Consider the following 72,089-nt stretch of genomic DNA (forward strand, 5'->3'; position numbering starts at 1 on the left):
TCCCGTTACTTTAATTAATGTATACTCTAGACCGACCCCACGGGGAAAGGAATCAAACACGGTAGAGGCCCAATCTACCTTCCTAAGTCTCATAGATCCAAACCATACGGTTATTGTTGGCGGGGACTTCAACTGCCAGTTTGAGCCCCTTGAGGGCTTGTCCCTCGAAAACATTGGGGATGAGGATCTTCTTCCGGCAATCCTGGAATGCCCTTTAGTAAAAAAATGGTCCCCCATAGCAATTCATTGAGAGTGTGTAATGGGAGATCTTGCTCTGACTCATCCACTGGTTACACTTTTTATAGCAAAAATCGTGGGTCTATTTTAGATTATATTTTAATTGACATTAACTCTTGGGACATGATGATCGACTTCAATATTATAACACGAATGGACAGCGATCACCATGCACTAGTAACGGAAATAAAAGCCCTAAATCCCCAAGTAACCTCCATAATTGGCCCCATCGATCTTGGCTTAACTATTTCAAACTGTAGGAGGAAAGTACGGTGGTTCAATTTCCTCGAATCACAGGATAAGATGAGCAATCTGTATGAAGCGCTTACCCCTGTGTTTGAAGAGGCCTCCGCATTACACCAAAGCAGCACAGTTTTAGAATTGGGAGCTATTGAGTCAAACTACAGCAAATTAAGAGAGGTATCACTTGCCTTCTTTTACCCTTATACCCCTCTCAGACCGAGTAGACCCCCCAGGCACCTCTGGTACAATAGTGAATATCGCAGGGCCAAAAAGGCTCTTGTGGTTTCTATAAAAGGTAAAAATCACCTCCTTATTAAATCAACAAGGAAGTCATATAAATTAAAGGTCCAAAAAGCTAAACAGCGATGGGAAAGGTAAAATTGGGATTCACTTAAAACGGCTTTGGGAGATAGAGACATGAGAATGTTCTGGAGTATCGTCAACACAGGTGCTCCTACCCCCAAATCCGCAATTGAACCAAACTTGGACGAAGAGGTTTGGCGGGTGCATCTTGAAACCCTCTATACCGATGCAAAGAACTCTGAGGGTCCTTCAGCTGTCCAGCCCCACATGGGAGTGGCCTTGACCCGGGCGGGTAAAGAAAGAAGTGTAGATCATGAAGTAGATCCTGGTAGCAGCCTAAATATATCTATAACACTCAAGGAAACTGAGGGTGCACTACAAAAAATAGCACCATGCAAAGCCCCAGGCCTGGATAAGATCCCCGGGACCTATATAGGAGCGAACCAGTTATCTGGACCCCGTATTTCTGTGGACTTTTCAATGCTATATTTCAGGGCATGGAGATACCGCCCAGCTGGTTGGGAGCTTAGTTCATTCCAATTTTTAAAAAAGGATCCCCTTACTGGCCACAAATTATAGACCCATAAGTCTAATAGATATTTCACAAAAAGTATTTGCGAGGATCTTGTTAGCCAGACTTCAATCATGGATGGAAGAAAAGGGGGTACTGTCCCCACTTCAGGCGGAAAAGATATCAACCCTGGACCAAGTACTAAGACGACAGTTCTTGTACTGGAACACCGTCTGCATTCAGGAGGGCAGCTTATATCTAATTTTCATGGACCTAAGGTCGGCTTTCGACCTGGTGCCACGGGAAAAGCTGTGGTCTGTTCTCACTGAGATTGCATGATGATAACTACGCCCAAATAAGATTTGGCAAAGATGGAAAACTTACAGCTCCAATCCCCGTAAAACGTGGTGTACGCCAGGGATGCGTCCTAGCACCGACGGTATTTAGTCTTTATGTTAACGGGTTGATCGATGAACTGGCAACTGTAAAGGGTCTTGATGCCCCCAAGTTAGCGTCCCGCCGAGTTTCAGCAATGATGTTCGCGGATGACACCCTTTTGGTCTCAAAATCACCCATGGGAATTCAGAGGGTCTTAGATAAATTCAAGCTTTTCTGTAAGGAGAGAGGTTTAGACATAAACTTACAGAAAACTAAATATATGGCGTTTAATAGCCTAAAAAGCTCACGTCTGAACCCCCAATTAAATGGGAAACACCTGGAAAGAGTCTCATCTTTCACATATTTGGGTCTCACCATTACTGAAAATTTGGATTGGGAGCTCATATTACCTAGAACCTTAAAACTAGCTCAATCTACAGAAGGCATAAAGAAGGTGTATAACAGATCAGACAAAAGAACAGTTAACCCAGCTCTAGAAATCTACAAGGCCCAAGCGTGTGGGGGCGCATTATATGGTGCCGAGCTATGGGGCCATGCCAAACTAGATTCCCTTTTTATAGGTAGAAAATCAATTCCTCAGACAGCTGTACAGGCTACCAGTGAGCACCCCGCTGATCCTGCTAAGACTAGACTCAGGTTTGATGGCGATAGCGGACTCTTCAAGTCTTAGACCTATACTGTATTGGCGTCGCCTTTGGGTCACCCCTGAATTAGTGACATACAGAGAGGAGTTGCTGGAGGTCATGTCAATCCGGGGTGCAGTTACACTTCCATGGTTTGCACATATAACATCTTTACTGTCCAATTTGGGCCAAGGTGACTGTTGGAAAGACCCAGACCATGCCTGTCTGCAAACCACAAGGAAGCAAATTAAGGCGCAGTAAGAAGAATATAGGAGGGCCCAACTACATTCTTGTCCCAAAACGGGCACACTTTCCCTGGCTTTCTTGGTAGTCAAGGATGTTGCCCGCTTTGAGCCAAAACTAGACTTGATTACACCGGTGGAGGCAGGAAAGCTCTTCCTACAATTTCAGTTTGGGGTTCTACCGCTCCGGGGCTACACGGCAAAGTGGATCAAGGATCAAAAGGCATAGTGCCCTGCCTGTGGTTCCACTGACAAATCAGTACAGCAAGACGCGAAAGTGCTCGACGATATAGAGATTAGAATATATAAAACTGTTTTTAAAATCCCCAAATATATTAGTCGAGCAAACATAAGACTGGAATTTGGTTTGAAAAACCAATCTCTGTCGCGTCAATCTACATTCTTGAAGTCTCTTTTAACATTAGTCCGTTCAGAGGAAGGCTCACTGGCAAAGTTATGCTGGCTTGAAATCTCAGAAGGAGAATATTCAAAAAATTGGCAGGCGTATTTTAATGAATGCATAAGTAATTTTGACTGCTCTAATTTGGCTGATGAAATGAGGAGCAGGATAGTTTTAAAAAAAGAAATGAATCAAATGGCCGCATTATTAACGACTATAGAGGACAAGGAGGAATTAAGGAAAAGAAGTCATTTCTGGACAGTTGCTAACTCTTTCGGTAGGCTGTCACCTCAATCTTACTTGTCTTATCATTTAAAACCCAGGCTTAAGAATAAATTTATGTATTTAAGGCTGGTAAGATATCCGAGAAAGGATGGTATACCAAAATGGGAAAATCAATGGGTATCGAACATTTGCAGGCTTTGTAGTCAAAGGGATGAAACACTAACACACATTGTAACCTTATGTCCAGCTTTGGCAGAGGCTCGGCAGTTGATCCTAAAACCAATTTTTAATGAACTAGGAATTAGAACATGCAGGCAAGCAATTATTACCTGTTTGAGTGGAGCCAATATAAAACGTACTTATCGGTTTGTTAAGTTCATTATTATTGCTGAGAAGAAACTCAAAGACGAAGAACAAGTAAATAACTATTTATCGTGATCCAAAATAATTAAAGAAACTTATTTAAAGAATTGTTTAAATCAAAATGTATGCCAGTTGAAGGGTCTATTAGTATAATTTACTATAGTTATGCACATTGCATTTTAATATAGCTTGCAAACGGAAAACAGCAAAAAATGTATTTATACTAGTATTTCCTACTGCTAACATTTGTCACTTTAGTTAAATGCTGCTATAACAGTGATTGCTGCTAATATATTGTACTCTAATTAATACCTGTACTTTAATCAGTGTGTAAACGTTTAAACATATTATGGAATTGACTGTATTAATGTAATTTTAGATGATTATTTTAAGAAGATAATAACTTTGTGCATAGTATATGTTTGTTTATGTAGGTTGCTTTTATCTATTCTTGTTTGTAATGATTTTAATTAATCAACAAATAAATACTTACTTACGTATGTGCAGTACAGCATGTGTTTTTCGGCTGCCCTGGATACAATAAGGCCCGGAAACGCTGGCTGTCACAGATCTGTAAAAATATTGGCACTAGGCACTACCAGGAGGCATTTCGGATATTGAAATCCGACCTTAGCATCCCGATTGTGTTCTCAGTCTCCAGATTTTTGTTCTCCATGTGGTGTACGAGAAGGGCTTTACTGAAACTTTCTAATGAGGCCTAGGGCATGTTCCAATGTTTTAATGTAACTATTCTTTTAACAATTGTATATTTTATAAATCATGAATAGTCCTTTTATGTGCTATGGTTTTTTCTTATAGATTATTATTGTACCTTTTAACTATTTACTTATCTATTTACTGTATCATGCATTTCCCGATATGTAATTGTACAGCCCAGTAGCTTGTAGTATCCCTAACGTCTAGCTCCTTAAATAATGAAATCTAAAGACTGTTGGGATACTGTTCTTAAATGTCCTAAGTATGACGATGTAAGCAAATACCAACGAATGTACATGTTTTTAGGATTGCACTTTTTTAGGTCGTACAACCAAAATAAAGTTTTTCTGAACTGAATACATATAAAATAAAAGAATACTTTGATTGTGTAGTTCATATACCAATTTTCAGTCATTATAAAAGATCAGGTTATTTGTAAATTGAGAGAATTAGGTATATATTAATAACTGTAGTTGACTAATGGCTAGGGACAAAAATGGTGACTTTGTCCTTTTGCCTTAACAAGAGCCGGAGGGCAAATCAAAAATATATTGGGGTAGCTTAAGGACGACTCTGTATGTTGCCATTTCCCAGTCCTTGACTTGAATAAAAAGTGAATGGAATGGGTTTACACAAATGCACCCCTCCATCTTGCATACAAGGCAAGGTAATGGGAAACAGTCAGATTCACTCAACTCTCTGATGCAGAGATGTGAATGATTTATACTTCTTTGACACTTTATTTACCTCTTTTAGCAAAGGATTACCGATAGTGAGTAGTTTCCGTTAAGTATGTTTATCGTGACAATGAGCAATTAACTGGTCGCTCATCAATTGATATGTGAAATTAGCAAATTGACATTGAGAATTAAGCTTAAACGGAGCACTAATATATGTCAACAATCTAAATTTGTGTTTGTCTTCTCTTGAAAAAATGTGCAAATTAGGCTTTCTTCTAATTTTCAAACTACTTCCTGGTATCCATGTAAATCTTCACCATTTGTCACCTCAATATCTGGGAGATGTCTAAACCATGATGCCCTAATCGCTCTTAAATTCATTTGGAATGCATCATGCCACTGTTTCCACTGTATGGGAGGGAAGCCAGGATTTTTAAAAATGGTGGTGGTGGATTAACATATTGCATGCTGTAAGAATCACAAAAAGAAGGCAGAATAAACTAACGTCTGAACAATCAAACATAATTTTATGAAAGTACCCTTTTCGACATGGTCACTCCTACTTTTGGCATGGTATTTGGTGTGATTTCTTCTGGAAGTGCACTGGGTTCCTGCTAAACAGGCCCCCTTTGTCAGATCTCTTTCCCAAAACCGTAAATTTGTTGGACCCTCTGCTACCCTCAAAAAGTCCCTAGTAAATGGTACCCCTGGTACCTAAAGCCTGAGGTACTAAAGAGGGTCCCTAAGGGCAACAGCAGGAATTGTGCCACCCTAAGGGTCCTCTCACAGAACTCATGATAACTGCCCCTGCAGGCTGCATGTCTTGCTGCAGACGAATGTGAAACAACCACTAAGAAAAAGGGGAGCCCCTCAATTAATGAAGGTAGGGCAGTAGGGGAAAATCAAAAAACACCAGACAAGTAACAGTCTGCTCTACCTATATATTTTAACTAAATGCAATTAAATTGGTTAATAAAAATGCCACTCTTGCTAAGCCATGCACTCAAACACTTACATGAATCGGACTATTTAGACAGTATTTTATTTTTGTTTTCATATTATTCAAGGCTGAAAAATAAGTGCATGAATCATGTGTTTACATAATACTAAGTGTACAAAATTCACTTAGTCCCAAATCGTGATGCTTTCCATGGACAATCTCTCACGCAAATCATTCATACATCTTCAAACTCATAAAAGCCCATTCAAACCATGAAAACACACCTGGCATTCCTCACAGAATATAAAAAGTTATGATTCATAATCCCTAAACATATGTCACATCAAACAAATATTTTCTCATAAAGCAATCAGGTTGCTGATATGTAATTCAAAGCTTGTAACTTAATAAATCCAGAGCGTGGAGAGAAATTTTAGTTAAAATATATCACTGGTACATCTTCACACAAATTGATCAGTGAAGTATAAGACTAGGGGACATATAAGTTCGAGACACCGACGCGCGTTTCGGTGTTGCACCCCCTTTCCAGGGGTACCACCTTCTTCAGGGCGTGAGGGCTCATTCATAGCCAGTGTCTAAATAATGGAAAATATTCAAAACAATCTAATTTGTTTTTGGAAAATATTAAGCATTTTTTCCTACAGAAACTACATATTTACACATGGTTAATATGCGCAATGGTCTAGCACGAAGAGTGGTTTGAAAAATATTTACAAACTATCAACATAAGCTGCACACATGTTGAAGACACATGAAATATAACAGTAGGAACCCACATTACTGGGTTCAGAGACCTAGCTTGTGTTATGGTCACTGATCAAAGTTTGTCAGTGATGACCAATAAGAAAGAAAAATTTCTTTCTAGTGTCCCCTCACTCACCGGGGTTTCCCCACGGTGACATGCTTCATCATTGGGGCCATCCCAGTTCTCTACAAAAAGGGGCGTGCTATGACTCACGAACTACACAGGAGCACTTGGTTGTGAAGGACTATGTGTGGTGCAAGTGAAAAATGGTGGAGTGGGTGTGAGTATTAAAAATACCGTGCTAGTGGGCCTCAACAATTTTATTTGCTCCTAGGTTGGTATGTTAAAACGGGGTGTGACACTGTATTTCAACCTGTAATGAGGATTTAATCAGTGTTCGGTCGACATGTTTCAAGCTCCCCAAGCTTTTCTTTAGGACCATACAGGGACTCGCCCTGTATTTGCCACTCCTATAAGCCCCTGAATTGGGGTGTGAGTATTAAATAAATCAACAACATGTAACGCTGTTCAGTCTAAAACATGCGTATCATACATACGTTTGTACTGTTTGTAATTTTTAATAAGCGAAGAGTCGGGGTTCCACATTTTACCTTCATGCCGCATGCCACATGATATGGTGTTTGATTTGCCCCATATTGGTGCGTGCAGGCTCTCAGGTCCAGTGCATAATTCATAAAATAGTGTAGAACGTGATTGTGAATTCACACATATAAACAACACAGGACTTAATGTGACTATAGACAATTGACGCACAAAACATAGATCTTGTTCCAAGAGAAAAACTGCATATTTACATGTTTTAATGCCTAATAGCACTTCATGGTCTCTAGTGGGGGAAAGGATCACCTTATGGAAACATTGCTGCCGAGTAAAAAACCAAGATAGAGATATCGATTAATCAGCATCTACCTTTGCTCTCACCGATAATGTCAATGCGAGTCAGAAAAGCGGGACTTCCACGCTGTTAACAAAAAGAAAGTACTTACTTCCTCGACGGTGAAACCGCACCAAAATACTTATTCGTTACCCCTCCGGACCGCATCTTGATGCAGGGTCGGCGGGGGATGGTTTTAACCATTGGCATTTCCGGGTTCGCAACTCAAGCGCTAGACTGCGCGCTGTCCGTGGCCATATTGGGAGTATGCGGTTTCCGTGTACAATAAAGTTGTTCAAACAAAAAATAGCGTGATTGTGTACTAATCGCTTTTGAATTATTTTCGAGCGATATGCAACTCTTTGAAAGTAGTTCAGATTTTCATGGCAGGAAAAGATGACATTTAGAGGTCATCAACATCATGATTGTATTAAACGCTATTCCGTATTTCTTGGTTTTTTAAAAGAAGGGGGGATAGTTTATTGTCTAATTTGTGCAGAGGGGGAGCTCCCCTGAGAGGTCTATTTTTTGGTATTTGAAAAAGGGTAAAAAGAATAAAACTAAGATACAGGGCATGCTGTTAACGTGTCCAGTTAGAGGAGTCACTGTTAGGGCGGCCATATTGGAGTTTGTTTGGCCCAAAATAGGAGATGCGAGGAAAACAGGTTGAAATACAGTGTCACACCCCGTTTTAACATACCAACCTAGGAGCAAATAAAATTGTTGAGGCCCACTAGCACGGTATTTTTAATACTCACACCCACTCCACCATTTTTCACTTGCACCACACATAGTCCTTCACAACCAAGTGCTCCTGCGTAGTTCGTTAGTCGTAGCACGCCCCTTTTCGTGGAGAACTGGGATGGCTCCAATGATGAAGCATGTCACCGTGGGGAAACCCCGGTGAGTGAGGGGACACTAGAAAGACATTTTTCTTTCTTATTGGTCATCACTGACAAACTTTGATCAGTGACCATAACACAAGCTAGGTCTCTGAACCCAGTAATGTGGGTTCCTACTGTTATGTTACGTCCCTGGAGGCCGACCTAGTCTTTCAGTTCCTCCTTCTCCCTCCTTTTACTGTACTTGAAGACACATGAAACACATGAAAGGAAAAATATGATATAGGAAAAAACAAGGAATAGCTCATGGAATACTAACATCCGTAATAACTACTGGTAAAACACTAGTTCTTCTAATAGACTGAAGATAATGAGAAATGACCACAAAGTCTACCTAGCGGACACACGTAGATATTTGTTTGTAAGCGTCTGTGAACAAGCGGGATGATTAAGATAATATAAGAGCCTGCAAGAGAGTACAAAAACAGACCCCATGTTGAGCACACAACAATAACAATGTATCCCTCAAAAGCAAAGGCTGAAAATAGCCATTGTTAATTGCCTTACTCACCTAAATGATAAAGATCGATGCGGTGTACCAAAAGAATGTCGCAATCGCTTGCAGCGAGCAAGTTGATAAAGGAACACTCGTCCACTAGAGGGAGTCATTGGCCTAAAGGTGGAGACAGGGAAATGTATAATACTTAGTTACGATCGTTGTTGATACTTGGGAGTAATAAAAACAAGTGGTGCTGGTTACAGTGGCCATCTCGAAGAGATGAATATTAAGCTCTACCTGGAAAGTTCACCGCATGATGTGCACTTCTCTAGTGATAGGTTTCCTTAGTAGATAACTGGGTGGTCTGCATAGTACAAATGAAAAATAGGGGATAAGATATACTTAGCAATTAGAGCTAACATGCATGTTGAGTTATCAAAGATCAGAACAAAAGGAGACTACCTGGTCATGAAATTAACATTGAGTGATGAATGCTCAAGTTCAAAGGGGCAGACAAGTCCAACAGTAACGGCAACAATGGGCCAAATGGTCCTGAAAATCAGATGAAACAGTAATGAAAAAGGAACCGAGATACAAAGCCATTTCAATAAGGGGGGGGTTTAAGGAATCACACAGACTCAGAGAACTCACTGTGAGTCTGGTATAGCAATTTTCCAGAGAGCGGCATCTGTATAAGGCAGTCCGCTCCAACACGCAAGAAGTTTAAAACAGCAGCACAAATTAGTTCAGCTGTTTAAATACTAACGCGTGAGAGGCGTGCACTGTAAGTAACTTCTGTCAATTCAAAGGAGGAGACATTGGCAGACGCGGGCAACTATGGTAGACTTAAAGAAACAAAGACCCATGAGAGTCGGGGAAAACACGAATGTCAATGTGTATATGACAAAGGGTTCTTCCTCGTAGGACATGATAGAAAAAAACATACATTACCAGAATACTAAAGAAACAAAAATGAAGAAAGAATAAAAAATCTTAAACAGAATAGTGAGTCTGAAGGAGGGTACTGCACAATACATGTTCAGACGAGATACTGGCATTATATGATGGCATTTTTCCATGGTAGAGATTCATTCAGACTGTTTGTCTTGGAGTCCAACAAAAAAATTCAAAATACCTCCCGCTTTTTTCATTAATTGTTGCTGTGATACCCCTTTTTTGATTGAATATTTTCCAGAATAGTCCAGTGTAAATCCTTTTCAGTGTGGTTCACCTCCATTCAGTGCGCCACCAGAGGGGCTGAAAGATTACCACGCCTGATGTTGGACTTGTGTTCCCTTATGCGGATCCTGCATTCTCTAGCTGTCTCCCCAACACAGGGGATATCACAGGGGCATAGGATGACGTACACACAGGTAGATGTTTTGCAGTTTGTCATCTCATGCAAGGTGATGGTCCGGTTATTGATTTTGATATTCTCACTCGCATGTCCCACATTTATAATATCCAAGAATGGGTAGATTTCCTGTAATGGATCTCTGCAAGAAACTGTTGTGTTCCAGTAATTTAGCCCTGACCAGCAGGTTTCTAAGGTTCTTATTCCTCCAGAACGCAAAAAGAGGTTTGGGGATCCTAGGTGTTTGATTGTCTAGATTTAGTAAATGCCACTGTGAGTTCATTATTTGACGAATTTTATGGTCAATAGATGAGCGTTTAATAACACAGACAAATTTCCCTGTTTGGTCCCTCTCTTTAGGGATAAACAGTATGTCACGATTGTAGAACTGTGCTTTCCTAAGAGCATCCCTGACAAGCCTGTTAGGGTATCCTCTCTGGATGAATTTTTATTAAAGGTAATCTTTGATGGACGTGCAGTTTCTACAGAGTCGTAGAACTGACTAAATGGAATGCTGTCCTTCTGACTATTGGGATGAAAAGTATTGAAATGGAGCAGGGTATTTCTGGATGTTGGTTTTGTGAATAGTGATACCTTCAGTTGGAAATTCCAATTTGTGGACACTCCTCTGTGCCGTAAACCTTAGATTAGAATCAGCAAGGTTAATCCACGAGATGAACTCATTAAGCGTCCCCTGGTCACCACTCCAGACAAAAAAAATATCGTCATTGAAGCGTGACCAGTGACGGATGTTCTCATAGAAAGAGACCAGTTCATTATAGATGTTACATTTTTCGAGGTGCCCCATATACAGACAGGCAACACTGGGTGCACATGCTGCCCCCATGCTAACTCCTTGTACTTGATGGTTAAATTTACCGTCAAAGTCAAAAAAATAATTATTCTAGAACAATCTTTATACATCGTATCAGAAAGGTGCTGTTGTGTAATGATGTCTCTGTTTTAATTATGTCCTTCACCACCCTGCGTGCCTCTCCCTGGGGAATATTGGAATACAGGGACTCGATGTCCAAGGTGACTCAAATTTCTCGATCTTGGTTATATTGAATTCCCTGAATTTTTGAGATAAAATGCCCTGTATCTTTGACATAGGACTGAAGTGTGGTGACTAATGGCTGAAGGAACTGATCGATGTCTTTTGAGAGGGGTTCCGTAGCTGATCCAATAGTCGAGATAATGGGTCTCATGGGGGGATCACTTTGATTCTTATAAGTTTTGGGTAACCCGTAAATTATGGGAATCCGGGTGTACATGAGTGTAAGATATTTATTCAGCCTCCTTTCGGCGGATTTCTGTTTGGCAGATTTCTGTTGAGTAGCATTTTTATTAACCAACTTAATTGCGTTTAGTTAAAATATATAGGTAGAGCAGACTGTTACTTGTCTGGTATTTTTTGATTTCCCCGTACTGCTCTACTTTCATTCATTTAGGAGTTCCCCTTTGTCTCAATGGTTGTTCCTTCCCAGCCTTGTTGCTGTGAGGTTTGTTGCTATTGTGATTAATTAATTGATCTATCTTGACAGCTGCACCCATATCTTTGTTGTATTTTATGAATTGTTGGTTTTTTCATTGTTCTTCTTTTCTTATTATTTTCATTGTGTTGTTTGTTTTGACTTAGAACTACTTATGGATAGTATTAAGACCTTCGGGTTTTCGGATGAAGATTATGCATGCCTTGTGGGTCAAACATCAGATACTGACAGGCCATTTTCTCTCTCTAAAGGCCCCAATGAAGAGTGGACTAAACTCTTTAACTTAAAGAAAAAAAAAACGCACAGACTTCACGCCAACTTTATGTTGGAATATCTTAGGGCAGGAACAATACCCATTGGCCTTTGGGTAAAGAACATACCAGGATTATTCATGGAGAACAGGCAGTTTCTTGAGAAGTGGGCTTTGATTTCAAACAAATGCTCCAGGGACTGGATGATCCTCATTATTGACAGCTAGGGAGGTAATCCAGTTACTGAACAAGGAGATCCAAGAATTAGAATAGAAACTTAAACTATCAAGTAGCCTTGGAGAAAGCAAGAAAAAACTGGAGGAGATCGCGACTGAACTGGACTCATTCAGTGAATATTTACTTAAAAGGAAGACAGATAAGCTTAGGAAGGACATTAGACTCTTCTCCCAAGAACGGTCTTGTCCCTTTCTTTCTAAGAACTTCTATTCCCCTTCCAGTGAAAACACCACTGGCAATACCAATCCTCAGTGGGGCAACAAACGTATAACTACGTTCTCAGACACCACTGACTCAGACAGCGAGGGTTCATCCTATCAGAAACAACAATATAGACAGGGACCTGAGAGATACCAAGGTGAGAACCGTTTTCTAGGGAATCGAAGGGGCAGATCTCGTCCATGATAGCAAAACCAATACCAGATCGAATATCAGAACCCACACCAAAGGGGCCAATATCAGGAACCAGTTCAACCACAGAGATACCAGGAACAAGCTCAACCACAGAGATACATCCGAACCCAACAGAATAAATATTGGCGAACATAACAAAAATACCAATGTCCAACCTATCATCACATCAGATGGGTGATTTGATTGAGACACTACTCACCAAGGGATTATCATTTGTTCCGTCGGTGATGATGAACAAATTTGAACTTATGAAAGATTTTTTTATCGTATCCCCCCTATAACATCACCAGGGAAGAAAAGATTTCCCTTACAACTCTTAAGGACAATAAAGACCTTACAGTGAAACAATGCGATGAAAGGGGTGGTATTGTTATCTTCAACACCTGTGATTACAAAAACAAGATGGACGTACTTATAGGGTCACCAAGACAGTATCTTAAGGTCACCACAAACCCAGAACCAAGACTGAAACGCAGAAACCTCCATGCTGTGGAGACAGCAGTTGAGAAGGGAGAAATCTGCCAAAAGGAGGCTGAATATCTGTAGTTTCTGTAGGAAAATGCGAAAGATTAATATTTTCCAAAAACAAATTAGATTGTTTTTAATATTTTCCATTATTTAATAGGTCCCATGGCCACTGGATTTGAATGAGCCCTCACGCCCCGAAGAAGGTGATACCCGTAATAGGGGGTGTAACACCAAAACGAGCGTCGGCGTCTTGATCTTATATGTCCCCATGTCTTATATTTCACTGATCAATTTATGTGAAGTTGTACCAGTGTTAATGTTGTTTATATATTTAAACTAAAATTACTCTTCACCCTCTGGATTAATTAAGTTACAAGCTTTGAATTGCATATCAGCAACCTGACTGCTTTATGAGAAAATATTTGTTTGTTGTGACATATGTTTAGGGGCTACAAATAATAACTTTTTATATGCTCTGATGAATGTCAGGTGTGTGTTCACGGTTTGAATGGGTTTATATGAGTTTGCGGATGTATGAATGGTTTGCGTGAAAGATTGTCCATGGGAAGCATCACCATTTGGGCCTTAGTGAATTTTGTACTTTTACTATTATGTAAACACATGATTCATGCACTTATTTTTCTGCCTTGAATAATATGAAAACAAAAATAAAATACTGTCTAAATAGTCCGATTCAAGTTCAAGTACATTTATTTCGGTCAATATGGCCAAAAACGTACTATCACGATACATACCTGAAGGTTTAAAAGATTGCATCAAGAAACAATTACATATGATTAAAAAAAATCAGAATAAAAATATGAGTAATTCTGCACTGGAGACAAGGATCACTCCGAAAAGTGCATAGTGCGAATAAATAAATAAATAGAATAGATAAAAAAGAATCATAAAAGGGGTGACCTACATTATTCCCATGTGTCAAAAGATTTGGACCTTACACTGGCTTCCCCAGGTCTACAGGTTGCTTCTACCCAAGAGTTTTTACAAGGATTGTTGACATAAATTAACAATTTATCATTTCCCTGTAGCCAGACAAACACTGCTATTGAGTAAATTCATTCTGGTCCAATTACAAAGACAAGAACTTATATAAAATATCAGGGACAACCACGGAGGGGTTTTATTCCCGGCTGCTTGAGATACGATTAATGTTTGTCCACCCCAAGGGTGTACTAATGCATCTTAAGTTATTTTCATAAAAATCCCATGAGTACACCACATGGAGAATAGGAAGCCTGCAACTGAGTAAACGATCGGTGTACAGGTGTCATACTTCAGTATCCTGAACGCCTCAGAACAGCACCTACTTTGAAGGTTCTTACAAATCTGCACCAGCCAACGTTTTCTTGCTTTATAATAGCCAGGACAGCTAAAGAAGACGTGGAGTACAGATTCTTCGGGGCAATCGCATGCCGGGCAATTCACAGCTTGCAAACCTTTCCATTTAGATGTAAAGCAACGGAGAGGGAAGGCCCCGTGCCTGAACTGTAGATAAAGCTTTCTAGCAGCAACAGGTTTGATGTCATCTAGAGCTGGCTCAAAGCGAAATCTATCTTTTATTTCTAAAAAAGCTGAGGTTAGTTTGCCTGTTTGAGGGCAGCTGTAAAGCTGAGCCATTCTATACTCGGTATAATGGGCCTTCAATTCTTTCCTTGATATTAATAAACATGCAGTCTCAGGAGCAGCCCAACATTCCCCCAACCCCATACTGGTTAACATAAGTATGATGTGAGCTAACCACGGCAATTTGGCAGCCCCCGGCAGATTCTTCACTTCTAGCAGTTCAGGGGTGGTTCACAGGCGACGTCAGTACATTAAAGGTTTAAGGTTTTATACGTCTGCAATCGCCATTATGCCCACATCTAGTCGGGGCAGGATTATTGGAGTGCTCCGTGGGAGTGCTAACAGCTGTCTAAGATAGTGATTCTCCACCTGCGATAGATTCTCAAGTTTGGAGTGGCCCCATAATTCTGTGCCGTATAGCGCACCTCCCCGGGCTTGAGCCTGGTAGATTTCAATTGCTGGGCTGACCAGTTTCTGGCTAGACTTTTAGAAAACTCTCATGATGCCACCTGACGATTGTGCTAATTTTAAGGATGATTTAATAATGTGGGCCCCCAATCCATGGTTTCTGTAATGGTGATGCCGAGATAAATACAAGAGGATACTCTTTCGAGAGGTTTACCATTTAATAAAGGGTTAGAACGTGTACTTTATGGACTATTAAACGCCATAAATTTGGTGTCTGTAGATTCATTTCTAAACCTCTTTCACTACAGAATACTTCAAATTTATTAAGAACCCTTTGTATCCCCATGGGTGATTTGGATACTAGTAAAGTATCATTGGCAAACATCATTGCTGGGATTATGCGGGAGGCTAACTTAGGGGCATCAAGGTCTTTCTCTGCTCGCAGGGAGTCTATCAAGCCATGGATGTATAGGCTAAATAGAGTTGGGGCAAGCACACAACCTTGGCGCATGCCACGCTGGATTGGATAGGTCCATCCCTACCAAACCTGATTTTCGCAAAGTTGTTCTCATGAGCCGTTTAATGAGATTGGTTAAGTATACTGGAACCCCATCTTACAAAGGACTGACCACAATTTTTCCCTCAGGACCAAGTCAAAAGCTGACCTCAGGTCTAACGTAGAGACTACCCCCCTCTAGGCACACGGTCTTCCAGTGCAACAATTGTAATCTAAGTACTTGGTCTAGGGTAGACAATTTTTCCCTGAACCCCGTCTGTAAGGGGGATAGTATCCCCTTTTCTTCCATCCAAGTTTGTAGCCTGAGTAGCAAAATGCGCACAAAGATTTTTGGTGAAATATCTATGAGGCTGATTGGTCTATAATTGGTTGGGAGGAACGGTGAACCTTTTTTAAAAATCGGGAATATTTCCGCGCCAACCCAACTAGAGGGGATCTTCATACCCTGCAGAATTGCGTTAAATAACACCCAAAAATAGGGAGCCCAGACAGATGGTTCACTTCGTAAAGATCCCCAGGGATCTTATCCAGGCCTGGTGCTTTACGTGGGGCTATTATCGCTAAAGCTCCCTTAATTTCTGTTAGACTTTTACCTGAAGCTGTCATCATCAGGGTTGTTAGATTCCCCTTGGTATGGGGGAAGATCAATCCCCGAGTAACATCCATCAGACGGGACACCCTAAAAATGTAAAATAATATTAAAATAATATTAAAAATGTGATATAGTATGTACAGCTTGGAGAGCCGCTCATGCTCGCTCCGGCTGGACCCCTTTCAGAAATATTCAAAGGCAGTCAATCACACTGATATAGACCTGATAGAGGAGTAAATATGTTAGTCAAAGGAACCTCTAGAGGTCTAGGTACATCATTTTGTGGATCCAGAAGTTGCCTGCCCTCCCCATAGGAACTCCAGACACCCGGTGGATAAAACCCAGGTCTATGAAAAAACCCTAAGGGTAAAATAGACACCTTATCCATATATCTCCCATCCACCCCTCCCAGATTGTCCAATAAAAATATAGGCATATAAGGATTATTGAAATAACAATAACACAGTCACCGTTTCCTTCTTTCCTCAAGTAGCCAATCCACAGAGTGTATCTAGCCATATTAATATGCCTATTGAAGCCCCCCTCCCAAATCCCAGCATCCTTTAGACTATTGGTAAGCCAATGCAGAACTTTTAACATTAATTGATCAGTGGTTTCTGTCTGCGTTGTCCATAGTGGTGGAACATTCGCTAAAACAACCACTAGAGGGGTAGCTGCTGATGGAAGGTGGCGGGTCAGAGTCCCGGAATACGCAGCATTGTGCCCCCTATCTCCTAGTTGTTGAATGTCTGTAGGAGGGATTGATTGCCTTAGTAGGGGACGAGTATCACAACTGGTGACCTTTGGTGACACTGTTCTCATACCCATTCTACTGTCCACGGGCGGGCTCATAATCGTCTGGGCAAACTCACTCAACAAATTTCCTACTGGTACATTGCAGTTGTCCTTAGAAAGTAAGTTCCTCTGGACTACTACTACTGGTCCTGTAGATGGAATAGGGGCAATTGATTGCAGAGGTTGCCGATTTAGATGCTTAGGTTTAGCTTTAACCTGGGCGGGCACAGAGTTCACTAATTCGTTAGTTGAAGCCCTCAGTGTGGGTTTTAGATGAGCTGAAAGGCCCTCAATGGCCGAGAGGCTTGATTTTCGCCTGAGTTTTGACAATAACAAGTAGTTCTTCCATCCGGTCAGTCTATAAGTGATAGGGAATAGTAGAGTTGACAAGAGATTTTCCAACCTTCTCCACATATCCTCGTTGGAGTTCATGCAGTGACCACCCAATGCTGCAAGGTCGAGGTCTGGGGGGGGGGATCATTACCTCGGTGCTCGAAATACTGGGTATAACTGGTTGGGTACGTCCTCCATTTTTATTAACCCTAGGCGCTTTTGCTATAGTCGGCCTCTGAGGGCCACCTCCTCTCTTCCCTTTAGTTGGAGGGTCAGGTCAACATTTGTTGTTGTTTGTTTTGTTATTTTCCAAGGATCTAGCTAACGATTCTAAGGGAACACTAGTTACAGTGGATGCAGTGGCTGTTGGAAGTTTTTCCGAGTTATCCTGAGGACTTGATGGAGTGGACACGGAACTGTAGTTATATTTATATGAGGGTTGACCGGAGAGAGTGCTGTAGCAATTAAGCCTAGCGATGATCTTTTCATCAGGTGCGGGTCCAAAGACAAGCGGCGCTCAGTTAATGCAATTTCCTTCTACAGGACAGACGTTGCCCTAATTATAAAATGATCTAAAGTCCCTGTAATACTTCCATCAATGGGAGCGTCTAGCCTCTTCGCGTCCCACTGGCTCATTATTAATGAAAAAAATAAATTAATAAATCAAACGAGCCGGGCGTTCAACAAATGTTAGAGTCCACAAATAAGGTAGTTAAGCGTTTAAGAAAACTAACCTTACAGTAGGAGAGATTGGAGGATGGGCCCAAGCCCGGCATCGTCCGGTCTCTGACGGGCTCAGACGGGCCCACCATTGGCCCGGGCTTCACCCGGCACGCGCCTGCGCGTGGTCCGCGAAGCGGGAGTGGCGAGGTTTTTTTATGGCCCCCACTGAGATGGGGCACAGGTGAGGGCGATTGCTGCACACTGGCTCCTGGGACTTCGAGTACCTCGTTGGTCGATGAAGAGGCGCTGCGGGTTTATATGAGTTTGAGGATGTATGAATGGTTTGCGTGAACACTTACTATTATATAAACACATGATTCATGCACTTATTTTTCTGCCTTGAATAATATGAAAACAAAAATAAAATACTGGCTAAATAGTCCGATTCATGTAAGCGTTTGAGTGCATGGCTTAGCAAGAGTGGCATTTTTATTAACCAACCTAATTGTGTTTAGTTAAAATACATATGTAGAGCAGACTGTTACTTGTCTGCAGACAAATGTGAAAACATGACATAGCACACAGCCTGTGTGCCATGCATACCACCACTGCATGCAGTATAGGTTAGTCACCCCTACAGCAGGCCTTGCCGCCCTAAGGCAGATTTGACTTTACTATATGCGGGGGCATCACCGCACGAGCTGGCATGCTCCTGTGCTGGTCCGTTCCATTGCTGCCAGTACAAGTGAAGAGGGAAGCCATTTTACTAGCATGTGCTGGACACTGGTAGAAACAAGTTTCCCTGCTACATGAAGGCTTCACTGAAAAAAGGGATGTTTAGTATCAAACATCTCATATTAATAAACCTGTGCTGATGCCAGTGCAGGATTGTGTAATGCATACACATATAGAGCACTTTAGAGTTGCCCCCGTAAGATGTAACAGCCACTGGTGTGCTGACTGACTTGTTCTAACCATCCTACCACCAGAGATGAGTTTTCGACTCCTAAGAGACAGCATCAAAACTGATGTATGAACAATGTTGAAATTGGGAGTCATTGACTCCTCTGAGAGCCCCTGGACCAGCCAAGTTGTCTTAATCCCTAAACCTCATACCAAGGGTGGTAAAACAGAGCTGAGGTTTTATGTGGACTATAGAGGACTCAATGGACTAACCAAGACAGATGCCCAGCCACTTTCTAGGGCTGACAAATTGAATGACAGTTCAGGGGCTGCCAACATTCTCAGTAATTTTAATTTGACATCAGTGTACTGGCGATTGGGCTGACACCCAAGCACAGGAGAAATCTGCTTCTCAACCCCACATTGATATTATAAGTTCACAGTTATGCCCTTAGGACTACCAAATTCCTCAACCACTTTCCAAAGGTTGGTGAACAAAGTCCTTGCCTGGCTGGAGTCCTCTAGTATACAGCCTATTTCAACGATATTGCTGTCTTTAACTCTACCTGGCAGGATCGCTTGATCCTCCTTGGTAAGGTCCTGAAGGCTCTGTGCAATGCAGGCCTCACTATCAAGGCAAGCAAGTGCCAGATATGGCCGGGCTCAGTTGTATACTTGGGCCACCTGGTAGGTGGAGGCCAATTCCAACCCTTACAACCCAAGATCCAGACAATTTTGGACTAGGTACCTCCAACTACCTAGACTCAGGTCAGGCATTTCTTGGCTTGCCTGCGTAATACAGGACGTTAGTGAAGGAGCATAGGTCCATTGTGGCCCCACTCAGAAAATGCCAAAGAAAGAGAACTGTACAATGAGCTGTCAAAATACTTTTGACACTATGCTGAAAGCAATGTGCTCAGCACCCAATGTAAAACCTCCAGATTATTCTAAGCAGTTAATAGTGCAGACAGATGCCTCCGAAAAAGGGATGAGAGCGGTCATATCCCAAATCAATAATGATTGCCATGCCCAACCTTATGCTTTCATTAACAGGAGGTTACTCCTCAGAGAGCAGCGTTGGAGTGCCGTTGAGAGGGAAGCCTGTGCTGTGATTTGGTCCCTGAAGTTGAGGCCATACCTATTTGTCTCTCAATTCCTTCCTCAAACTGACCACAGGACTCTCAGATGGCAGATGCAAATGAAAGGTGAAAACCTCAAACTGTTAGGGTTGTCCATCTCCCTGAAGGGGAGACTTTACAGCGGAACACCAACGTGGGATTGACAATGCCACTGAAGATAGCCATGTGCTTCTACTGAGAAGATGAAGACTCTCTTGGGAAAGGTTATTCTCGTCCTCTTTTGTTTGGGAGGGGGCTGTGTAGGAAAGTGCCTTTTCAACATGGTCACTCCTACTTTTTGCATGGTATTTGATGTGATTTCGACTAAAAGTGCACTGGGTTCCTGCTAACCGGCCCGAGTGCTAGATCTCTTTCCAAAAAACATACAATTATTTCCCCCAATTGAAATGCCTCTGGTATCCTCTGAAAGACACTAGCAAATGGTAACCCTGGTACCTAGGGCCTTAGGTACTACCCATGTTCCCTAGGGGCACTAGCATGAATGAAATGAAACAGCCTATGTGCCATGCATACGGTCACTACATGCAGTATAGGAAAGTCACACCAACAGCAGGCCTTACAGCCCTAAGGCAGAGTGGACTTTACTACATGTGAGAGCATCACTGCATGAGCAGGTATGCTCCTGTGCTGGTCAGTTCCATTGCTGGCAGTACAAGTGAAGATGGAAGCTATTTTCCAAGCATGTGAAGGACACTGGTAGAAACACGTTCCCCATCTACATGATGGCTTCACTGAAACAAGTTATGTTTGGAATCATGCATCTCGTATTTATAAACACACACTGCCGCCACTGTCGGATTGAGTAATACATGCACACAGAGGGCCACTTAGAGGTGCCCCTGAATAACTTACCAGCCACTTGTGTCTTAACTGACAGATTCTAACCAGCCTGCCACCAGAGACAAGTTTCTAATACCCAAGAGTGAGGGTCTATGCTCTCCGGGGGCCACAAATCAAATCTGTTTGAGCAGGGCATGCCTTGCAACCTCAGGCACATGATGACCTGCCCATTGGCTACCACCCTACACTCCCTTTACACCCTTGGATCAGTATTTAGGGGAGGCCTGCATCAGGAAATCTGATCCTGCCAAGCAAAGAAAGAAGAAGGGCCGGAGTGCTACGAAACCAAGAACTGCAGAAGATGCAACTGACTTGGCACCAGTCCTGCCGACCTGTACGCCTATTCTCAACAATTGCACCAAAGTCAACTCGTCCTGCAAGCTTCTGATCCACAAAAGCTTTCGAGGACTGCCAACACTTCTCCAAAGACTCAGGAACTCCAGTTCCTTTGAATCTTGCAGGTACCAAAGACTGAGCTGCGAGGTTTAAAGACCATGAAAACCCGACACCGGAAAACACTACTGCACCTGAGACACCTAGCTCAAGCTAAAGCGGGTCAGTGGTGCCAATGTACTCCTGAGATCCTCATGGTCTAAAAAGAAGAAGCACACTGAAGGACTGCAAAAGCAGAAGACCAAGGGAGTGCAACTGACTTGGCACCAGCCCTGCCAGCCTGTCAGCTGTTCTTCTTTGAAACTGTGCCAAAGACGTTTTGTCCTGCAGCTGTTGTGTCTCAAAAGCCTAGGAGGAATGCATGTCTTCAATAAATGAATCCCATGAAGCAGTGCAGCTGCTTCGCTGCACCCAGCAGGAACCCCCAAAGAAGTCTGCGAGTGATCCGGACCACAAAAACCCAACACCGCCAACCACCACTGCACCTATGCCTCCGAGCCTGATCTGAATTGGGCCAATGGTGCCAGCGTGGTCCCCCGGCCCTCCAGAGACTAAGTCTACCTTGTACTTACCCACTGTGAATTTCCCAACGCCACCTGCACCCTCTGTTTGCAGGCCCCCTCTACAGCGAGTGATCCAGGTGATGAAAATCCAACGCCTAAAGATACCTCTGCACCTGTCGTCCCTGGCCCCTGGAGAAGAGGACTAAAGTTGTCCCCACGTCCCTGAGCATTGCAAGAGTTGAGCCCCCCTTTGGTTCAGCTCGACTGGTTCCTCAGTCCAAGCCTGCGGCCTCGTTTCCGAAGACCGATCTCCTTAGAATTGAATGGGCCCAACTCTCTAAGGCACCACTGCACCAGGTTGCCCCAGTGCTACCCGGAGTGAAATTTTGGTGCTGCCTTGGAACTTGCCCCATACTCAACTTAAGTTCAGAAAGTTGGTCCTGTAAGTAGCTGTTGAGTGCCTGAATGCAATACATGGTTTACTACAGAGGTTAACATTACCACAATGTGCACCAATTGCAATTTAAAGTATCAAAATCACCTGATGGGAAAACACAACTCTCCAACCTGAAGCCCGAGTGCCTCCTGGGGTGACCTGTTGGTGTTGCCTGGGACCTTGCCCAATATTTAACTTAAGAACCGGGGAAGGGTCCTGTAAGTTGTTGCAAAGTGATCGTATGAAGTATAGTTTTATTCCCAAGTTAACATTGCTGCAAAGTGCTTAAATTACAATTTAAATTATTGAAAACCTGTTTTCTTTAAACTTGCTATTTTTAAAAGTACTCACCTGATTTAAAGCATCATGGTGCCTAAAGTTATGTAAATATGAATGTCAATTTTATAAAATTGGTGTGGATAGCAGTATTGAGTTGTGTCTACGTAGCGTTGAACGGGAACGTGCCTTTTCCAGCAAAATGGCTGGCACAGAAGAAAGAAGCCTCTTTACTGTGAGTTGGGCTTGTATTGCAAACAAACCCAACACGTGACAATGTAGGCTGTTAGTATGTAGCTCATTTTGGTGGAAATAGGAAGCATTTCAGATGCTCCCCAAACGCTCACAATGTTTGCCCACCATTTGCACATTGTTTTAGTGTGCATTTGCGCATGTTCTATGTGTGCGTGATCAAAGTACAGAAACGCCTCAGGGAAGCACCCTGTCTGACTGACCAGCAAACCATGGTGCAGCTCTTTTTTACACAATACCTCTTGCCAAACAGAGATGTATAAAGAAGCAGACAAAATTGACATAGATCCAATTCCTCAAGGAACAAATACCAGCAGAAATGATGATATATATGAACATGGATTCTTTGTGTGGATTTCAGAAACAGGAGATGATCACTAAAATTATTTAGAGGCCAAAGAGGAAGCAGGAGATGAGTAAATACCAGAAACGACCTTTATTTTAAGAAAGCTAGTGCAATGAAGTCACCGCAGGCCAAGCCCTCAGTTGATCAGATCTCCAATTGACATTACTGGAACGCTCAGTCACATTATCAAAACAGGAACAGAACCTGGGGAATGGAGCTTTCTATTTACAACATTCAGCTGATAACATTTTTTGTGCTTAACACCTTATCAATTCCTATTGTCGTTTCTACTTGATGGGTTTTTGTCAATCTTGTGTCATTTGTTTTTTATATTTTTTATTTATTTTATTTCGATCAAATATATGATCATTTACATCATAAATATCAAAACACATCATATAAGTAAAACAGTTAAAATTACAGTGCAATACATCGTTTTAGAATAAAATTGCTTTACAACATCCCATAGCATAAATAGAAGCATTATAGGTTTTAAAAGCAATCAGTGTTTTGTCAAATTAAGAACAATTCATGGCACAGTTCAATTGCATTCTTTTGTTACTCATTGTCCTGAGTGGTTCACAGAGGCGTTTTTGATTATATTTGACCTTTTCCACCAGGCAAACAAAAAATATCTTGAAATAGCAAAAACCAGCCATCTGGTAGTATCAGACATTAAAATTCTTAATGCATCATTTGAACGTGTGAAGCATAATAAACGACATGCAGGCAAAATCCAATTTTACCGATGATCAGCATAGGTCAGACAGAAAAAAAGAAAATGTACAAGGGTCTCAGGGGAATCATAACAGGTGGAGCATACTGGTAGTATAGATGCATTTTCCCAGGTACTTCTTCTTGAATTCAGGGGCAAGGATCCATACCTAAATTGGATATATAGGGCTCTTGGCTGGGGTGGTTCAATGTCATCCAAAAACGGTTCAAAACCAACCCTTCCTTTGGAATCTAGAAAACTGGATGTTAAAGTAGCATGCATGTAACTTTCTATACTTTGCCTGTCTGTGAACTTCAAGAACCTTTGTTTGAGTAGGGGAACAATTGATTTCCTTATAGACCCTGGATCCTCCCATAGGGTCCCAACCCTAGCTTTAACAACCAATCCTTAATCATATTAAGCCATTTAATGTGACCTGTTTGCCTTTGCAGAACAATTAGATCTTCCAGTGCCTTCCTCAATGGGACCTGAGTGTCACTAGTCCAAATCCTAACCCAGAACATAAGCGCCCCGATAATAGCAAAGTGGCTGATAAGTCTAAGGCCAAGATCGAGTATAAGTAGCAAGAGAGGAGTATTTACAGGTAGATTTAGGATTGCCTTAATGAATTTGTTTTCGGCAATAACCAGGTCTTTCAAATTTTCCAGCCCCCATAGCTGCGCCCCATAGAGGGCTGCACCTAAACCTTTTGCCCTATGGAGTTCTAAAATGGGCGAGAGTGGCCGGAACGGGGAGGCTCTAGCCCTCCAAACTATTGCATAATCGGCATGTTGGAGGGTCAAGGTACTTTTTTCGATTTGAAGTGACCCAGCCAGCTTATCACTAATGCGTACTTCTAGGTAATCAAACACCCTAACCTGCTCCAGGGCTTGACTATGTAGCATTATTTACCGTTGTGTGATGTAAATGGATTAAATGTAATATATATTGGTCTTTGAACAATTTATGACTAACCCCCTGTTTTTGCAGGCTTTATCAAATGTGTTCAGGAGGTTCTGAATACCTTTTGGTGTGCTGGCTAAGAGAAAGGTATCATCCGCAAAAAGCAGACAGGGCAATACTCTGCCTGCTAATTTTGGGGGATCGCCACCACAATTAAACAGCTCCCCAATTAACCCATTGATGAAAAGGGTGAACAATGTTGGGGTCAGAACACAGCCTTGACGTACGCCTTTATTTATCCTTAAATCTTTGGAGAGACTTCCATCCAGATTCCACCTAACCTTTACAAAGGTGTTATAATGCAATTGAATCAAAATATTAAGTAAATACAGTGGGAGAGAAATATTTTTCTGGGTAGACCACAGTTGGGTGCGATCAATCGAATCGAAAGCTGTTTATAAGTCCACGAACAAAACGCTCAGATGACCTCTGCCCACGGTCACTTCCTTCCATATGAGCATAAGAAATCTGAAGACTTGATCGATTGTGCTGGTGGATGGCCTAAAGCCTGCCTGTAGATCTGACAGGATATTATTGTCCTCAATCCAATTTTGATTCCTATTCAGGACGATTTTGCAGACATCTTTTTGCGAGACATCTATAAGGCTGATTGGCCTATAATTTTCAGGAGAACTGTTGTCCCCTTTTTTGTATATGGGGATGATTTTGGCACCTATCCAGGATGCCGGTATCTCTCCTCCACTCAAAATGGCATTACAAACCACTTGTAATAGGGGTCCCCATATTTTCGGCTCAGCGCTATACAAATCTCGAGGAAGCTTGTCCAGTCTCGGGGCTTTCCCTTGCTGTAGTGATTTTATTGCTGTTATCGTTTCCTCTAAAGGTATGACAATCTCCTCAGTTGATTTCAGGTTTAAAGATCTATTTTGTAGACTCGGATCAGAGGCCTCGCCCTGTCCTGCATATAAGTACTTGAAATACTCTTCCCACACATGGGCCTGTATGTCGAGATCATTTGCTGCTTACAGTCTAGGTGACCCTTTTGACAGAAGATGCACAAAAATTGGCTATTCTTCTGTCCTGATGCCTCCACAAGCAAGCACCAATTTTCAGATTCCCAGTCTCTTTTGGCCTTAATTTGGGCAGTTTTATAGAGATTCCAATAAACACTAATATCAGCTGTTTTACAGGCCTCGTCAAACCATTAAGCATTTCTCTGAGCTTGTTGGGCTTTACTACTCTGCCTATAAAGGAAAAGTCTGAGTGTGGCATTTAAATGTAAGAATATGGCCAGAATGTCGTCTTTACTATTGTCAATATTGCCCAGGCCAGGGAGAACCTGCTCTACTTCTGAATACATTTTTGGCAGAGCTGTTTGATCAGCAAGTATCATTGGCCATTTGACCCTTTTATCATTATTACTAGTAATTACTGGGGTGCTGTTGTACTGGGGCTGCCTATGTAATATTGATAAACCAGACAGTGTGAGTACCAAAGTGTTATGGTCGCTGTGCAGAGAGATTAATACGACCATGTCTTTGGCATTAGCCCATAATTCGCGATCGACAAGAATGTAATTAATTCTGCTTTTTCTATCACCCCTCTTGAAAGTATAATGTGCTTCTTTATCAGAGAATTTCTTACCATTGCAGGCTCGTACCCCATAGTTAATGGTAAAGGAAAGAATCTGTTGTCCAACCCAGGTACGCTTCTTGACCGATGGTATCTGGAGCTTTGCAATCCCTCTAGCTTCATCTCCTTCTGCTAGTAACTCCTGTATGTAGTCAACAGGTTCATATGTTATATTAAAATCACCTGCAACTATCAATCGATGGTTCCCATTAAGAGTGTCAAGATAATTGGTAAATGTTGTTATAGTCCCAGAAGGCTTGTGGGCACTACCAAGCGGCTTCATGTGTGTTTTTCGATTAAAGCTGGCTCCGAAACTTCCCCTGTGTGGCCTCTGCTCTTTCTTCGAGGGAGTCAGTTTTGACATTAATCCGCGCGGTTCCAGTACTGCGCTTTAGAGGCCCTCGCAGCTTCAAGTGGCCCTGGTTTGCTGGACACTGCTTCGGCGGATTTGCGTTTTTTCCAGGTTGCTGGATTTGCCAAGGCCCACCTTCAGGCACAGGAGAACAGGGGGCGGAGTATGCGGTCACTGACTGCACCGTGGCGAGGTGTACCTACACTATTGCCCACGCTGAATTGATGCCTGTTGTCTGGAGGTTGCTGCAACGTGGGGACCAGAGGAGAAAGCGGAATTCGTTTTCACACGGACTTTTGGAGTTTGGTGCACATCATGCTGCTGTTCCACCCCCGCAATACCTACCCGCCAAGAACCAAGCATTGTGGGACATGTAGGCGCCAGCCACTGGGCGGCCCACACAAGGTATTAGCGCATGTGACTCACCTGGGGGAGGAGCAGCGGAACACCTATCAGGACGGGGCCGGGTACTTTAAACCCGCAATTCTGCACCTGTATCCTGATTACACTCCGGGCGCTGAAGAGGCTATGACGCCGAAATGCATCCGCCTTCATGTGTGTTTTTCGATTAAAGCTGGCTCCGAAACTTCCCCTGTGTGGCCTCTGCTCTTTCTTCGAGGGAGTCAGTTTTGACATTAATCCGCGCGGTTCCAGTACTGCGCTTTAGAGGCCCTCGCAGCTTCAAGTGGCCCTGGTTTGCTGGACACTGCTTCGGCGGATTTGCGTTTTTTCCAGGTTGCTGGATTTGCCAAGGCCCACCTTCAGGCACAGGAGAACAGGGGGCGGAGTATGCGGTCACTGACTGCACCGTGGCGAGGTGTACCTACACTATTGCCCACGCTGAATTGATGCCTGTTGTCTGGAGGTTGCTGCAACGTGGGGACCAGAGGAGAAAGCGGAATTCGTTTTCACACGGACTTTTGGAGTTTGGTGCACATCATGCTGCTGTTCCACCCCCGCAATACCTACCCGCCAAGAACCAAGCATTGTGGGACATGTAGGCGCCAGCCACTGGGCGGCCCACACAAGGTATTAGCGCATGTGACTCACCTGGGGGAGGAGCAGCGGAACACCTATCAGGACGGGGCCGGGTACTTTAAACCCGCAATTCTGCACCTGTATCCTGATTACACTCCGGGCGCTGAAGAGGCTATGACGCCGAAATGCATCCGCCTTCATGTGTGTTTTTCGATTAAAGCTGGCTCCGAAACTTCCCCTGTGTGGCCTCTGCTCTTTCTTCGAGGGAGTCAGTTTTGACATTAATCCGCGCGGTTCCAGTACTGCGCTTTAGAGGCCCTCGCAGCTTCAAGTGGCCCTGGTTTGCTGGACACTGCTTCGGCGGATTTGCGTTTTTTCCAGGTTGCTGGATTTGCCAAGGCCCACCTTCAGGCACAGGAGAACAGGGGGCGGAGTATGCGGTCACTGACTGCACCGTGGCGAGGTGTACCTACACTATTGCCCACGCTGAATTGATGCCTGTTGTCTGGAGGTTGCTGCAACGTGGGGACCAGAGGAGAAAGCGGAATTCGTTTTCACACGGACTTTTGGAGTTTGGTGCACATCATGCTGCTGTTCCACCCCCGCAATACCTACCCGCCAAGAACCAAGCATTGTGGGACATGTAGGCGCCAGCCACTGGGCGGCCCACACAAGGTATTAGCGCATGTGACTCACCTGGGGGAGGAGCAGCGGAACACCTATCAGGACGGGGCCGGGTACTTTAAACCCGCAATTCTGCACCTGTATCCTGATTACACTCCGGGCGCTGAAGAGGCTATGACGCCGAAATGCATCCGCCTTCATGTGTGTTTTTCGATTAAAGCTGGCTCCGAAACTTCCCCTGTGTGGCCTCTGCTCTTTCTTCGAGGGAGTCAGTTTTGACATTAATCCGCGCGGTTCCAGTACTGCGCTTTAGAGGCCCTCGCAGCTTCAAGTGGCCCTGGTTTGCTGGACACTGCTTCGGCGGATTTGCGTTTTTTCCAGGTTGCTGGATTTGCCAAGGCCCACCTTCAGGCACAGGAGAACAGGGGGCGGAGTATGCGGTCACTGACTGCACCGTGGCGAGGTGTACCTACACTATTGCCCACGCTGAATTGATGCCTGTTGTCTGGAGGTTGCTGCAACGTGGGGACCAGAGGAGAAAGCGGAATTCGTTTTCACACGGACTTTTGGAGTTTGGTGCACATCATGCTGCTGTTCCACCCCCGCAATACCTACCCGCCAAGAACCAAGCATTGTGGGACATGTAGGCGCCAGCCACTGGGCGGCCCACACAAGGTATTAGCTCATGTGACTCACCTGGGGGAGGAGCAGCGGAACACCTATCAGGACGGGGCCGGGTACTTTAAACCCGCAATTCTGCACCTGTATCCTGATTACACTCCGGGCGCTGAAGAGGCTATGACGCCGAAATGCATCCGCCTTCATGTGTGTTTTTCGATTAAAGCTGGCTCCGAAACTTCCCCTGTGTGGCCTCTGCTCTTTCTTCGAGGGAGTCAGTTTTGACATATATATATATATATATATATATATATATATATATATATATATATATATATATATATATATATATATATATATATATATATATTAAATAACCTAACTTGAGCGCATTCCCATTCAACTAGCTCATTTCAAGCCCAAGTATTTCTTCGGAGCCGATGTTTAACATCTTAATTTTGCATGCCAATGTATATTTGACCCATATCAAAAGGCCGCCTGCAGGGCGACCAGCTGTTGACTGCTTAGCTTGGATGCTATATGTGGTAAACCCCACCCTGTGCACTTGTCCTACAGCCCAGGTCTCCTGCAGTAGGCATATATGAAAATCATCTACTTATATGCACCAGTCAGGAACAATTAACTTAGAATTTATACCTGCCACATTCCATAATAGGATTTTCATAACTTGGAAATTAGGTGAGGTTGCCTGTACATGACACCTGTTGTTTATTTCTTCCTTAGATTCAGTTTGTTGTTGATGTCTATTCCTTCTTTTTGTGTCCCCTGATAGAACAACATTATTACTAGGATATTCAGGGATTTCCTCCAACTGCTGAGCACGCGGCTCCTCAAGAATTATTAGTGGTAGTCTTGGGAGTCTAAATCAGACAGTACCTATATCTGTTGCTAAGTTCCAGAAGGGGAGCCTCCCTATGTGTAACGGTCATCTGTGTGGTTGGCTTGTTAGAAAGGACACCCACTCCTCTGTAGTCAAGATGTCTTTAAAAGAACCCAAGTGGTAGAATGTTTATCCCGGAACCAGCCTCTGGCTTACCGATTGTGATCCCCTACCAAGCAGATATCCTGCCAAAGATGGATATCTACAATTTATAACAATACAGTCTCCATCAAGGAACTTTGCCAACGGACCAATCCAGCCTACACGCCTTAGGAACAGAATGTCACGATAATGAACGTTAGAAAAATTGGTATTCTGTGTTAACCAATAGCAGACTTTTTTTTTCAAATCGGTCTGTGATTCCTTTTGTCCACCCTGAAGTGTGGGAACACTAGTAAGAATTGCCACATAAGGGCAACACTCCGGTGGAAGGGGCAAGGTCACCCTATCATCTTGGCTGATTGAATTATTTTTAGGCCGCAAAATTGATGGTGTTTTAACGGGCATTATGATATTGCAATCTACCAACCCCCACACAGGAATTGCACGTGGTATTCTTGCCCTTGCGATTCCAGGAGGCAGACTTGGATTCCCTGCATGATTAATATGCGTAGGCCCTACTTGTTTTTGTTGCTCTGTTCTAGTGGAACTAGTTGCACTTCTTCGTTGGCCATTGCTCGCTATGCGGGAAAGTTGATCAGCACCTGGAGCCAAAGGCACCGTATTCAGGCCCCCCTTGGGGTCCATACCTCCATCTACCACCTCACCTGTTTTTCCACCACTCTCTTTCCTTATTGACCCCCCTAAGGAGTTATCCAAGACTAGATTATAAAGTAATGGCGCAGTCGACTCAAATTTTACTAGTCTAGTGAGTATAAGAAGAAAGTTTTGGCTATAAATTCTTCTAAGTAGGCAATAAATGCCACGCCAATTTCGGGGGATAATACATCAGGGTTGTGATTTACAATTATATTTGGGCCTGCTGGACCTATAGTAGGGGTTTGACTTTCTGATACAACAGCAGTAACCTCTGTAGTTATATCCTGGGCCTTTTAATTGGATCTGGTCCGTGCACAGCGTGGTGGGTCTGGGTGTTTAACCTTTATTTTCCTTTTAGCAGCTACTTCACACACTGAGGGAGCTGGGGGTGGTAGACAGGGGTTGTGGGTAGTATGTACAATGTCTGGAGCTCTTGTCACAGGAGAGTTATTACATTCAGTCGCTCATTTGAGGAATTCGAGTTTCAACCGCGGTCATTGGATCAACAATAATACCAGCCGGTCCACCTCCCACCGACAAGCGTCGCTCCGTAACCTGTATCTCCTTGTCAATAGCTTTGGCTGCCCGAAGAAGAAAACAATCAAGTGTCGAGTTTGCCAGAATTTATGGAGTGGCCAACTTCCCATCCCCTGGTTTCAAGGTAGCCACCATCCCCAATGGGTTAACTTAAAAACAAATATATGCTTATTTGAATGCTGGCATGTCACAGATATTGTTTTTGGTATCCCGTGTTGTGTGGCCAGAGTACAAGTCAATATGGGCACCCAAAATCTGGGACCAAAGAAACCTGTCCCTTCCCCGCCTTTGCCTGCCACTGACGGGCACAGACGGGCCTGCCCCTGCGTGGCCCGCGCTGCAGGAACCCGCACCTAGGTTTCAAGCGCTTCCAGGTGCTGCTGTCCTGGACTGGGAGATGAGATGATGGGCGAAAGACGCGCTGCGGGAGCCCACGCCTAGATTTCAAGTACCTCCAGGTGCTGCAGCGTGAAGCGGTATGTGGCGCCAGAGAGAAGGGCAGGCTGGTCGTTGCAGTCCTGGACTGGGAGATGCAATGACGGATGAAACCAGCGCTGCAGGAGCCCACGTCTAGATTTCAAGTGCCTCCAGGCGCTGCGGCGTGACGCGGTAAGTGGCGCCAGAGAGAAGGGCAGGCTGGTCATTGCGGTCCTGGACCGGGAGATGCAATGATGGATAAAACCCCATCTCATTTGTTTATTTAATTTTACTCTATTTTTTAAATTTGGTTTGGTGTTTTTTGTATTTTGCATTTTAACTTTATTACTGTTTTGGTAATACATAAATACTTTAGACATTGGCCTATGTGCTTTGTGCCATAGCCACCATGAGGGTTCAGCTCAGGTTAATTTAGTGACTTAAAGGGTTCACCTTGATTATTCCTTGAGGGAGTAATCACCCACTACAATTAATAATCCAATTTCTTACCCCAGGCTGTGATCCTGGACTGGGAGAAGCGATGATGGGTGAAACCCGTGCTGCGGAGCCCACGCCTAGATTTCAAGTGCCTCCAGGCGCTGCAGCGTGACGTGTAAGTGGTGCCATAGTGAAGGGCCGGCTGGTCGTTGTAGTCCTGGTCACCGGGAGATGCGATGATGGACGAAACCCGCGCTGCTGGAGCCCCCGTCTAGATTTTAAGTGCCTCCAGGTGCTGCGGCGTGACCCGGCACCAGAAAGAAGGGCAGGCTGGTTGTTGCGGTCCTGGACCGGGAAATGCGATGATAGATGAAACCTGCGCTGCGGGAGCCCGGCCTAGATTTCAAGCGCCTCCAGGCGCTGCGGCGTGACGGGGTAAGTGACGCCAGAGAGAAGGGCAGGATGTTTGTTGCGGTCCTGGACCAGGAGATCAGATGATAGATAAAACCCCATCTCATTTGTTTATTACATTTTACTCTATTTTTCAAATTTGTTTTGGTATTTTTATTTTTTTGCATTTTAACTTTATTACTGTTTTGGTACTACATAAATACTTTAGACATTACCCTATGTGCTCTGTGTCATAGCCACCATGAGGGTTCAATTCAGGTTAATTTAGTGACTTAAAGGGTTCACCTTGATTATTCCTTGAGGAAGTAATCACCCACTACAATTAATAATCCAATTTCTTGCCCCAGGCTGCGATCCTGGACTGGGAGATGCGATGATGGGCGAAACCCGCGCTGCGGGAGCCCGCGCCTAGATTTCAAGTGCCTCCTGGCGCTGTAGCGTGACGCGGTAAGTGGCATCATAGAGAAGGGCAGGCTGGTCTTTGCAGTCCTGGACCAGGAGATGCGATGATGGACAAAACTCGCGCTGCAGGAGCCCGCGCCTAGATTTCAAGTGCCTCCAGGCACTGCAGCGTGACGCGGTAAGTGGCACCAGAGAGAAGGGAAGGCTGGTTGTTGCGGTCCTGGACCGGGAGATGCAATGATGGATAAAACCCCATCTCATTTGTTTATTTCATTTTACTCTATTTTTCAAATTTGGTTTGATATTTTTATTATTTTGCATTTTAACTTTATTACTGTTTTGGTACTACATAAATACTTTATACATTGGCCTATGTGCTCTGTGCCATAGCCACCATGAGGATTCAGCTCAGGTTAATTTAGTGACTTAAAGGGTTCACCTTGATTATTCCTTGAGGGAGTAATCACCCACTACAATTAATAATCCAATTTCTTACCCCAGGCTGCGATTCTGGCCTGGGAGAAGCGATGATGGGTGAAACCCGTGCTGCGGGAGCCCGCGCCTAGATTTCAAGTGCCTCCAGGCACTGCAGCGTGACGCGTAAGTGGTGCCATAGTGAAGGGCAGGCTGGTCGTTGTAGTCCTGGTCACCGGGAGATGCAATGATGGACGAAACCCGCGCTGCAGTAGCCCGCGCCTAGATTTCAAGTGCCTCCAGGCGCTGCGGCGTGATGGGGTAAGTGACGCCAGAGAGAAGGGCAGGCTGTTTGTTGCGGTCCTGACCGGGAGATGCGATGATAGATGAAACCCCATCTCATTTGTTTATTACATTTTACTCTATTTTTCAAATTTGGTTTGGTATTTTTATTATTTTGCATATTAACTTTATTACTTTTTTGGTACTACATAAATACTTTAGACATTACCCTATGTGCTCTGTGTCATAGCCGCCATGAGGGTTCAACTCAGGTTAATTTAGTGACTTAAAGGGTTCACCTTGATTATTCCTTGAGGAATTAATCACCCACTACAATTAATAATCCAATTTCTTACCCCAGGCTGCGATCGTGGACTGGGAGATGCGATGATGGGCGAAACCCGCGCTGCGGGAGCCCGCACCTAGATTTCAAGTGCCTCCAGGCGCTGTAGCGGGACGCGGTAAGTGGCGCCATAGAGAAGGGCAGGCTGGCCTTTGCAGTCCTGGACTAGGAGATGCGATGATGGACGGAACCCGCGCTGCAGGAGCCCGCACTTAGATTTCAAGTGCCTCCAGGCGCTGCGGCGTGACGCGGTAAGTGGCACCAGAGAGAAGGGCAGGCTGGTCGTTGCGGTTCTGGACCGGGAAATACGATGATATATGAAACCCACGCTGCAAGAGCCCCACCTAGATTTCAAGCGCCTCCAGGCGCTGCGGCGTGACGGGTAAGTGGCGCCAGAGAGAAGGGCAGGTTGGTCGTTGCGGTCCTGGACCGGGAGATGCGATGGTGGATGAAACCCCATCTCATTTGTTTATTACTTTAATCACCCACTACAATTAATAATCCAATTTCTTACCCCAGGCTACCATACAGAGGGGTCAGAGGAGGGGATTGATGTGCACACAGACCACCATCACAGGTAGTGAAGTTTGGCTTACAGGGGCAGAGGCTGCAGAGCAGGGCTGCACACAGGAGCTAAAGGGGTGGGGACAGACAGATGGTATGGAGGGGGACCAGGAGTATACGGAAATGAAGTTAGGTGCACACAAATGTTCTGCAGCAGTGTGGGGGCCCATGGTGGGCAGAGAGTACACATAGATCCAGTAGGTGAGAGGCATGGCAGCAGACAAGGGTTATAAGAGATATGGGGGCACACACATGGGCCACAGGGCGTGGGGTACAAACCGTGGCTACATTGGAGACAGACACCCAGAGTGACTGCAGTGAAGTTGGAAGCACAAAAACATCCTTTTTAACACAACAACATAGACAACACATTGACCATGATATACAAACAAAATGATCATCATTTGCCAGCACATCCACCATAGTAAGCCCATACAATCACCAGCATAAGCCAAAGCCCCCTCCATCCTATATCCACACCACCAGCAATATACAACACACCCAACTTCATATGTGTGAACAGTCAGTATAATCTACCAACACATCCACCATCATGTTGACACAAAGAGCATCCAGCATACACATTCCCTCAACATATGTCCTGCACACAACCACAATAATGAAATAGAAAGAAATGCACACGGTCACATTTCCACACAACCAACATCATATACTGAACACACTCATCATCATATGTCTAAACAACTCACCAAAAACTCGGAAATCCATGAAATTCCATGAAATGGATCCACTGCTAAAACTAGACTCATCACATTGATATGTTAAGTTGCTGTGTTTACCCTGTAGCCCAATTCAACTATACGAAATTAAACTTAACTCCTGTCATGCAGTCTTCATAACAGCACACACCCACAACATACGTTCTTATGTGCACCATAAAATACCCACACAGCCACTATTGTAAACCACCCAGGTGTGTCAACACACCTACCTTTGTACATCCGAACACCTGCCATCATACACTCTCACAACCACCATCATATACCTTCATCTAGAACATCATATGCCAGCACACCAACCATTATGTCCTATAGAGCCAATATTTGTTAGTGCTCTTCAATGTCACTCCTGAAACTTGGGGGTCATTTGGGAGGTGCAAGGCCTCTACCAATAATGGGCAAATATTCTGTCTGCCTACTTTAGAGTAACTACATTAAAGCACCCCAAGAGGGTGAACATATATTTGTCCCTTTTTGGAAGATGGCCCACATGCACCAAACTCTAATTTAACTCAATATTTATACCATAATAAACCTTTTACACACTTATAAATATAGTAAATATGTCTCTGAAAAGCATCTCATTTCAACCTTTTCAACCTTTCAAAAACAATAAAGGTGGGGCATGGCCTACTTTCAGGGCTGGCCTTCGCACTGGTGGTGCCCAGGACGACAATCGGTTTTGGAGTCCCCCTACTCCAATGGCCTTCTACTCAGATTCCCTTATTATCACTGGGCAAAAGTGTCTCTTATCTCTCCATAGCCCCTGTTAGAACTGGCATCCTTGGCGTGGGTTTCCCCTGTATTTTTGCCTTTGCCTCCTGTGTTTATGCTGTGACCCACTGGACCCCAAGCCAACATTGGCAACAGGTTCATCCTTGTCTTGGTGGACCATACTACCTAGAACCCTGAGGCTATTCCTCTCTAGACTGTGACAGCCCACATGGTGGGTTGAGCTTGACGGGGATCATCTCCCGTGTGGGATTCCCGAGAGAGGTGGTGTCTGACCGGGGGACCAACTTCATATGCAGAGATATGAAGTTCCTGTGGCAGGAGTGCGGTATTACCTACAAGTTCACCACTCCTTACCACCCCCAAGGTAACAGGCTGGTTAAGAGATTCAACAGGACCCTGAAGGACATGATTATGGGTCTTGGTGAACCCAGGAGGCGTGATTGGGATGTCCTTTTGCCATGCCTGTTGTTTGCTTACAAGGAAGTACTGCATTAGTCCTTAGGGTTCTGTCCCTTTGAACTCCTCTAGGCCATCCTGAAAGAGGACCTCTGAGTCTGGTCAAGGAAAGCTGGAAGAAAGCTCCCAGTAAACCTCCGCAGGATACATATAGCTATATGCTGGCTTTCAGGAACCAGACTAAGCTTTTCAGACAACTAGCTCAGGTGAAACTGGAAGCCAGCCAGGAAGAGATGAAATGTTGGTATGACCAGAATGCCACTCTGATTGAGTTTCAGCCTGGCCAGAAAGTATGAGTCATGGCCCCAGTAGAGCTTTGTCCACTCCAGGACAAGTGACCTTGGCCATTTCAGGTGGTGGAGCGCAAGAATAAAGTCATCTATCTGGTGAACTGGCAGTCTCCCAGGAACTCTTTGTGGGTCCTACATGTGAACCGCATTAAGCCTCACTTGAAGAGATCTGAAGTGGACATGTTTCTAGCAAAAGATTATGGAATGGAAGAGACTGAGCCTATCCTTGACCTTCTGTCCACTACGGAGAAAGATGGGTCAGTGGAGGGTGTAAACCTCTACCCAGCCCTGACTCCTGAACAACAGAGTGACTGCCACCAACTTTTGGTACAGTTTGCTGCTCTTTTCTCCATGTGCCCTGGTGTCACACAGTTGTGTGTCCATGTTGTGGACAATGGGAAAATTCTTCATGTAAAACTCAAGATTTACAGGTTGACTGGCAGGGCCAAAGCTAACATCAAGCAGGAAGTCTCCAAGATGTTGGCCCTAGGGGTTATTGAGTCTTCCAGCAGCCCTTGGTCCAGCTCTCTGGTCTTGGTCACAAAGGTTGCCGCACCCAGTGCCACGCTAGAACTCCGGTTTTGTGTTGACTACAGAGGGCTCAATTCAGTCAGAAGGACTGACGCACACCTCATCACCCGCGCTGATGAGCTCATGGATCGGTTGGGAGCTGCCAAGTGCCTCCGTACGTTTGACTTAATATCTGGGTACTGGCAGATAGCCTTAACTGATGGGGCAAAGGAGAGGTCTGCATTTTGAATACCAGAGAGGCACTACCAGTTTCGGGTGATGCCCTTTGCCTTAAGAATGGCCCTGCCACCTTTCAGAGGTTGGTCAATCAGGTGTTACCTGGGCTGGAGGATTTCAGTGCCGCCTACCTGGATGATATTGCAGTGTTCAGTGCCACTTGAGAAAAACACCTGCATCACCTCCGGGAAGTGTGGAAGGCTCTGCAGAAGGCAGGCCTCACGATCAAGGCCAGCAAGTGCCAGATCAGGCTTGGATCAGTGGTGTACTTGGGACACCAGGTAGGGAATGGCCAGGTGACACCATTCTGGCTTTGGAACCCCCCAAGAGGCATAGAGAGGTGAGAGGCTTCTGGGGACTCACCGGGTATTACAGGAGATTTGTCAAGGTATATGACCCCATTGCCGACCCATTGACTGAGCTGACTTCCAGGAAGCAGCCCAGGAAGGTGAACTGGACAGACACCGGTCAGAAAGATGCCCTGAAATCTCCCATGTGCACAACAGACAGATGCTTTAGAGCATGGTGTGGGGGCTTTGCTCACACAGTTAAAGAAAGACGGCCTAGACCAACCTGTAGCCTTCATTTGTAGTAGGTTACTGCCACAGGAACAGAGGTAGAGTGCGATTGATCGTGAGTTTTTTTCTGTGGTCTGGGCGCTGAAGAATCTGAGACCCGACATGTTTGGGACTCACTTCCGGGTTGCGACCGACCACAGGCCCCTCAGTTGGGTGATGCAGATGAGAGTTGAGAACCCAAAGTTGTTGAGGTGGTCCATTTTCCTGCAGGGGATGGACTTTATGGTAGAACACCGCCCTGGTACAGAACATGCCAATGCTGATGGTCTGTCCAGAATTTTCCACCTTAGAGAAGAGAACTCCCAAGAGGGTGGGTAGTTCTTCCCACACTTAAGCTGAAGGGGACACCTGTTAGACCTGGCATCGTTGGCATCGGTTTCCCCTGTATTTTTGCCTTTGCATCCTGAGTTTTTGCTGTATGGTGGACTTTGTTTTGCTGGTCTAGATAGTTTGGGCACTTTGCCACTGCTGTTCAGTGCCAAAGTGCAAGTGCTCCCTCAATAAAGTATTGTCATGGATTTGTTTTTCCATAATTGGCTATTCGGTTTACTTGTATGCCCCTCGTATAGTGCACTGTGAGTACCCAGAGCCTTTAAATCAAATGCTGCTAGTGCGCTTGCAGCAATGATTGTGCCACCTACCCAAGCAGCCTTGCAAAAGGATCTTAGGCCTGCCTTTGCAGTGTCTGTGTCTAGTCTGGGACTGTCATATCAACCTGGCAAGTGCACCCACTAGCCAGGCCGTAACTTTCCCTTTTCTTACATGTGAGTCACCCCTAAGGTGGGCCCAAGGTACCCCTGTGGGCAGTGTGCAGTGTATGTCAAAGGTAGGACATGCCCTGATGGGTGTAGCATGTCCTGAGAGTGCAATACTGCCAATTCCATTTTCACCTGCCTATTCAGGGTGAGTAATTGCTGGGCTGAATAAACCTGGGCGTCATTCAGAGTAGGGGAGGATATTTATTTTAGACCTGAATGGGCATGGTCTGCCTTGGAAAATGCTGTCTCCAACTTCTGCCAGACTCCTGCACCGGAGAGGACAGAACTGGTCTTGACTGGGCAAAGACACTCTCTGCCTCCAGGGAACAAAGGATTTTGTACTTTAAAAAGTGGGGCCCAGACCCTAGACTTTTAGAACTCTTCTGGGATTCAAGAGGAACCTTTGCCGAGCAGAAGAGATGGAGAAACTGAAGGAGAAGTACTGCCCCTTTGCTGTGTGCTATCTGGAATTGGCCTGCAGTGGCTGTTACTGCCAAGGAGAGGACAAGGACTTTGCTGTGTGCTATGCCCCATGCTTGAGGAAGATCTCTGATGGCTTAAAGTAGAGCTTGCCTCCTGTTTTGAAGTCTCAGGAATACAAAGACTTCACCCCCTGCTCTCCAGAACTTTGGTACTGGTAGTATTGACCTGCCAAGAGGTGCCTGTTGCTGTTTTTGGAGGGTGTTCCTGCTGTAGAGAGCTGGAAAAGTAACACAAAGATGAGAAGTGAGCCGCCTTCTCACCTGTTTCGGACAAATCCCTGATTCTCACACATTGCACCAGGGCGGCAAGTCTACATCAATGCTGGGGCCGCAGTAAGAAACTGACACATCCCCTCCCCGCACAGTAGGAAACCAACGCATCACCTCCCCTTCAACTAGGAACCTCCGCATCACCTCCCCTGCGTGGCAGTGAGGAACCAACGCATCACCTCCCCTAGAGTAAGGAACCAATGCATCACCATCCCTGTGCGTAAGGAACCAACACATCACCTTCTGTTTTTGTTTATGATTTTGAAGCATCCAAGGTACTTTGTGTTGAAAGTGTTGCATCTATATTTTGCTATGGACAGAACTGTGTCTACCTTTTAAATGTCATATTTTGATTACTGTATTGTGGATTTTTGTCGTTTTGGTCATTCGGTTTAGATAAAGGTTACTTATTTTTCTAAACTAGTGTGGTGTCCACTTGTAGGGTTTGCACTGTAGTACTGTTTCTGTGAACAAATGCCTTACACACTGCCTCTGAGATAAGCTTGTCTGCTCGTGCCAAGCTACTAAGGGGTTGAGCAGGGGTTATTTTAGAAGTGTATCCCCTTTAACCTGACTAGGAAGAAGGGTCCCTACTTGGACAACGGTGCAAATCAATGCTAACTAGGTGTCCCAATTTTTAACAGCCCCTCTCCCACATATATTTCATTTGTTTAAAGCACTGGTAAAGGCAGGCTTTACAAATAAGTAATGGATATCAGTGAAAACTAACCCATCTTCGTAACATTAGGAATAGATAATGAAACACTGGGGAAAAAAACATAATGTTCTACCTTTATTATGAGTCATCGCCTTCTCAAGTCCAGGATGCATACGAGCATAATCAGCCTTAATTGTCGCTCTTTAGTTAAACATCATGCCGATATTCTAGACCTGTTAGAGGAGGCCTCCCCGGACATTCTTTTTCTCACCGAGACATGGCTCTCTGATGCCATGCCAGCTGAACCGGGCCTTGCACTCCCCGTGAGCTACAGCATCCTCTCATTGAATAGAGCATTTGGGGGGGGGGCATAGCGATAATTTTTAAATCTTTCTATTCATGCTCTTTCATTAAACAGGCGGTCACCGGCTGTGAGAGTGCACATTTTAAAGTCACCTTGAGCCTGAACTACACTATGTCTGGGCTCCTTGTGTACCGACCTCCACGGCCATCCCCAGGCTTCAGGGAGGCCCTTGTAGATAGGGTCAACATACTAGAAGTCAATAGCGCTAACCTCACGGTTTTGGGGGATCTGAATCTCCACTTGGATAATACAGAGAACACTGACATAGTGAGTATTGTAGCCTACCTTGCAGCATGCCAACTGCTGCAGTTGGTTGTAGGCCCTACGTGTATTGCGGGACATTTATAAGTCCCTGTCTTTACTAATGTACCCCAAATCACAATGCGTGCACCCATCAGGATGGGATGGATGGACCACTTTCTGGTCTCCATGGGGTATATTATCAACAACTAGCGATAATTTTTGTCTCTAACTTGTTTAGAGACAAAAATTATCGCCGCACATCGGCGATTTTTATCGCAGATAAACCTTGCTATTAGCAAGGTTTATCGCAAATGCGATAAAAAACGCCCGCAATGCATGAATATCGCTGAAAAGTCAGCGATATTCATGCATTATCGAGCAAATGCTCTTAGCCATGTTATCCACCTCCCATTGGATAACATGGCTAAGAACTGCTCAGGGCAGGTGTTAGCTTTTGGAGATATTCGCCCTTAGCGCAAATATCTCCAAAAGTTGGTAATAGGAGATAGCGATGTTAGCGACTGTTTCCAGTCGCTAACATCTTGGCACGCCCACTTTGCATATCATTAGTGATAAATATCACTGACATGCAAAGTGGGGCCCATGATGGTCGCTATCTCCTATTAGCTGTCGCTAACTGGTGTTAGCGACAGCTTGGTAATAGGGAGATAATTTTATCTCCGCTTTCTTGGCTTTTAAAGCCAAAAAAGCGGAGATAAAACCCCTTGATAATATACCCCCATGTTCCTTCATGGAGTCATCCCTGCCCAGTCAGAGGGACGGCTTACCTCCCTGAAACGACCCTGGCACAAACTGGATTGGGATCATTTTGAGGCTTGTCTTTTGGCAACCTGGCCAAATTTGCTAGAGGACTCGAACGAGGCACATAGGTTATTTTTGGAATTTATAAGGCATTCATTAGACAGTCTAATCCCCTTGAAATGGTCAGTCAATCGTAAAACTAAAACTAGACCTTGGTTTAAAACTGAACTCGCTGATATGAGCAAGGGATGTAAAAAACTAGAGCGGATATGGAAAAGAGACTTCACCTCAGGGGCCAAAGACATCTATCGGACAGCAATTAAAAGATATCATAAAGCTATACACCAGGCACAAGCAGTTTTTATCTCCAACCAAATCCGTGAGAGTGCTAATCCCTCTAAGAGCACGTTCTCTATACTTGCCAGTCTGCAATCACAGCAAACTAGCGCCAGGCCCACTATTAAGTCCAATAAGCAGTGTGAGGCGATGGCCACCTTTTTTGTAAAAAAGGTGAACAATATCTATAGTTCCTTCCCGACTACACACAGTAATTTGACTGTGACACTTTGCTATCAACGGCTAAATACCCTCCATACCATTCCACTGATCTCGGTAGATCAGCTACTTGTACTGTGTAGTAGGATTAAGTCAGGTTCCCCTGCCAATCCTCTCAAACCAGATAAATTCAAGAAGGTACTGCCAACCATCTTACCATCCCTGAATCAGGTGATCAATAGGTCCCTTAGTACAGCTATGGTGCCCAGGGCCTGGAAACAGGCGAAAGAAATTCCGCTACTTAAAAAACCTGTGCTTGATCCAACAAAATCAGAAAGTTATCGCCCTGTCTCCCTGCTTCCCTGGGCAGCAAAGATCACAGAAGCTTATGTGTACTCCCTCCTGTCGGATTTTCTTATCCGTAATAATATACATGATCCCTCCCAAAATGGTTTTAGGCCAGGTCACAACACAGAGTCAGCTCTCCTGGCTGTGACAGAACATCTCTGGGCAGGCAGGCACACGACGGCGCTGATCCTGCTGGATTGGAGCGCCGCGTTTGACACGGTGTCGCACGATATTCGGTTGAGAAGCCTAGTGGATGTAGGAATCGCAGGCCTGGCACTGGAGTGGCTTGCCTCATTTCTTCATGAGAGGTCATTCTCAGTTTCTTGCACCTGTTTGTTTCTGGTGAATACTGCATCAAACAAGGGGTGCCACAGGGTTACTCCCTCAGTCCCCTACTATTCAACATCTATGTTCAACCTTTGGCTGCTGTAGCCATGAGTAGGGGCTTGAGCATGGTCTCTTATGCTGACGACACTCAGTTGGTGGTGGCATGCTCTAATAACACAGAGCAGGACGCCCTGAAGTTTCAGGGCGACCTTGCGACAGTGGCCGAGTAGATGACTGCCAACTGCCTCCAACTGAATTCCAAGAAGTCGGAGGTACTGTTAGTGGGTAGGGAATATGGTCTGTGGAGTGATCTCTGGTGGTCAGATAGCCTGGGCATGCCCCCTCCCCCTAAACAAGCAGTAAAGAACTCAGGGGTCTGGTTGGACTCATCTTAAACTACCGAGTCCAAACTAAAAAAACAGCAGGGACCTGCTTTGGACTTTTACGGGGGCACAGTCCATTGCTGGGCTTCTTTGACGCCTCTACACGTCAGGTCAGCATCCAAGCTATGGTTTTGTCCAGACTTGACTATGCCTGCTCCCTCTATCTAGGGTCCAAAAAAAGCAGAGGTACTGAGGCTGCAAAGGGCACAGAATGCAGCAGCCAGAACACTTCTAGGTCTGCACAAGTTTTGCTCTGTGTCCAGCGCCATCCATCATCTTCATTGGCTAGCTGTGGCCAGGCGTATCAAATTTAAGGCCTGATGTACCTCTTTTAAGGCTCTGAAGTCCACTACCCCTCCTATTTTGGCCAACCTTCTTTCACCATATGTTCCTTCACGGCCCCTTCGCTCACAGGGCCAGCATCTGGTAGTGGTTCCACGGATATGAAGAGTTCGGTCTGGCGGCCGCTCCTTTCGTTACAGAGCTGCCACTTTATGGAACACACTCCCTGTGCAGATCCGTGGCCTCAATATTTACTTGGAATTTAGGAAGGCTATCAAGACTTTTCTTTTTTTGCCTTCAATTTAGTCTGTGTTAGCCCTGCTGTTTGTCAGTTTTTTTCTATCAGCGCCGGGATGCCCCTTGGCTGGGGCAGCTGTTGTACTTTATTAGAGGCTATAACATAACATAACATGCAGTTTGCATGTAGCTTTTTGATGAAAGTTCGTAACAGTCATTGTTCTATATTAGAGATGTATCTTATGTACTGTAGTAATATGAGGATTTCTGTCACAAAGCAGTAATGAACTCTGCTATCTATACAAAATACAGATTTATGATCTGAATGGTAGGTGTTCCTTGAAACTCCCTTCTCTCCCTCTAACTGGAATAATATTCACAAGAGTTATCTTGACATTTTTATTGTTCCCTCAAAGCCAGATGACAAGAAACTCTTCATAAGGTGTTTTGACATCTTGCGTTGTTGCTAAGCACATCGCCCCACCTCTTGAGGTCAGCACCCCCTCCCCATGTCAGCACCCAGTGGGGCCGCACCAGTGATTCCATATCCAACATAGATTGCTGGCTGTGCTTGTACACTATACTGAAATGGATGGTTGAACAACAACATCTTTCCAGCACATTACGGGACCACTCACCAGTGGTACTTTGCTTGTCCTTCCCTGATGTTGCTAGTCGATTATGGTCGTGGGGATTTCTATCCCAGGCTCTACTAGACTACTTTTAAATAAATGCAAGCAAAGTTACCTCCTACACACAGGTCTGCAAAGCTTTTAAACCTGTAATTCAGGGTGCATGCATATCAACACAAGCTGGTATATTGAAAGCAATTCACTATATTGGAAGCTAAAATTAAGGTGCTGGAGTACCATTCTGTACTATGCCCCAGCAAACCTCTCTCAGAGCTACACACCACTATGTTGCCATTCTGGGAGATTGCAGAGAGGGAGCTGCTCATAATAGGGCAAGAAGTAGAAGCTAGGAAATTTGAAAAAGGCGAGCGTCCGACTCGTTCCTTTCATGGCTTCCTAAAAGATTGTGCAAAAAACAACATCTTTCAAAGTATACATGATACCTATGGGGAATTCAAATTAACCTCCAACTAAGTTTCCGAAGTTTATCATGGAACTTTAATATAGTAAGACACTCTTCACGGGTGCACAATTCACTGACTTTCTAGAAGATATAGCTTTGGCCTGACTAGGTCAGTGTGAACAACTGCTACTAAATGACTCAATCCCCATTGAGAAGATATCTAAGGCTATCTCTAGCTTGGCCACTGTTAGAGACCCCGGATCAGATGGGCTTGTTGCAAAAATATATACCAATTCTAGTGCCCTTCTGTGCGGCATCTATTAGAGGTCTACACAGAGGACTTTATTAAAGGGTCTTTACCACCAAAGGTTTGCGGGTTATAATTATTGCTCTCTTAAAACCAAACAAAGACCCATAATACACCACATTTGATCATCCCCATCTCTTTTAAATATCAACAATAAAATATTTTCAAAGTTCATTGCCAATACACTAATAAGAGTAAAGAAGGGCCTATATCTCTGAGAGCAAACAAATGTAATCCCTGCTAGGTCCATTGCAAATAACATTTGCTTAGGTTTTGCCTAAATACATCAGATGAATCCAGATATCTTTGTGGTTGGAGTCTTTTTTTGATTCAGAAAAAGCCATTGACTCACTGGAATGGCTATGTTTAGGTCGAGTCGGAATCAGCACGCATGCGCTGCTCTGCGAGTCTTGCTGTAGTGGAGTATGGAAGAGAAGCCCTGCCCACTCTCCACCAATATTTTTCACTGGCTTGTGTCTAGGTCCTTTAAAATGCTGGCTTCTGATTTAGTAATCGGCTTGTTAGGCCCACCTTAGTATGGCCTTATCTTCATCTCTAACCTCCCATGGCTACTGGCCCCTTTACTTCGGTTGTTGCACAGTGCATCTTTTTAAGTCTGTAAGCACTACTTTCTTCAATGAGTTTTTCCCACTTCAGGCACAACATGCTTTCCTGCAACATTCAGCATGCAAACAGCCTCACTTGTTTAAAAAAAGAATTGTCTGCACAGAAATGTTTTGCCTGTACAATGCTTGCGTTGGGCTTGTTTACCTAATCTTCCCTGCACAGCGCATTTACATGAGCATTCTCGCCCTGGCTGCATGCCTTTCAAGCGTGCATGTCAGCTCTGTTTATTTTTTCTTTCCTTTATTATTAAATGAGACTTGGAGCACATTGTGCTCCAAGCCTCATGTTCAGCCCTGAGCGACACCCTCTGCAAAGCCTGAAGTCATATGCTATCCCTGTGATTTACTATGTACAATACGCTTTGTTAATAACTAGCCTAAGAACTTCTTTTAACCCTGTTTATTTAGGTAAGATGTGTACACTGTATAATCTTCCCTTTATGCTCCTACTTGCGGACCCTGGCAAATCAAAGGCCAAGTACCCCATGTGTTTGACTACTCTAAGAAAGGCAGGGCTTTGGGAGGAATTCGCTGTTTTGTGATGATCTTAGCCCCACCTCTGTAAAAAGTTATTTTTATACATTTTCCATCAGTATGTGGCAAGGGACTAATTTAGCTTACTTATGTTAGATTGGCAATCGCAGGCTGTGACTGAAGAAGGACCTTTTTTTCATTTTGTGCATGCATACTACATAGTGATGATTGCCTCGAAAAATACATTGTGGATTTTTATTTTCTATTGTTTTGAAAATGCCATTATATTGATATCATTTTCTTCATTTTTCTCACTAATTCCTGAATTGATTGTAACGTTATAGTAATGGAGAAAAATAAAGAGATTCTCCCTGTGACTACACAAACGGGCAGTGTGCTTTCTGTTTTCATTGGAGATCACTAAAGACTTAAATGCCATCTGGATATTTCATTTCAATTCAAGGAATTGAAATTCTTTCTGATCGCATTCAGACTGGGTTACGTGACCTACAAGAACTGATATTTTGTTGGCACAGGAGCTCAGTGCCCTGGTGAGTTTTGCCAACTAAGCATTGGTAGTGATTTCCTCCTTTTTCTGCTTGTTTATATATTGCCTATATATATATATTACTTGCAGGCTATTTAATTTGCACTACAAATATGTATTTGGAAAGAGCTTTGGGCTCAGTGAAGTGTTGATTGTTGTATATATTTTTGTCCCCATATGCTGCTAGTGGGTTGCTCTCTTAAACTTTTTGGGAAACATGTTGATGGTTTCTCTTTGCTACATGTTACATTTTGATGTTCCTATATTATTTAATTGCGTTACTATCATTTTTGTAGTGAGTGAGTAAAGCAGTAACCTACTCCCTTAAGAGTTTTCTGCGGTATGAATGTTTTACTTAGGGGCAACTCATGTTATTGCCTGGCCTCTGATCCATCACTGCCGATAATAATAAAATTAATTTGTGACATATACATATATATATATATATATATATTACCTACTGGTGGTCGCCAGTAAGTAGTTATAGTTAGGACCCTCTTTCTATTCAAAAAGCGTTTTTTCTTTTCACAATAACTTTGGCGCCGGTTGGCGAATCTTCCTGAAATTTTCAAAACTAGTGGAGAGCTCCAGTCAGCTCCAATCTTAAATGTTTCAGGGTGTTCCGGCCAGCGGGGGCCGAGAAAAAAGGGGGGTTTCAAAACGTGTTTTCTCCATGGTAATTCCCTTAGGAAACTTTAGACACGTCTACAGCCCGAACTGCGGAACGGAATTACACTAAATTTGGCACAAGGTAGCCCTTGTTTTCAGAAAAACCCCTTTTTGTTAAATGGTGTAAATCCGTTTAATAGTTCCAGAGAAATTCAAGAAAAAGAGGTGAGAAAATCAATTTCCCATAAGAAACTTTAGACATGGCTACAGCTCGAACTGCTGAACGGAATTACACCACATTTGGCAGAAAGGTAGTGCTTGTTTCATAAACCACTCTTTCTTTTAAATGGTTTAAATCCATACAGTTGTTGCTGAGTTTTGATATATAGAGGCACGGAAGATCCGCAAGCTGCATTCTAATTGGCTGTCAATACTTCAAACCAGGAAGTGTTGGCAGCCATCTTGTGCCCCGGTAGAACTGAGGCACTAGAAAGCAGTACAACAAACACGCAAAACAAGAAAAGGGGGCAGGGTAGAAACACCCTGACCCCCAAGCCCCGGGGACTGCCATCCCCCAGGGCTTTTATAATTTAATTAGTGGGGACACACTGCCCCCCGCTGCTCCGTGGACTGCCACCCGTGAGGCTTTTTTTTTAATTAAAACACCGGTGTGGAGGGGACTCAAACCCCCCACCCGCACCGGGGACCGCCATTTCCCTGGGGCACTAACATTTAAATGTGAGTGTCCGTAACGGACCCCAGAGCCCCGGGGACCACCACCCAACAGGGCTTTGTCAATGTTGGGAGGGGAGCCAAGTGGCCCCCCTCCTGGAGCCGGTGATGGCCCTGGAGACCGCCACACCCCGGGGCCAGCTCCTACAGTGTCCCGGGGTGTTCACCCTGGGGCACTGCTGTTTGCAATTGCAGGGCGGGAGCAGCGTGGCTGCCGCCCTGTCATTGCAAACTGCTTTGCTTCATTGAAGCGAGAGCAGGGAAACATGCTCTCACTTCAATGAAGCAAATCAGATTGCTTTTCCACAAGGGAAGCTGTATGTTAGCAGCTCCCCATGTGGTAAAGCAATGCCGGCTCCCGCAGGAGGCGGGGAGCCAGCAGGGACCGTGGGGGCATTGGGGCTCTCCCCACGCCAAAGGAGAGGGCCAGCCCCGGGGGATACGTTTAACCACTTACTTATATAGTCAGTCACGCACCTACTAAATCATCCATTCAGACACTTTTACAACCACACAGTCACTGGGTGATGTCATCAGTGATGTCATTTGAGATGTCATCAGTGATGTCACTGACCATTTCATGAGTGATGTAATATGTGATGCCATCAGCAGTGCTTTGCAAGAGCGCAAGTTAAAGTTACCTGAACTAACTATAACGGGGGAATTCCTATGGTTTTGTACGAGTGAAATGTCCAACTAACTATAACGCCCCTGAAACCTATGTTTTTTTCAGTGAATTTCTAAGATTTTTTGAATGCTAATTTCTAACTATAAGGTGCCTGAAACTTATGGTTTTTTCAGTGAATTTATATATATCGCCAGTAGGTAGATATAGTTAGGACCTAGTTTCCATAAGAAATCCGCAACATTCTATTTGAAATAAGAAACTGGTGTGGGAGCACACTGCTTCACCTCCCAGCGGAGTCGCCCCTGGGCATCATGGTAGATGCAGTTCAGATCGACAAGCGAGTACACTTGGAAAGTCTTGGGTGTTTCACCAGGTGGGTGCAGATTAGTGCTGATGACGAATAATAATTCAGAAACCCGTGTCCAGAGATGGCCAGCACTAATCTGCACCCACCTGGTGAAACACTCAAGACTCTCCAAGTGTACTCGCTTGTCGATTTGAACTGCATCTACCATGATGCTCAGGGGCGACTCTGCTGGGAGGTGAAGCAGTGTGCTCCCGCACCGACTTTTTATTCTATTTGAAATAACTTTGGCGCCGGTGGACGAATCTTCGCGAAATTCTCCAAGAAGATGGCCTGCTCTGCTCCTTCCCTGGAAGTTTGGGGTTGATCCGTCAAGCGGGGGCCGAGAAAAAAGGGGGGTCCCAAAACCTGTTTTCCCTAAGCAATTTTCCATAGGACCTTTAGCCGGGGCTACAGCCCGAACGGCTGAACGGAATTACACCAAAATTGGCAAAAAGGTAGAGTTCGGTTCGCAGATAACCCTATTTGTTAAATGGTGTAAATCCGTTCAGAAGTTTCTTAGAAAATCAAAAGTAAAATCATAAGTATATCTTGGGGAGCTTACCATAAGCTTACAGTACGCGTACCTTCCCGAGCATGAGCTGAATGCTAATTGGCTGTCAACACTACAAACCAGGAAGTGTTGGCAGCCATCTTGTGCCTCGGTAGAACCGAGGCACAAGATAGCAGAAAAACAAACACGCAGAACGCAAAAAAGGGGCAGGGTAGAAACACCCTGACCCCCTAGGCCTGCTCAGGGGGTCCCACAAGGCCAACAAGGCCTCCCTCCCCAAATTTTTAAAATTAAAAAAAAAAGTCAGGCTCCAGGGGATGGGGTCCCCGGGGCCTTAAGGGGGCATAGAAGGGGGAAAACGCAGCCCCTCTCCACTATAAAAAAGTAATAGTTGGCCATGCCCCAGGGGATGGGGTCCCCGGGGCCGGAATTGGCCACGGGAGGGGTGCCACGCGGCCCCTTTCCCGTAAAAAAATGTTTAAAAAAAGAATTGGGGGCAGGCCCTGGGGGATGGGGTCCCCAAGGCCAAAATAAAAGAAACAGAAGGGGTGCTACACAGCCCCCTTCTTAAAAAACAAACACAAAAAAACGGGATTGGAACGAGGCCACGCCCCCTCCCTGCACCTCTCTGCAAACGCACCCCCTGGTGCATACTGGAGGTTGCTGGTGGGCTTGTTGTCCCCCAGGGACCCCCAGTATGCAAGGGAAATTAGTTTCCCCTCTGAAAAAGCGCCAGGGGGCTGCGTTGCAGAGAGGTGTAAAAAGGGGATTGGCCTATTTACACTGCAATTACAAAATGTGGTGCATACTCTGGAATAGCAGTCAACTGGGGCAAGAATGAAATGTACCCGCTAACAACAGTCACCAAGAGGACAGTGTTGGACTGCCCTTTGATGTGGGGACAGGACTAAAGCAGAAATGTAGGCATAAATATACTTAATGATATGGAGGTTATCATTAGGGATACTTATGGAGCCACAATCATCACTGCATTACATACACAAATAGACAAATAGATCACACTGTCTCTATCAATAGCTGTCAGGGTGGCAATTACAAAAAGCATTTGCCATGACGCAATCAGTCTCGCACTAGTGAAAGTTAGAGCTATTGGCATTGCAAATGACACTGTTTTTTTGTTATTTTTTTTGTTGTTGCAGTGGAGTGATTATTTGACCTATTTTAAGACATAGGAAGGAAAGGGGATGGGGAGGAAATCGTGAAAAGCAGGGATGTTACAAGTAGTGCTGTAGAAGAAAGAGGAAAGATGGATTTTGAGCATCTGTAAAGTGCCCCTGATGTAGCTCAGAGTTCACCTAGATAAATGCATTGCTTTGTTTGTGTGTTTCAGACAGACTGCATTTTAAAAATTGCACGCAGATGTTGGTGCAAGTGAAAACACATGGCAAGTGAAAACATGAAATGAGACATGGTCAAAATGCTTTCAGTCTGAAATGCTCTCATTTAAAACCCATGCTAAATTAATTAATCCAGGGTGGTTAAAATGTGTTTAGGTAGATGTAACCTTACTATAGAATGTACATTTAATTTAGAGAATGTTTTTTTTTTACTTTTAAAGTAGCACATACTTGTGCTGAAATAACAGGTATTTTGCAGTGTAGAGAAGCACGTGAATTCAGTTTTCTTTAGCAGCAGTTCACTAACCTTGAGATAAGGAATGCAATGTTTCCTCCCATCTCCTCTCCATGAAAGACCTTTGTTCCTCTTTTCCCATCTCAGGAGACCTTGGCTCTATTGCATATTTAGACAATGCATATTCAGTTCATAACACATCTTTCTTATAATATGTATTCATTAATCAACCATGCACCAACACTAGACGTGGGGCAAACGCATTTTGCATGAAAAGCTATCTAAAACATTGGGCATGTTGCTATGAGCATGTATTAACTGTTTGCGCTTTGTATGCTATGCTGTACATTGGACATTTTGCATGTTGTGCAAAAATAATAGGAAGGCTGCTTTAAATTAATAGCTTTCGCTAGGTAATAATTAATACAGGGTATTAGAATGGTGGGAGGTGAACATATTGGGCTTTACTTGATAAATTAATATTCTTTTGTGTTTGTATTGCTTTAGTACACATTTGTGCCCACAATAATATGGCTGCCTAGGAATCCAGCATGGCTAAGAATTGTCAGCAGTGTGATGAATGGGAAACGCATGCGCAGAATCAGCTACATGAACTGCCAATTGCCTCAAAACTACTCACAACTCTCATTATTGCCTTAAATATTAATTGCATTTGATTTTTCATGTTTATGTAAAGCCTCCTGAGGTGATAAATGGTGGCCAATGTCCATCTCCTTTAAGCGGTAAACTAGAGGTAATGAGGTTTGCATTGAGAAATTACCGTGAAATTACCGCTGGATCACCCCTGTAGCATTGAAATTACACCACTTTACGAGTGAATTGGAAAATTAAACATGGGTGAGCAGCTACGGGAATATTGTATTTATTCTGTATTGTTAGTAAATGTGTAGATATTAAATGCCTTTTATGTAAGCTTTCCAGCATCGTTTTGGAATGTTGAGGCATAAAGAGCGTGGGCAGCTTTTAGGGTAAGGGCGTGGAAAAGGGCTAGTTTTTATGGCTCAGGGTGGGGGGGACTGGGGTTAGGGATGTTTTTAGGGTGTAAGGTTAATTTTTAGGGCTGAGGGCAGGGGTAAAGGGACAGTTTACAGGGCAGGGGACAGTTTTAGACCTCAGGGTGGGTGGAGGTGGGCTGAGTCGGGGTAGGTTTGGAATTTAGGGGACAATTTTTAGGGCTCAGGGTGGGTGGCCTGGGGTCATGGTAGTTCTTGGGGCATTGGTTTAATTTTTAGGGCTCAGGGCAGGGGGAAAAGGGACAGTTTACAGGGCAGGTGGCAGGGGTGTGATCTTTAGCATGCATGCCTCTTTACCCATCATGTCTTTACTACAAAATTGCATGGTAAAGGCATGTGTGGTAAAGACTCGTTCCTGGTAGAGACCGCGTGGTACAGGCATGTGTTGTATCATCATACAACCATCTGACTTGACATAGGTGGGTATTTTAAGGAGCACAGTCCTGAGTACCCCCTTTTTGTCAGAACAGCCTTATGAATTTGGGAGCCTTCCTAGAAAGAGGAGAGCACTGGGGGATATTTTGTGTCCCCATGGTTTTAGTTGGGCAAACATATTTCTTTTTAGCCACTTTCAGGGCTCCTTTTCAAATAAGTGACTAACAGCTGATTTGTAGATAAGAAAGGCTTTGCGATGGCTTTACATTGAAAGGGAACTCTGAGAGGAAGAGGAGAAATAGGAGGAATACATACAAGTGAGCAGATTGAGGGACTGGAGGAAGGTGAAAGGTAAGAGAGGCAAACACAGATTGTTATCCCAGTTAAATGAGAAAACGAGGTAGATAAACAGAAAAAAGAGAGAAAGCAAGTGGAAGGTCTAAAAGGCAGAGGTGGCTGAGAAAGGAGGGACTGTGCCTGACTTTGGGGGATTCAAAAGGTGGGAGAAAGGGGCCGCAGAGGTATAACACAGGCACCTACAACACCCGTACATAGGAAGGGGGTGGCATACCCTTTTGCCCCTAAAACAATTTAGCCTAGGGTCTAATAACAGATAGCGTGACAGAGCAAGCGCTGTAGGCTCAACCTAAAAATGGTGGCTTCACATCAGTTTCTGTATTTTGCAATGAATACACAGATCCCGCTAACGATAAATTTCTTTAACAATTTGAGATCTGAGCTCAGGCTGGTGGGAGAAGGGGGAGACCTGACTGGATGGTAAATAATGACAGTGCCACTATCAAAGGTAGTACTAATGCTGACTCTAGAAGACACGGCAAAAGTGAAGTAAACAGCCACCGGTCATCAACCACATGTATGACTCAGGGGTCCCCTGATTCATGCATGTGGTTGATGACTGGTGGCTGACTCTCTTGTTTATTCTTTGGTGTCAGCTTCAACATATACAGTTTTAGAAAAAGGATTGGCTATTGTTGTTTCTTGAAGACCTTGTCCTGAGATTGGTCTCAAGTACTTGTTTGACACAAAAAAGACTGTAAGGTTAATCATGCATCCAGTTCTATTACATCATAGCAGTCTCTACTTGACGCTTAACCAGAGTTCAAGGATTATTGCATGGACTCATATTTGTTCAGTGGATCTGCTCGCTGACTATGTCCACCACAAATTGTATGACTTTAATTTTTGAGACTTTTGGTTCAATAGGTAGTGTTTCTTTTTGACCATTAACAGTATATATAAATATGATGATGGATAGATTAAGAATTCAAATTAAAATCCAGTGACGTTTTGTAAAATTTACTCCTCATCATACAATATATATTATATGTATGGATTTATCTTATGCTATGTACTTTCATTGTTAATAGTGATTGTATTCTTCTTACACCAACTCCCATATTAGATATTATTTCTTTTGTAATTACTCCTTTAGGAGTTATTTTGTGTCTGGGTGTATCTGCATACCCAGCCTCCTAGGAGATAATCTGGTTCCCCTATTGTACATATTGGCACAGGAAATAGACATTTTTAATTACTTTTGAACAATATTAACTGGAACATCTATGTCAGCAATTATAATAAGTATCTCGCTGCCGAGCAAACTCAAGAACAAACTCTATGGCCAGAGTCCAGCAGAGCAAACAAGATCTAGCAGAATGGAAAACAAATCACATAATTTTGAACAAAGACCAATCATGCCTAGCTCTTCTTAGCTCTGTATCAACCAGGGAGCCAAACACGCTCACCGCACTCTTTTCTCTCGACGTAGCAAAAATTCTATTGTGAGTCTATTAGCCACAGTCACCTTGTAGATTACCTAGAAATCGCTATGCTGATTCAATCTGGTAGAAGTTTTATTTTTTACTATTGTGGTCTTCTCTTAGGTTTGACTGAAACATCATGGAATAAAAATTAGACTTAGTAGGACCCTTCACTTAATATTCAGAAAGACCCTCTTCCTCGTTAATGTAGATTGCTGCAGGTCAAGAAAAAACTGCGTTCTCTGCTTCCCCATTTTGACCTCTTGTGCTTGGTGACCTCTCAGGTTCGATATGTGTACTCCACTGTATATAATCATTTTGGTAGACCATCGGGGGGCCTTTCGATCTATGTAAAACATCAAAAGCTGATGACGCTAAAAAGGGTAAAAACAGATTTGGACACACTACAGGCCCTCATATTACAGGGTGACAGGACCCGAAAAGACAGTGTACCCATTTTAGTTATAAACCTATATCTCAACGCACAGGGAAAGAACAAATTGGACGCCACCAAACATATCATAACACTAATAAAGGAAATCTTATACTCCAATGCGCTCTCGGCCAAAGTTATCATAGGAGATTTTAACCTACATCAGCTGGGAACACACCAGAGTGATAGGCTTGGTTAACCACCTCTGAAAGGGTTTTTAACTCCTTCCTAAAAAACTACGACCTAAAATCTGTGAGGGACATAGGGCAATCACCAGACTCTAAGCTCCTGAGTATGGCCACATTTAGGGTTTGTTCCACAATAGACTACATATTTCTGTGTAATCTCTTAGCCCAGAAAATTGCCAATACTGAAATAATAGAACACGAGACTAGTGACCACAAACTACTGCAGGTGGACCTAAATTTGTGCTTACTACAGAGGAACAAGCAGAGGCAATATCGCAGTCAACAGGGACTGAAGAACATTCCCTAGTCAAAAGGATAAAATGCAACAAGATCCAAGCTAAGCGGTTCAATCTTTGGAAAAAAAATCAAGAGATGGGCCCGGGGAATCCACCGACTATGGAAAACTGGACAAAGTGGATTGGAAACCTAAAAGCCAAACTGGTCAACAACCTTAATGTCAGTAGCCCGGGCAATAAAATGCTTACCTCAAGGTTTGGATATAACATAAACCTAACTACAATATCATGCAAATTAAAAAGAGCAAAACGAGTACACAAAATTAGAGGAACACAAGAAACAAGGGAGAAATGCATAGACCTATCCAAGACGAAGAGACACTTATTATGGTCACTCAAACAGGAAAAACTAGAGCAAGACTGGGTAACAATACAAGAGCTCTCAAAACCCCACAAACAACGACACCATTGGCAATACATTGCAAATTTGGAGAATGGCAAAGTGGACAGGTGCAACTCAGTACACGCCGATGTTTGGATAAGGCATGCTGCCTCAATTTACACTGAGAAAGCAGCTGCTACAGTCCAAGAAAAACATAAAGTCCAACTCGAAATTGGAGAAGATAAAGATATGGAAGCCCTCGTGGGATCACTTGGGAAAGAACAAGATGGTACCTCAGTTAAACAAGTGATAAACAGGATAAGAAGAGACGGGGCTCCTGGGCCTAATGGCCTCCCCGGGGCCATCTTCAGAGAAGATCCAGTCTTCTGGAGTAGAATTCTCTCTACACTGTTTACCGAATGTAGATTAAAAGCACAAGTACCAGACTCATGGCGAGGGTCCTTCTTGCATCCTATCTTTAAGAAGGGGGACAATACAGACCCCAAAAACTATCGACTCATTGCTCTTCTGGACATTGAAGGGAAAGCCTCCGCCAGTACTCTACTGAAGGAACTAAACGAATGGATTAAAGAGAACGAAATCCTCCTCCACTATCAGACTGGCTTCTGTAAGGGATGATCTACAATTGATAACATCGTGGCCATGTCATACTTGAGTTAGCAAGCAAACGGCAAAAACAATAAACCATTTTCGCTTGTTTTGTAGACTACTCGGCCGCTTTTGACGGGGTACCCCGAAATAAGCTCTGGAAAAAACTGAGCAATTGGCACATCCCAGCAGGACTCCTTAACGCCATCATCTCATTATCTGGTAATACCTGGATCCAAGTAAAACTAGAGGACAACACTATAACAAAAAAGTGGCGGACAAATCTTGGACTAAAACAGGGCTGTGTACTCGCCCCCACGCTGTTTAATCTATACACTGAAGATCGAGGGAAGAAGCTTATGAATGCCAGCCTCGTAACCCCAAAAATCGGGAGAAACAAACTGCAAATTTTACAATATGTAGACGATTTAGTGGTAATGGACCACACAAAAATTGGGCTGCAAAGAGGTCTGGAAGCCCTAAACAAATACAATGAAATCAACGAGCTCATAATCAACGCACAAAAAACGAAAGTAGTTATATTTGGCCACTTCCCAAAATAATCTTCACTGAAATGGCACGTGGTTAAGCAAATTATCACAAGCACGCGCTCATATAATTACCTCAGGTGCTGGCTAAGTGAAACTGGCAAAGCAACATCACACATACACAAAATGAAGGCCAGAGCACAGGCAACAATTTTTTCGATATGCAAATGAAATGTGCTCATGCAGAGTCCAACGTCAGCACCCATTAGAAAAGTATTACAAGCCAAGATCAGGGCATCCGCAGGATATGCACAACAGGCATTCCCAGGCAAAATGGAGGTAATGCTGGATAAAGTACAATGCCAGGCCTACAAACATATTTTTAAACTTCCCAAACACACTCGCAACAGTTTAATTCATTTGGAGTTTGGCCTAAAGCAACAAAGTAAGGAATTTCCAAATGAGGTCGCACACTGCTCGTCCCATCAGCGTGTGACCCCGGAGCATGATAGTCGATGTAGTAGGTATCAGCGGGTGCGCTTCTACCCGAGTCTTGAATCTTGAGGGTGTTCACTGATGTGCTTGCCATCCCTGGACACGTGTTTCGCGGTCATTACCGCTCGTCAGCAGGGATAAGGCATGTGCACGGGGTTGCTGCATGGGCTGCCGAAAATATTTGTAGGTCCAGGTACCTCTTATAGCGCGCAGGTGCGGAATCTAGAGGTCGTCACCTCCACCGGCTCAAGGGAGCCTGTATAAATAGTATTTCCAAATGAGGTCGCACACTGCTCGTCCCATCAGCGTATGACCCCGGAGCATGATAGTCGATGTAGTAGGTATCAGCGGGTGCGCTTCTACCCGAGTCTTGAATCTTGAGGGTGTTCACTGATGTGCTTGCCATCCCTGGACACGTGTTTCGCGGTCATTACCGCTCGTCAGCAGGGATTAGGCATGTGCACGGGGTTGCTGCATGGGCTTCCAAAAATATTCGTAGGTCCAGATACCTCTTATAGCGCGCAGGTGCGGAATCTCGAGGTCGTCACCTCCACCGGCTCAAGGGAGCCTGTATAAATAGAATTTCCAAATGAGGTCGCACTCTGCTCGTCCCATCAGCGTGTGACCCCGGAGCATGATAGTCGATGTAGTAGGTATCAGCGGGTGCGCTTCTACCCGAGTCTTGAATCTTGAGGGTGTTCACTGATGTGCTTGCCATCCCTGGACATGTGTTTCGCGGTCATTACCGCTCGTCAGCAGGGATTAGGCATGTGCATGGGGTTGCTGCATGGGCTGCCGAAAATATTCGTAGGTCCAGATACCTCTTATAGCGCGCAGGTGCGGAATCTCGAGGTCGTCACCTCCACCGGCTCAAGGGAGCCTGTATAAATAGTATTTCCAAATGAGGTCACACACTGCTCGTCCCATCAGCGTGTGACCCCGGAGCATGATAGTCGATGTAGTAGGTATCAGCGGGTGCGCTTCTACCCGAGTCTTGAATCTTGAGGGTGTTCACTGATGTGCTTGCCATCCCTGGACACGTGTTTCGCGGTCATTACCGCTTGTCAGCAGGGATTAGGCATGTGCACGGGGTTGCTGCATGGGCTGCCGAAAATATTCGTAGGTCCAGATACCTCTTATAGCGCGCAGGTGCGGAATCTCGAGGTCGTCACCTCCACCGGCTCAAGGGAGCCTGTATAAATAGTATTTCCAAATGAGGTCGCACACTGCTCGTCCCATCAGCGTGTGACCCCGGAGCATGATAGTCGATGTAGTAGGTATCAGCGGGTGCGCTTCTACCCGAGTCTTGAATCTTGAGGGTGTTCACTGATGTGCTTGCCATCCCTGGACACGTGTTTCGCGGTCATTACCGCTCGTCAGCAGGGATTAGGCATGTGCACGGGGTTGCGGCATGGGCTGCCGAAAATATTCGTAGGTCCAGATACCTCTTATATCGCGCAGGTGCGGAATCTCGAGGTCATCACCTCCACCGGCTCAAGGGAGCCTGTATAAATAGTATTTCCAAATGAGGTCGCACACTGCTCGTCCCATCAGCGTGTGTCCCCGGAGCATGATAGTCGATGTAGTAGGTATCAGCGGGTGCGCTTCTACCCGAGTCTTGAATCTTGAGGGTGTTCACTGATGTGCTTGCCATCCCTGGACACGTGTTTCGTGGTCATTACCGCTCGTCAGCAGGGATTAGGCATGTGCACGGGGTTGCTGCATGGGCTGCTGAAAATATTCGTAGGTCCAGATACCTCTTATAGCGCGCAGGTGCGGAATCTCGAGGTCGTCACCTCCACCGGCTCAAGGGAGCCAGTATAAATAGTATTTTCAAATGAGGTCGCACACTGCTCGTCCCATCAGCGTGTGACCCCGGAGCATGATAGTCGATGTAGTAGGTATCAGCGGATGCGCTTCTACCCGAGTGTTGAATCTTGAGGGTGTTCACTGATGTGCTTGCCATCCCTGGACACGTGTTTCGCGGTCATTACCGCTCATCAGCAGGGATTAGGCATGTGCACGGGGTTGCTGCATGGGCTGCCGAAAATATTCGTAGGTCCAGATACCTCTTATAGCGCGCAGGTGCGGAATCTCGAGGTCGTCACCTCCACCGGCTCAAGGGAGCCTGTATAAATAGTATTTCCAAATGAGGTCGCACACTGCTCGTCCCATCAGCGTGTGACCCTGGAGCATGATAGTCGATGTAGTAGGTATCAGCGGGTGCGCTTCTACCCGAGTCTTGAATCTTGAGGGTGTTCACTGATGTTCTTGCCATCCCTGGACACGTGTTTCGCGGTCATTACCGCTCGTCAGCAGGGAATAGGCATGTGCACGGGGTTGCTGCATGGGCTGCCGAAAATATTCGTAGGTCCAGATACCTCTTATAGCGCGCAGGTGCGGAATCTCAAGGTCGTCACCTCCACCAGCTCAAGGGAGCCTGTATAAATAGTATTTCCAAATGAGGTCGCACACTGCTCGTCCCATCAGCGTGTGACCCCGGAGCATGATAGTCGATGTAGTAGGTATCAGCGGGTGCGCTTCTACCCGAGTCTTGAATCTTGAGGGTGTTCACTGATGTGCTTGCCATCCCTGGACACGTGTTTCGCGGTCATTACCGCTCGTCAGCAGGGATTAGGCATGTGCACGGGGTTGCTGCATGGGCTGCCGAAAATATTCGTAGGTCCAGATACCTCTTATAGCGCACAGGTGCGGAATCTCGAGGTTGTCACCTCCACCGGCTCAAGGGAGCCTGTATAAATAGTATTTCCAAATGAGGTCCCACACTGCTCGTCCCATCAGCGTGTGACCCCGGAGCATGATAGTCGATGTAGTAGGTATCAGCGGGTGCGCTTCTACCCGAGTCTTGAATCTTGAGGGTGTTCACTGATGTGCTTGCCATCCCTGGACACGTGTTTCGCGGTCATTACCGCTTGTCAGCAGGGATTAGGCATGTGCACGGGGTTGCTGCATGGGCTGCCGAAAATATTCGTAGGTCCAGATACCTCTTATAGCGCGCAGGTGCGGAATCTCGAGGTCGTCACCTCCACCGGCTCAAGGGAGCCGGTATAAATAGTATTTCCAAATGAGGTCGCACACTGCTCGTCCCATCAGCGTGTGACCCCGGAGCATGATAGTCGATGTAGTAGGTATCAGCGGGTGCGCTTCTACCCGAGTCTTGAATCTTGAGGGTGTTCACTGATGTGCTTGCCATCCCTGGACACGTGTTTCGTGGTCATTACCGCTCGTCAGCAGGGATTAGGCATGTGCACGGGGTTGCTGCATGGGCTGCTGAAAATATTCGTAGGTCCAGATACCTCCTATAGCGCGCAGGTGCGGAATCTCGAGGTCGTCACCTCCACCGGCTCAAGGGAGCCAGAATAAATAGTATTTTCAAATGAGGTCGCACACTGCTCGTCCCATCAGCGTGTGACCCCGGAGCATGATAGTCGATGTAGTAGGTATCACCGGTGCGCTTCTACCCGAGTCTTGAATCTTGAGGGTGTTCACTGATGTGCTTGCCATCCCTGGACACGTGTTTCGTGGTCATTACCGCTCGTCAGCAGGGATTAGGCATGTGCACGGGGTTGCTGCCTGGGCTGCCGAAAATATTCGTAGGTCCAGATACCTCTTATAGCGCGCAGGTGCGGAATCTCGAGGTCGTCACCTCCACCCGCTCAAGGGAGCCTGTATAAATAGTATTTCCAAATGAGGTTGCACACTGTTCGTCCCATCAGCGTGTGACCCCGGAGCATGATAGTCGATGTAGTAGGTATCAGCGGGTACGCTTCTACCCGAGCAGTGTGTGACCAATTGGACTTTCTTTTGTATTCAAGCTCCCTTGAGCTGGTGGGGCTGACGAGCCTGGGTTACGCACCTGCGTGCCACGAGTGGTACCGGACCTGAGGATATTTTTTGGCAGCCTACGCAGCACCCCTACATATATGCCTATTCCCTGCTGACGAGAGGTAACAACCTCGAAACACGTGTCCAGGGATGGCCAACGCAACAGTGATTTTTTGCTCAAGACCCTGGCAGAGGCACACCCGCTGATGCTTACTTTATGGACCACAATGCTTTGGGTCAACACGCTGATAGGACAAGCAGTGTGCGACCAATTGGACTTTCTTTTGTATTCAAGCTCCCTTGAGCTGGTGGGGCTGACGAGCCCGGGTTACGCACCTGCGTGCCACGAGTGGTACCGGACCTGAGGATATTTTTTGGCAGCCTACGCAGCACCCCTACATATATGCCTATTCCCTGCTGACGAGAGGTAACAACCTCGAAACACGTGTCCAGGGATGGCCAACGCAACAGTGATTTTTTGCTCAAGACCCTGGCAGAGGCGCACCCGCTGATGCTTACTTCATGGACCACAATTCTTTGGGGCAACACGCTGATAGGACAAGCAGTGTGCGACCAATTGGACTTTCTTTAACAAAGTAAGGAATGCTTGGGAACACATGCTACATACTTCTATCAAGTCACTACAGCCCCAGATGGAAGTTTAAAAAGTATGCTTAAGCCAACTCACGGAGAGACCGCTATCCCGTGGCATAGTTGACACGGGCAACCAGGGGGACCGGGCAGGCAGACCGCTACACTCTCGAGTAGAGATGCTGAATATCCCCTCAAATAATAAAGATGGGGGATCATTGTGTGACCCCAAGAGGATCTAAAGAAAGGAATTTCCTCGGGGCGAGTGAAACACAGAACAAAATGTAAAAGTCTATCGACACAAAGTGCTCGAAACGAAGCGTGGCGTCCCTAGACTATTAATAAATCCTCTGATGAAATACAGAGTGGAAGTGGAGGTTAAACATTTACTGTAAACCCCGGGATATACTTGGTACCCAAAATATAAACTGAATATTGATAAAGAAGATTTGATGTTTTTAAACCATACCGTCCTGAGGAAGGTGTTCTATAAAAACGAAGCACCGAAACGCGTCGACACACGGATTGTTTTATATGTATAATGATGGTTTTATTAAAATGATGTATTGTTAAAAATGTATTGATTTATTGTAAAATTCAACAAAATTTAATAGAATGTTGTTGTGAGAAATATGTATAATTGTTAATGCATCTACTACGAATTTCTTTTAATAAAAAGTATTTAGATACACACAATTTTATGTTGTGACTATAATATTCTATATGGGGTAATAAAATAAGGATGTAATTGGTCTAAACAAATGATGTTTTGAAAAGTTTATGTGAACACGTAAATTGAAACACACAGAAAGGAATTTCCTTGTTTGATTTTACATGTAAGCAAATGCATTCATCAAAAGTGGCTTATATCTCTAAGCAGTCAGTCAAAATCACGTTATTCCGTTATTCAAAACCATAAAAGCATGTTAAAATACACAGCACATAGAACCAGGAATTACAATAATATGTCATAGATAAAATACATGTGTATGCAATTTCGTAAGTTGTTATGATGTTTTCTTATGTTAGCTGAATTCTGTAGGCCTGAAATGCAGTTCCCTGGAAACTCTTGCTTTAGAATTAAAAAGTCAAATTTCGTGGAATTTGTTCTTTCTTACGTTTGTGTTGCAGGTGAAAGAAGCACTCTTGTTAGCTAGAAAAATATCTATTTTTTACTAGTCAGGCAAGGAGAGAAGAAGTTACAATTATGTGGCTTGGGTCGATAAATGAAAGTCGTTTTGCTTCACACTGGAGAAGGCATGGGAACCAAGGACAAAATGTTGCAATGGAAGAACACTGCTGTCTCATGGAAAGCTACCTTTCGGATTGTACCCAGAGCAGATGGTGTGATCCGCAACAAATCTTGGGAAAGTTACCTGCAATAATGTGCCTATGGAATTAGGGAGAGAGACCCACTTCTCCTTTACCTTCAGAGAGAGAGCATCTCAAAGCTGTCTTGGTAGCTTCATGCTATATGCCCCATGGATGGTAGAGAGACGACTTAGGAAGACTCTACGTGGTGACACCTTTATCCTTTTTTCCTGAAAATACTTAAGTAGGGATGTCACTTCAGTGTTAGTATAGGGATAGAATAATGCTTTTCATTCATCAACCCTCAATATTTATTTTTTATTTTATTTTATTCATTTGTAGAGCGCATGATTACACCAACGGTGTGTCCCCGCGCTAAGACATAATTAGGTGAGATACTGCAGTTGCGGAGAATGTTTTACACTCTTCCCTCAAAAGTATTGGAGAAAAGCCACGTCTTTAGCTGTTTCCTGAAAACTCTTTCACTGGGTTCCAACCTTCTCGAGATTGGCAGGGTGTTCCAGATTTTGGCCGCCAGGTATCTGAATGAACGGGCTCCTGTGTGGGCTTTGAAGATTCTTGGGACTTTTACAAAAGCTAAGTCCATGGATCTTAGGTTACGACCAGGAATAGATTTGGTCAGTAGTGGTTGCAGGTAACTAGGACCCTTATGAGACAGGATGCGGTGGCAATAGCACATTGCCTTGAACATGGCTTATTTTTTCCACTGGCAGCCAGTGCAGGGTGTCAAGGGCCTTCCTAGTGTTTGTTCTCCTAGGGAGACTGAGAGCCAAGCGTGCCGCAGCGTTTTGTACCCGTTGTAATTTGGCTAGGCCTTTCTTCGAGGCTCCTAGGTACAGTACATTCCCATAGTCCAGTTGCGAGGTGATAACCGCGTGGACTATGGCCTTTCTGGTTTTGGCTGGAAGTAGGTCTATGACTTTTCTGAGGGTTTTCATGGCACCATAGCATTTCCCGGTTACCTTCTGGATTTGATTGTCGAAGGATAGTTTCTGGTCTAACCAGATACCAAGGTTTTTTACCTCAGATTTGGGGAGGGGGGCTTGGCCCAATTCTTCTGGCCACCATGCAGATGACCAGATGGTGGGTGTCTTCCCTACCACTAATAACTCTGTTTTGTTGCCATTTAACCGGAGGCAGTGGTTTGACATCCAGTCAGCCACTTCTTTAAGACAGTTGGCAAAGCTAATTGCTGCGTGGTCTTTGTTTTGGGATAGCTTTACAATTAGCTGTGTGTCGTCAGCATATGATACTATTGACACTTCGTGTTTCTCTACACACTCTGCCAGTGTTCCCACATATAGGTTAAATAGAGTGGGTCTTAAAATTGACCCCTGTGGTACTCATTGAGGCAGAGGGTAGCTATCAGACAGGTGAGAACCTTGGGCCACTTCGAAGCTCCTTTCCTCTAAGAACGAAGTCATCCATTTCAGGGCTGTGTTCCTAATGCAGCAGGATTCTAATCTCTGAAGTAGTAGTGGATGTGAGACGGTGTCAAATGCCGTGCTGAGGTCCAATAGGATCAGCACGGCTGTTGTCCCTCATCCACATGTTTCCTCAGAGCCTCTGTCCCCATTAGCAGTGCTGATTCTGTTGAGTCTGCCATTCTAAAACCTGATTTTGAGGGGTGTAATAGGTCGTTCATGTTGATGTGGTCCACTAGTTGTTTGTTGATGATTTTTTCTGCAATTTTTGTCACAAATGGGAGAAACTAAATTGGGCGCAGATTGTCTAGTCTGGTGAGATCTAGAGTGTTTTTTTTGAGTGGTCTCACAATGGCTTGCTTCCATTTCCTAGGGACTATACCCTTCTGGAAGGAGCGCAAAATTAGATCCTTGATGTATGGTAGGATTGCTTCCATTCCCTCCATCATTTTATCAGGTCGCGCCGGGTCTCTGGGCGAACCAGATTTTATTCCTTTTATTATGGTTTGTAGTTCCATGTTTTCTGGTATTGTAAAGCTCTCTAGAGTTTCTTTAACTGAGGTTATTGTTTCATCAGTGTGCATGGTGGTCACTAGCCGTGCCTCTTCCGGAAAGGTCTCGTATATTTTAGTCACTTTGTTGGAGAAGAATTCAGCTATCTTGTTGCAGCTTTCTTTGGTGCTTGGGATATCGGCTGTTTTTTCTTTTTGAGTTTTAAGGGATTTTAGGATGATGAACATTTCCTTATGTGAATTGTTAGCTGTGTCTATTTTATGTGTGTAGTATTCACACCTGGTTTTCTTAATCATTGTGTGATAGACTTTCAGTTCCCTTTTATAGTATTCCTTAGATTTATTACAGTAATCTTTCCTACAGATTCGTTCTGCTTTTTTTGATATTTTCCTAGTCTTTCTTAACTCCTCGGTGTACCAAGGGGCTGTTGTTTTTGGTCTTTTTGGTATTCTTGTACAACAGGGTGCCACTTCATCTAGAGCATCGGTAACCCAGGCCTCTATCTGGTCATTGGCTTTGTCAATGTCCGGCTCCAGCATTGGTTTATGAGACTCGAAAGTACATGAGAACGAGGTGGAGTTAAATTTCCCCCACTTTCTAGTAGTGATTGGTTCTCTATAAAGTTGTGACTTCATTCTCTGAGAGGGTAAAGAAAAAGGGACTAAGTAGTGATCAGACCACAGAATTGGCCATGGTGTTCCTATTTCAATTTCAGTGCAATTGGTAAATATCGGGTCTAGGATGTGCCCTCCTTGGTGTGTTTGTGACTCTACTTTTTGTGTAAGGCTAAGTGCATGAAGGTCTTTGCAGATAGCATTTACTTCTTTATTTTCTCTATCGTCGAAATGTATATTTAGGTCCCCTAATACCAAGAATTTGTTATATCTCAGTGCTGGATGGACTACTTTCTCCTATAGACTTGTCACAAATGTTGTAGTGTGACCGGGTGGGCGGTAGATAAGGAATCCTGTTAAGGTGTTTTCTTCTGTTATTGATAGCGTAAAGAAGAGTGCTTCGCAGCCATCTAGGTCGCTTTGTTGGACCTCGCATTTTATCTCTTCTTTATGGATTATGGCGATTCCACCTCCTCTTTGGCCTACCCTGTCTTGCCTGATTAGGCAATAGCCGTTCAGGATGGCATCTATCACATCAGGAGTTGATGTTTCATTAAGCCATGTTTCAGTCAGGAACAAGGCATCTAATGAGTTTTCCTCTAGCAGGTCTTGTATCTCATATTTGTGTTTCGCCATGGATCTGCAGTTTAATAGGGCTAGCTGTGTTTTTGGTTCCCCTGTGGTGTGTATCTGGCAGCTAAATGTAGTCTTGCAGGGTTTGCAAGTTAGTGCCCTGTTATCAGGCTGTATTGTATGCCTGCAGTTAGCGCTGATGGGTTTGTTGAGTTTTATCAGAGCCTCTTTAGAGTATTTTATCCGTACTAAGATCCTCAAAGGGCATGGGGTCGTGGCCCCTGGTCCCAGCCGGGCACGGACGGGCGCAGACGGGCTTGACTTTGGCGTGCCTTCGGCGCGCCAGCGGCGCGCCCGCTGCACACGTCCGCTGCGTAGTCACGGGCACATCGATGTAAATAGAGGGGGGAATTGATGCGGAAGGAGTGCCTCTGCCTGCCAGACCGGATGTCACACACTCTGCTCCGCCCTCCACACAAACGGCACACAGCCGGGGTGGACCGGGGCGAGCAGGCAAAAAGAGGTGAGTAATACTTCCCCTTCTTACGATGTGCTGAAGCTCACTGTCGGGAGCTCGTGCAGATTAAAACATTGTGACTATTAAAAAACACATAGTCCAAGTTTAAACACACATTCCAATTTTTTAAAAATTATCGCAGCAGTGATTCGCACCTTAGCGCACACTCAGTCTCACCTAGAGTGTCTCAGCGCGCCAGTTTCCACGGTCTTTGTAGGCAATCGGGCGGAAGGAGCGCCTCTGCCTGCCAGACCGGATGTGACACACTCTGCACTGCCCTCCACACAAACGGCACACAGCCGGGGTGGACAGGGGCGAGCAGGCAAAAAGAGGTGAGTAATACTTCCCCTTCTTACGATGTGCTGAAGCTCACTGTCGGGAGCTCGTGCATATTAAAACATTGTGACTATTAAAAACAAACAGTTCAAGTTTAAACACACATTCCAATTTTTAAAAAATTATCGCAGCAGTGATTCGGACCTTAGCGCACACTCAGTCTCACCTAGAGTGCAGGGAAACCTAGATTCATGCTTTCTGATCCTCTGCATTCTGCTTCTTGAATTAACTCTATTATTTATGCTTCATCATCCCAATTAGATAAGCAGAATTGGCTTCATGCTAATTCCTGTGTTTTTCTACACCCTCATATTGAGGTGTCTCTATATACGAATATGTTTGGCTTTGTATTAAATCAAATTAACCTTAAGTAGTTGTCTATGGTACTATGTATCCCCAGGATCATTGTTAATTGATTGGCTTTAACCTCTCCTTCAGGAAGAAGCTCAAGACTTGGCTGTTCGAGCAGTAGCGGCACCCCTCCCCCCCCCCCCCCCCCCCAAGCGCCTTGAGACCCTCCGGGTGAGTAGTGCGCTCTATAAATGCCTTGATTGATTGATTGAAATAATGTATTTTCTCCTATCTACACCTTAATGCTGGGAAAAAGAACCATCAAGTTGTGACTCTGGAACAGGTCTAGAACGTATGGGCCTAGCCCTTTCGGTTTGTAGCAGTGTAGGATGGTTCGTACATGAGGCGAGAGGAGAATCTAGAATTAGTCTAGAAAAGGTGAAACTTAGAACTCCATAGCCCAGAACTAGAGCCCAATGACCGAGAACGGAAAATGACAGAATCCAGCAGAGACTGGTGCAGCGGGATCAGCTGCAAACAGAGGAGTGAGTATTAATAAGGTGTATGTTATGTGCTAGATTCTGAGAAAGAATTGATCATGCAATGTGTTGTTGAGTAGGTGTGAGATTTGAGGGAATGTGGTGTTGGACCGGACGTGGTCCACGGATTGAGGTTTGAGTTTCAGGTCCCGAAGTGGCCTAAGATCCCAGGATACATATATATTAAAGGTACAGGAGACACCGAGATTGAGATTGGTTTTGCCTGACCGAGGAATTGAGGAGTTGTCGTGAGACTTCCTCGGCAGTGCCACCTAGGACAGGGAACCTTGTGTGAGTGGGACACATGGGAGTTGTTTAGTGGTCCTTGTGTACAGAGGTAAACTATACTGTTTCAGTTGACCAGCACAGGTCGTGGGCCACTGTGTGTGAATGTCCTTTGATGATTTAATTCCGTTGATCTATGAGATGGCAGACAATTACGGACTTTAAGATGATTTTGTGAGTGAACAACTACAGAGATATTGTGATGGAGGGTGAGCCGCTGTGAGCAGTGAAGGTTGCACTGTGATAGGTAGGTTGGTGTAAGACCATGTTGAGATTGATTGGTAGTCATTGGAATATTGTGGTTGGAAGAATTGTTCCGTCATAAAAGTAGAACAACAAACTGCATTTGAAATAATGCGATGTTTTAGGGTGTCACAAGATCTGTTATGGGATGATGAAGGAGTTGTTACTTGAGTGGGTGAGAAGGCGCAACCCAAGGACACAAAAACTGGGCTCCATACTATAATTTGGATTCTAAATTGGCATAAGATCACTGAAAAGGAGGGTGATTTGTCATTTCCAACCTTTGGGTCAGTTTGGCTAGATGTACAGTTAAGAGGAGCAATGTTTGCACTGCAACCTTTGCCTACACCAACACAGTTTGACGCATTAGATGCTTGAATGAATGCTACACATGCTAAACAGAGGGAGAAATACAAAGAGAGGATGAAGAAAACTGTGAGATCATATCAGAATGTGATAGAGCGCGCAGGTCACCCAATCAACAATTTTACCATATACGTATCGGCCCATAAACTTCAATTTATCCTCTACATTATTCAGGTGACCTTACACTCTACTACCAGTAACCCTGGTTCCTTCCTATTTATTCCTTCTGTACCCGAGTTACCAATCCACCGTTACGGGTACCTATGATCACAAGGGATCAGGGAGCTAGCTGTAAAAGAAAAGCAGTCAACACAAATACCAACTTTATACTCTTCTGTACTTTCATAAAGACCACAGACTACGGGGAAGTTTTAAAGATTTTATCTAGATTTCAGATTCGGAAAGCATTAAGTTTACAATCAATAAACAATCTATAACCAAGATAATAAAGAGCACATATCCATAAAGGAAAACGATCAAGCTGACCATTTAAGCGTATACAGAAAGGTAAGAACAGGGAACATGCTAATATGAATTTTCAGTGATTAAGATTCAAATTGAATAACTATAGCCAGAAAATTAAGGAACACTTTGGAATGTTACTACTGGAAGAATACTTGATCAATGGGTATAGGAAAAGACTAGGTTTATATTATGAGAATTTGGAATGCTATACCACTACAGGGAAGGAAAAAAGTGGAACACGCTATAATTCTAGAAACAACATTTCAGTCGGCTAAATAGAGAAAAATATAACACACATCTATTTTCATGAACGATATGGAGAATTGTGCTTAAAGGAAGGGTAACATAGGAACATGCTAGAAAACAGCAATCATGTCATTTAGTGGGTTTGCGAAAAGCATGGAAATCAATATATGCAAAGGTATGTCTTTATTAAAGGAAAAGACAGAAAAGTAGAAAGGTGCAGTATAGAGTTTTAGCACTATATTTACCTAGAATGGTGTGAAGACCAACCCTGGCCACAGGTCAGTTAAGAATGGGAGGGACCCCAAGGAAGGACAGTCATCGACAGGACAGCAGGTGCAGAATGGACACCCCAGGACAGGACAGGAAACCCAGATTAGGATCAGGACAGGACCACCAAGGCACGACCAGCACCCGCAGTTTGGAAGAAACGCCTGCGCTCCACCCTCTCTGCAGCTATCAGCCAGAACCCCGATTGGGTTAGCGAAATTCCCCAGCAAAGTGCTTCGCCAGCACTTAAAGGTTTCTTTATCAAAACCCCGCGAGTCTATGGAAATTACGGACAGAGTGCTCCGCAGCGCTCTGTATCAGTCACCTATTGAGTGCGTTGGGTCAGTGACACGTCAGCTATTCGGACAAGTCGGACAATGTCTCTAGCTAAACCTAAGCTAGTTATACTGTTTTCGGGTCAGTGTACCACCCCCCAAATGTTGCAAGTGTCAGAATCCCCAATTTCGATTGGTCCCCAAGTAGGATAGGTCAACACACCAATCACATTTCAATTCTAAAAGCTCCTATTTACATATTCTGGGACCGCCTATTGATTTTGGGGTTCCCATGGCTTACTCTACAGAATACAATGGAAATTAATACATTTGTTGCTAATGCAGAACATTTCAGCTTCTCCTGCTGGGTGAAGGTGCATCTTCCCAGGCACATCTTGGCCAGGACCTCCAGTTGGCACACTGTCAATGCCACCGGCAGAAGACTGTCATGCGCAGAAAAGCATCCCAATATGGATTCACGAGTGTCCCTCAGACCCTCAATATCGCGGTATATGAGAAGCAAGCTTTCCTGGATACCAATGCGCATGCGCGGGCGGCCGCGCATGCGCATTTCTCCCGAGAAATGCGCATGCGCGGGTGACCGCGCATGCGCATTTGTTTCCAGGAAAGACGCTATTCAAAGAGGGAGCCCCAGACGAGCCCCGGACAAGGTAAGTGCTTTAAAGTTGTTTTATTCAGTGTAATTGCTTAAATAATGTATCTAGGGGAGGGCGGGAGGGAGGTGGGTGGCGGCCGACTCGGCTACGCACACGGAGTGGGCGTAGTGTTGCCGGCTACGCTGTCTACGCAAAATGCGTAGAAGGCAACACTACGCCTACTCCGTGGGCGTAGCCGATTCGGACGCCCAGGGTTAGTCTAGTCAACCCATGGGCTTGTGTTAGGACTGACAGTGCACAATTGTTTCGTGTATCACAAAACAATGAAAATTCTTTAGAATAGTCAGGCATTCCCAAAGCAGGGGCTGTACACAGGCATTCTCGTAATTTCGTGAATGCTGTCAAGCTTTCCTCATCCCATTCCACTGGGTCCTTTGCTTCTTTCTTTGTTATTTTTATCAAAGGCTTTGCTAGGACTGCAAATCCCACAATCCATTGCCTGCAGTAACCTACGACTCCAAGGAACATTCTGACTTCTTTCTGAGTATTTGGTAATTTCATGTTTCGAATTATTCTGATCCTCTCTGAAGTAACTTTCCTGATACCTTTCTCTATCTGGTGCCCCAGATATTTTACTGATTTGGAACAGAACTGTAGTTTGTCAGGTGATACTTTATGTCCTCCTTCACCTAGATGGTTCAGTAAGGCAATGGTGTCAACAACACAGTCTTTCTGACTCTTAGACGCCACCAAGAGGTCGTCTATATATTGCACCAAAACTGAGTTTCCAGGTAAAACTAATGATTCAAGGCACTTTTTCAGAATCTGATTAAAGATTGAGGGGCTTTCTGTGTACCCCTGAGGGACCCGATTCCAAAAGAACACGTGACTGTCGAATGCAAATGAGAAAAGAAATTTGCTGTCTGGATACAATGGGATCGAAAAAAATGAGTGACATAGGTCAATCACAGTGAACCATTCAGCATCCCAGGGGATCTGATACAGGATCACTGCTGGGTTCGGAACAATAGGGCAGCAGGGAACAACAATTTTGTTTACTTTTCTCAGGTCCTGTACTACCCTGTACTTGCCACTAGGTTTCTTGATTCCAATTATGGGTGAGTTACATGGGCTACTCATCACTTCTTGTATGATGTTCGCTTCTAGTAATCTTTTTATTTCAATGGCAACTCCTGCTCTCACTTCTGCACTCATTTTGTATGGCTTGGTATTGGGGTAAACTGCATTTTCTTTCATGGCTATTTTGATTGGGTCAAGGTTTGCCATCAAGCCTACATCCTTTCCAGTAAAGTCCCATACTTCTGGTTTCACTGTCTGTTGGAGTTCTTCAGGTACGTCTTGTATAGTCAGTGGTTTAATTTCTGAGTCAGGTCTGATTAACATTAATTTGTATATGCCATCTTCGTCTGGGGTCTGAATTTTGACGCCCTTTGGTGTGCAAAAGATGGTAAAATTCATTTTGCACAACAAATCACGCCGCAATAAGTTTACTGGACTGGTATCACAGACCACAAATCTATGCATTTCTTTGAAGTTCCCTATTGTAATCTCCATGGGCTCAGTAACTGGGGTACTAATCCATTGATTAGACACACCCACTACTTGGATTGCTTCTCCCGAGAGGGGTAGGTTTAGAACGTCTGCTGTTCTTACAGTAGAACGGGTAGCACCAGTGTCCAACAGGAAAGTGACTTCATTGCCTTTAACCTTTCCTTCAATGTATGGCCCTGACTGGTCTACCGGCAAGGAGG

Source organism: Lissotriton helveticus, chromosome 1_1, assembly GCF_964261635.1.
Source record: "Lissotriton helveticus chromosome 1_1, aLisHel1.1, whole genome shotgun sequence".
NCBI lineage: Eukaryota > Metazoa > Chordata > Amphibia > Caudata > Salamandridae > Lissotriton > Lissotriton helveticus.